The sequence below is a fragment of the Aquarana catesbeiana genome, linkage group LG13 (assembly GCF_042186555.1).
Source record: "Aquarana catesbeiana isolate 2022-GZ linkage group LG13, ASM4218655v1, whole genome shotgun sequence".
Taxonomy (NCBI): Eukaryota; Metazoa; Chordata; class Amphibia; order Anura; family Ranidae; genus Aquarana; species Aquarana catesbeiana.
The window spans coordinates 6916521-6983225 of record NC_133336.1 but is presented as its reverse complement, the minus strand read 5'-3'; the positions used below and the strand labels follow the sequence as shown (position 1 = coordinate 6983225).

The following is a 66705-nucleotide window of genomic DNA, read 5'->3' as shown; positions in this document are numbered from 1 at the left end:
ATTACCAATGTAACAAGGACATGTACACTGATTACCAATGTAACAAGTGGTCATTATTAGTGGGGGGGATTCATATGTGGTCATGAATGGTGAGGAGAGAAGTCACAGGTATTCTTCATTCAAGTAAGGGGATGGTGAACACTCATCAGTTCATGGGGGACCCCAGGTGCTCATCAGACTAACCTTCATCTGAGAAAACTTTCTTTACAGAAAACTGGCATCCTCACAGTTAAAAAAAAAAAACATCCCACTTCTATTTGCGATGTTTGTCACTGTCCAGAGTTTTGGTCTTTTTTGTTGGGTCAGGACATTACGACCTTGCAGGGACCCGTGGAGAGCAGGAGAATGGGAGGCCACCACGGCCGGGCAGGGGAAGCCACCGGTGATGGGGCAGTGAGTGCTACCAACTGGGGGGGTTGGCATACTGTTTGCTGCCCCCCTTAAAAAAAATTCACTGGCCACCACTGAAAGCAGGATTGTTTTTAAGGCAGGGCAAAATGGGCAGCTGCCCTGGGACTCATCATTGTTGTGGGGCCCAAAGCAGCTGTCTCATACTTGCCAACTATCCCAGTTTAAATTCTCTTATCCCTTAAAGTTTTAGTCCTGTGCCGTGTTCCAATATCTCAGTGTAAAGTTCTGTTGTTGCTGCCCAGCTCTGCTCTATTGTCATGTACAGGTGACTCGCCTGCAGACCCTGTGTTTACATGTAAATAACCGGCATTGATATGTAAATAGAAGCGGCATTAATATGTAAATAGCCGAGGACTGCGGCATTGATATGTAAATAGAGGCGGCATTCATATGTATATCATGTCCCCCTGAGGTCATATCTATCATCACTTCTGCTGAATGCTGCCCACTGGGTAAGTAAAGAGGCATGCTTGAAAGTCCTGCCTACAACTATAGTCATTAAGCCTAACATCATCCTGTTCAGCAAATTGGAGGCGGAACCCTTCTTCAAAATAACAATGGGGCCACAGCACCCTGAATTTTGGTGCATGTGAATACGCACATCTCAGCCGATGCATGAGGTGGGCATTAACAATTAATGGCACTTCTGTGTATCTGCTAAAGGGCAGCATTGTTCTGTTGTGTCAGGTAAGTGATTTTGCATGTATTCCCGACACACACAAATGTGAACGCAGGCTAAATGTCTCAGTTACATTGGTGCTAAATGTAAATCTTCTCATTACATTGGAGCTTGGTGTACAATCCTTTTATTCACACTAGTAGCCAGTGTGAAGGTCTCCCTTACATTGGTGGTCAGCGTAAATCCCTCTTTACATTGGTGGTTAGTAGGGATGGGCCGAACACCCCCCTGTTCAGTTCGCATCCAGAACATGCGAACAGGCAAAAAACTTTGTTCGAACAAGCGAACACCGTTAAAGCCTATGGGACACGAACATGAATATTCAAAAGTGCTAATTTTAAAGGCTTATATGCAAGATATTGTCATAAAAAGTGTTTGGGGACCCAGGTCCTGGCCCAGGGGACATGTATCAGTGCAAAAAAAAGTTTTAAAAACTGACGTTTTTTCAGGAGCAGTGATTTGAATAATGCTTAAAGTGAAACATTAAAAGTGTAATATTCCTTTGAATATCGTACCTGGGGGGTGTCTATAGTGTGCCTGTAAAGGGGCGCATGTTTCCTGTGTTTAGAACAGTCTGACAGCAAAATGACATTTCTTTTTTTTTCAATTTTAAATAATCTTTATTCAATTTTCATAAAGGAAAATTTCTTCAAAATTTCTTCAATTTCTAAAGGAAAAAAAGTCATTTAAAAGTGCTAGCGCTAGCACCGGCTATAATGTCGGTCCGGCAATACACATAAAAGTTAATTGATTAAAACGGCATGGAATTTCGCCACAGGGGAACCCCGAACCAAAATAGAAGAAGCGGGGAAAGAAGAAGAAATTAATAAAGGAATTGTCAAAAACCGTCTCTTGTCTTTTTTAACCTTTTTGATACTTTTTTGTGAAATGCTAGGGGTACATTTGTACCCCATTACCAATTCACAAGGGGGGGGGCGGGATCTGGGGGTCCCCTTGTTAAGGGGGGCTTCCAGATTCCGATAAGCCCCCCGCCCACAGACCCCAACAACAACCGGGCAAGGGTTGTGGTAATGAGGCCCTTCTCCCTATCAACATGGGGACAAGGGGCTTTGGGGGGCCGCTACCCCAAAGCACCCTCCCAATATTGAGGGCATGTGGCCTGGCATGGTTCAGGGGGGGGCGCTCTCTCGTCCCCCCCTCTTTTCCTGCAGCCTGCCAGGTTGCGTGCTCGGATAAGGGTCTGGTATGGATTTTTGGGGGGACCCCACGCCATTTTTAAAAAAAAGTTGGCGTGGGGTTCCCATTAAAATCCATACCAGACCCTTCAGGTAGAATCTTTATTTTATGTCAAAAGCAGATTTAGGCTGGGTTCACACGTGTCTAGTGCAAATTTGCCCTCAGTTTTCACTTCGAATTGACAAAGCAGCTGTTCAGCGGTTCAGCCAGTGGTGGCTCGTGTTTTTTTGGGGGGGGCATCGGCGGACATCAGGCTGCGGTGGGGATCGGGGCATGGGCGGACATCAGGCTGCAGCGGGGACAGGGGGATCAGCGGACATCAGACTCCGGCAGGGATCTGGGCACCAGTGAACATCAGGCTGCGACGGGGATCGGCGGACATCAGGCTAAGGCGGGGATTGGGGCATTGACGGACATCAGGCTGCGGTGGGGATCGGGGCATCGGCGAGGATCGGGGTACCGGCAGACATCAGGCTACAGCGGGGATTGGGGCATCGACAGACATCAGGCTGTGGCGAGGATCGGGGCATGGGCGGGGATCAGGGCATCGAGGGACATCAGACTCCGGCGGGGATCGGGGCACCAGTGAACATCAGGCTGCGGCAGGGATTGGGGCATCGACGGACATCAGGCTGCGGTGGGGATCGGGGCATCGGCGGGAATCGGGGCACCGGCGGACATCAGGCTGCGGCAGGAATTGGGGCATTGATGGACATCAGGCTGCGGTGGGGATCGGGCACTGGTGGACATAAGGCTGCGGCAGGATCGGGGCATCAGCGGGGATCTGGGCATTGGCGGACATCAGGCTGTGGCGGGGATTGGGGCATCGGCAGGCATCAGGCTGCGGCGGGGTTTGGGGCATCGGCAGGCATCAGGCTGCGGCGGGGTTTGGGGCATCGGCAGGCATCAGGCTGCGGTGGGGATCGGGGCATGGGCAGACATCAGGCTGTGGCGGGGATTGGGGTATTGGCAGGCATCAGGCTGTGGCAAGGATCGGGCATGGGCGGACATCAGGCTGTGGCAAGGATCGGGCATGGGCGGACATCAGGCTGTGGCGGGGACTGGAGCATCGACGCTGCTGGTCATTGAGAAGAAAAATTCCCCAGTCTCAATAGAGTAAGAATCTTTTACATTAGTGGGAGGAGGGGGAAGTGACCAGTGGCCACCCGTCCATTAGAGGCGCCTGGGCACTGCCCCATCTCTCCATGCCACCCCCCCATATGCAATGGATAGATTCATGAACAGCATGAATCTATCCATGGCTTCCGTGGCCACCCCCTATTCATGCGTCTGGCCCCTTTCAGGGTACAGGGAGCATTAATTACAGCGGCGGGGGTGTTTTTTTTTTTAAGCACCTGATTAGAGCCAGAGGCTCTAATAGGCTCAAAAATGGGGTGGGCTCGGGTCGCAGAGAATGCGCTCCGATCCCACCTATGTGTGTTACAACAGCGAATAAATATTCGCTGTTGAAACGCTGATCCTCAATCTGGCCAATCAGAAGCGGGTATGAGACCTGTTTTCCAATTAGCCGAAAAGAGAAGAGGCCGCTGAGGAGGAGGGAGGAAACGGAAGCTGCAGCCATGACTTGTGGAGAGCAGGAGAACTGGAGGCCACCACGGCAGCAAAAGGGGCAGTTGCCCTGGGCCCCATCATTGTTGTGTGCTGTGTCCCGATATCTCAGTGTAAAGTTCTGTTGCTGCTGCCCAGCTCTGCCCTATTGCCACATACAGGTGATTCACCTGCAGACCCTGTGTTTACATGGAAATAACCTGCATTAATATGTAAATAGTCGCAGATCACGACTATGATATGTAAATAGAGGCGGCATTGATATGTATATCATGTCCCCTGAGGTCATATCTATCATCACTTCTGCTGAATGGTTGTAGATGTAGAAGTGTCACCTTACATTGGTGATCAGTAAAAATCTCCTCGACAATGGTTGTCAGTGTAAATTCCCACCCTCCCCTTACATGGAGGTCATTGTATATTCCCCCTTACACTGGTGGTTGGGACTAAATGCTCTTATTACATTGGTGTCAGTGTACAAATCGCTCTTTTCTATTGGTGGATGGCATAAAATCCCCCGTTACATGGTGGTCAGTGTAAATCCCCCCCTCACATTGGTGGTCATTGTAAATTCCCCATTACATTGATATAATCCCCCACTATATACTTGCCAAAGATTTCCAGCTTTGCTCTACATGATTCAGAATTTGTCACAGTGTACTACCACCTAACTAATCCCACCCCCCACCACTGCCAATGATCCCATCAACCCCCCAGCATTGCCACTGATCACCCCCCCTCACATTGGTGGTCATTGTAAATTGTAAAGTCCTACTAGGATTCCTAGGAGTTTTCTGTCTATTGATGGGTCCCCTCACCTCCCCAGTCCATGGTGTGCAGACAGTGAGGAGATGATGTGCTGTAACTTTTAGCAACCAATCAGTGAGCAGTAATGCTATCCACTAACCTCTTGCAACCAATCATTGAGCGGTAAGGATATGCAGTAACCTCTAGGAACCAATCAGTGAGCAGTAATAATGTGCAGTGACCTCTAGCAATCAATCAGTGAGTGGTAATGATATACAGTAATCACTAGCAACCAACCAACAAGCAGAAGTTGTGTGCTGTAACCCCTAGCAGCCAGTCAGTGAGCGGTAATGATACACTGTAACCTCTGGCAACCAATCGTAATCGCTGCCTGATCTGATTCAGTAAACCGATTTTGAAAAAGCATGTGGAGAGTTAAATTGCATGGAAGAGGGGGCCCAAGAAAATGTTTGCCCAGGGTCCAGTCAATATTAAAGATGGCCCTGACTGGAAATGACCTGTCATTATTGGCTCTTGAAACAAAAATAATGACCCACATTGGTGGTCAGTGGGTGAGGAATGCCCTGGTGTCAGTGGTCAGAAAAAATATCTGGGGTTGGGGGTCAGTAAGAGAAGGAATACCGGACATCATTGGCCATTCAAGAAGAAGAATGCCCTGACATTAGTGGTCAGTAGGAGTAACATCACACTGCCGGAGGTGAGCAAATCAGTTATTTTTTACATACTCTAAATTCTACAAATCCCTCTTACATTGGTGCTCAGTACAGGAGCATTTACATGGATTACCAACGTGACAAAGACATGTACATTGATTACCAATGTAACAAGGACATGTACACTGATTACCAATGTAACAAGGACATGTACACTGATTACCAATGTAACAAGTGGTCATTGTTAGTGGGGGGGATTCATACATGGTCATCAGTGGTGAGGAGAGAAGTCACAGGTATTCTTCATTCAAGTAAGGGGATGGTGAACACTCATCAGTTCATGGGGGACCCCAGGTGCTCATCAGTCTAACCTTCATCTGAGAAAACTTTCTTTACAGAAAACCGGCATCCTCACAGTTAAAAAAAAACCATCCCACTTTTATTTGCAATGTTTGTCACTGTCCAGAGTTTTGGTCTTTTTTGTTGGGTCAGGACATTACGACCTCGCAGTGACCTGTGGAGAGCAGGAGAACGGGAGGCCAACACGGCCGGGCAGGGGAAGCCACCGGTGATGGGGCAGTGAGTGCTACCAACTGGGGGGGGTTGGCATACTGTTTGCTGCCCCCCTTAAAAAAAAAAATTCACTGGCCACCACTGAAAGCAGGATTGTTTTTAAGGCAGGGCAAAAGGGGGAGCTGCCCTGGGACTCATCATTGTTGTGGGGTCCAAAGCAGCTGTCTCATACTTGCCAACTATCCCAGTTTAAATTCTCTTATCCCTTGAAGTTTTAGTCCTGTGCCGGGTTCCGATATCTCAGTGTAAAGTTCTGTTGTTGCTGCCCAGCTCTGCCCTATTGCCATGTACAGGTGACTCGCCTGCAGACCCTGTGTTTACATGTAAATAACCGGCATTGATATGTAAAAAGAAGCGGCATTAATATGTAAATAGTCGAGGACCGCGGCATTGATATGTAAATAGAGGCGGCATTCATATGTATATCATGTCCCCCTGATGTCATATCTATCATAACTTCTGCTGAATGCTGCCCGCTGGGTAAGTAAAGGGGCATGCTTGAAAGTCCTGCCTACAACTATAGTCATTAAGCCTGTTCAGCAAATTGGAGGTGGAACCCTTCTTCAAAATAACGTGGGGCCACAGCACCCTGAATTTTGGTGCATGTGAATACGCACATCTCAGCCGATGCATGAGAGGGTCATTAACAATTAATGGCACTTCTGTGTATCCGCTAAAGGGCAGCATGTTTCTGTCGTAACAGGAAAGCGATTTTGCATGTATTGCCGACACACACAAACGTGAACGCAGGCTAAATGTCTCAGTTACATTGGTGGTCACTGTAAATCTTCTCATTACATTGGAGCTTGGTGTACAATCCTTTTATTCACACTAGTAGCCAGTGTGAAAGTCCCCCTTACATTGGTGGTCGGTGTAAATCCCTCTTTACATTAGTGGTTAGTAGGGATGAGCCGAACACCCCCCTGTTCGGTTCGCATCCAGAACATGCGAACAGGCAAAAAACTTTGTTCGAACACCCGAACACTGTTAAAGTCTATGGGACACGAACATGAATAATCAAAAGTGCTAATATTAAAGGCTTATATGCAAGTTATTGTCATAAAAAGTGTTTGTGGACCCGGGTCCTGGCCCAGGAGACATCTATCAGTGCAAAAAATTTTTTTTAAAACGGCTGTTTTTTCGGGAGCAGTGATTTTAATAATGCTTAAAGTGAAACAATAAAAGTGTAATATTGCTTTAAATTTCGTACCTGGGGGGTGTCTATAGTATGCCTGTAAAGGGGCGCATGTTTCCTGTGTTTAGAACAGTCTGACAGCAAAATGACATTTCTAAAAGAAAAAAAGTCATTTAACCAGTTCAATACCGGGCATTTTCACCCCCTTCCTTCCCAGACCAATTTTTAGTTTTCAGCGCTGTGGCACTTTAAATGACAATTGCGCGGTCGTGCGATGTTGTACCCAAACAAAATTGATGTCCTTTTTTTCCCCACAAATAGAGCTTTCTTTTGGTGGTATTTGATCACCTCTGCGGTTTTTATTTTTTGCGCTATAAACAAAAGAAGAGTGACAATTTTGAAAAAAAACACAATATTTTTTACTTTTTGCTATAATAAATATCCCAATTTTTAAAAAAAAAAAAAAATTTTTTCCTCAGTTTCGGCCGATACGTATTCTTCTACATATTTTTGGTAAAAAAAAAAAAACAATCGCAATAAGCGTATATTGATTGGTTATAGCGTCTACAAAATACGGGATAGATTTATGGCATTTTTTAAAAAAAAATATATATTTTTTTTTACTAGTAATAGCAGTGATCGCGATTTTTTTTCGTGACTGCGACATTATGGTAGACACATCGGACACTTTTGACACATTTTTGGGACCATTCACATTCATACAGCGATCAATGCTATAAAATTGCATTGATTACTGTGTAAATGTGACAGACAGTGAAGGGGTTAACCATTAGGGGGACACAAGGGGTTAAATGTGTTTCCTAGGGAATGCTTCTAACTGTAGGGGGCGGGGATGGACAAGGGGAGGAGACCGATCAGTGTTCTGCTGTACTGGGAACACAGATCGCTCTCCTCACAACTGACAGGACGTGGATCTGTGTGTTTACACACACAGATCCACGGACCGGCCCGGTTAACGGGCAATCGCGGGTGCCCGGTGGACATCGCGGCCGCCGGGCACACGCACCGGGTCCCGAGCAATGCAGTGCGCGCCCTCTAGACGGCCGGGAACCCGAGGCCATCATATGACGTCCACCCAGGATGGGAGATCCCATCTGTGGACGTCATATGTACATACGCGGGTAGGGAAGTGGTTAAAAGTGCTAGCGCTAGCACCGGCTATAATGTCGGTCCGGCAATACACATAAAAGTTCATTGATTAAAACGGCATGGAATTTCCCCACAGGGGAACCCCGAACCAAAATAAAAAAAAATGCGTGGGGGTCCCCCTAAATTCCATACCAGGCCCTTCAGGTCTGGTTTGTATATTAAGGGGAACCCCGCGGCAATTCTTTTTTAAAAATGGCGTGGGGTCCCCCCAAAAATCCATAACAGACCCTTATCCGAGCATGCAACCTGGCAGGCCGCAGGAAAAGATGGGGGGACAAGAGAACATCCCCCCCTCCTGAACCGTACCAGGCCACATGTCCTCAACATTGGGAGGGTGCTTTGGGGTAGCGGTCCCCCCAAAGTACCTTGTCCCCATGTTGATGGGGAAAAGGGCCTCATCCCCACAACCCTTGCCCGGTGGTTGTGGGGCTCTGCGGGCGGGGGGCTTATTGGAATCTGGAAGCCCCCTTTAACAAGGGGACCCCCAGATCCCGCCCCCTGTGTGAATTGGTAATGGGGTACAAATGTACCCCTACCATTTCACAAAAAAGTGTCAAAAAGGTTAAAAAAGACGGTTTTTGACAATTCCTTTATTAATTTCTTCTTCTTTCCCCGCTTCTTCTTCCATCTTTTTTTTCTGGTCTTCCTTCAGTGTTCTTCTTCTTCCTCCATCTTCTTTTCCCCCCACTTCTTCCTCCGGTCTTCTCATCCGGCATCTTCCTCCGGCTTCTTCCCCGCCTCGTCCTCCGCACGATCTGCCTCAGTGGGAGTTTTCCGCTGTGTGACGCTTCTGTTCAGGTGACAGTTCTTAGGTGACCCCGCCCCCCTCTGACACACGGGGACTTCCCTATGGCTTTCCTCGTGTTGTCAGAGGGGTCGGAGTCACAAACAGGTGACCCCACCCCCTCTGACAACACGGGGAAAGCCATGGAAGACGCGGGGGAAGAAGAAGTTGGAGGAAGAAGAAGAACAATGAAGGAAGACCAGAAGAAAGCAGATGGAAGAAGAAGCGGAGAAAGAAGAAGGAATTAATAAAGGAATTGTCAAAAACCGTCTCTTGTCTTTTTTAACCTTTTTGATACTTTTTTGTGAAATGCTAGCCAATTCACAAGGGGGGGGCGGGATCTGGGGGTCCCCTTGTTAAAGGGGGCTTCCAGATTCCGATAAGCCCCCCACCCACAGACCCCAACAACCACCGGGCAAGGGTTGTGGGGATGAGGCCCTTCTCCCTATCAACATGGGGACAAGGGGCTTTGGGGGGGCCGCTACCCCAAAGCACCCTCCCAATGTTGAGAGCATGTGGCCTGTTATGGTTCAGGAGGGGGGCGCTCTCTCGTCCCCCCATCACCCCAGGTTGCGTGCTCGGATAAGGGTCTGGTATGGATTTTTGGGGGGACCCCACGCCATTTTTTAAAAAAAGCTGGTGTGGGGTTCCCCTTAAAATCCATACCAGACCCTTCAGGTCTGGTATGGAGTTTTAGGGGGACCCCCACGCCATTTTTTTTTTAATTTTGGCGCGGGGTTCCCCTTAAACTCCATACCAGACCTGAAGGGCCTAGTATGGAATTTGGGGGGACCCCCACACATTTTTTTTTTAATATTTGGTTCGGGGGAACCCATGCCGTTTTTATCAATGAACTTTTATGTGTATTTGCCGGACCGACAATTCATTATAGCCGGCGCTAGCGATAGTAGTTTTAAATTACTTTTTTTCCTTTAGAAATGTCATTTTGCACTCGGACTGTTCTAAATACGGGAAACATGCGCCACTTTACAGGCATACTATAGACACCCCCCAGGTACGAAATTTAAAGGAATATTATACTTTTATTGTTTCACTTTAAGCATTATTAAAATCACTGCTCCTGAAAAAACGGCCGTTTTTAAAACTTTTTTTTGCATTGATCCATGTCCCCTGGGGCAGGACCCGGGTCCCCAAACACTTTTTATGGCAATAACTTGCACATAAGCCTTTAAAATTAGCACTTTTGATTTCTCCCATAGACTTTTAAAGGGTGTTCCGCGGCTTTCGAATTTGCCGCGAACACCCCAAATTGTTCGCTATTCAGCGAACGAAGGAAACAGCCAATGTTCGAGTCGAACTCATGTTCGGCCCGAACATAAAGCCCATCCCTAGTGGTTACTGTGAATGCCCCTATTACATTAATGGTCAGTGTAAATCCCCATTACATTGGTTGCCAGTGTAGAAACTCCTCTTTATATTGTTAATCATTTTTAAAAAATCCAAACTTGCATTTATGGTCAGTTTTGAATCTTCCCTTACATTGGTGGTCCATGTAGAATCCCCCTTTAAATTGGTGGTGAGTGTAAATCCCCCTTACATTAGTAGAAATCCCGCTTTATTGGCTGTTGATGAAAAATCCCCATTACATTGGTTGTCAGTGTAAATTCTTCATAACATTGGTGATCGGTGTACATTTCCCTTTATATTGGTGGTAAGTGTAGAATTGCCCTTACACTGGTGGTCAGTGTAAATCCGCCCTAACATTGGTGGTCGGTGTAGAAGTGTCACCTTACATTGGTGGTCAGTAAAAATCTCCTCTACAATGGTTGTCAGTGTAAACCCCCCCCCTTACATGGAGGTCATTGTATATTCCCCCTTACACTGGTGGTTGGTGTAAATGCTCTTATTACATTGGTGTCAGTGTAGAAATCCCTCTTTCTATTGGTGGATGGCGTAAAATCCCCCGTTACATGGTGGTCAGTGTAAATCCCCCCTCACATTGGTGGTCATTGTAAATTCCCCATTACATTGATATAATCCCTCACTAAATACTTGCCAGAGATTTCCAGCTTTGCTCTACATGATTCAGAATTTGTCCCAGAGTACTACCACCTAACTAATCCCATCCCCCCCCCCAGCATTGCCACTGATCCCAGGAGTCCTACTGGGATTCCAAGGAGCTTTCTGTCTATTGATGGGTCCCCTCACCTCCCCAGTCTATGGTGTGCAGACTGATCAATATTCCTATTGCACAAGTTCCTAGTAGAAATGGCTCATAAAAAGGGGGTGTGCTGCAGCGATTACAATTTGGGTCCTGGAAACATCAAACACGTGTACATATTCGCCAGCACACCATGGATCAGCAATTTTCATCCAAAAAGTTTTAATGAAAAAGATCACATCGCAAAGGAAGGTGGAACGTTTCGGCGCCACGCATGACCCCTTCGTCAGGCATGTGACATCACACATGCCTGACGAAGGGGTCCTGTGCGGCTCTGAAACGTTGCACCTTCCTTTGTGATGTGATCTTTTTTCATTAAAACTTTTTGGACGAAAATTGCTGATTCATGGTGTACTGGCAAATATGTATGCTTGTATGGTGTGCAGACAGCGAGGAGATGATGTGCTGTAACCTTTAGCAACCAATCAGTGAGCAGTAATGCTATCCACTAACCTCTTGCAACCAATCATTGAGCGGTAAGTATATGCAGTAACCTCTAGGAACCAATCAGTGAGCAGTAGTAATGTGCAGTAACCTCTAGCAACCAATTAGTGAGTGGTATAGATGTCCAGTAACCTCTAGCAATCAATCAGTGAGTGGTAATGATATATAGTAATCACTAACAACCAACCAACAAGCAAACGTCATGTGCTGTAACCTCTAGCAAATAATCAGTGAGCCATAATGTGTGCTGTAACCTCACATAATGATATACTGTAACCTCTAGCAGCCAGTCAGTGAGCGGTAATGATACACTGTAACCTCTGGCAACCAACTGTAATCGCTGCCTGATCTGATTCAGTAAACTGATTTGGAGTCTAGCTGCTATTTATTGTATGTCTCAAAGCATGTGGAGAGTGAAATTGCATGGAAGAGGGGGCCCAAGAAAATGTTTGCCCAGGGTCCAGTCAATATTAAAAACGGCCCTGACTGGAAGTGACCTGTCATTATTGGCTCTTGAGACAAAAATAGTGACCCACATTGGTGGTCAGTGGGTGAGGAATGCCTTGGTGTCAGTGGTCAGAAAAAAATATCTGGGGTTAGGGGACAGTGGGAGAAGGAATAACGGACATCATTGGCCATTCAAGAAGAAGAATGCCCTGACATCAGTGGTCAGTAGGAGTAACATCACACTGCCGGAGGTGAGCAAATCAGTTATTTTTGACATACTCTAAATTCTACAAATTCCTCTTACATTGGTGGTCAGTACAGGAGCATTTACATGGATTACCAACGTGACAAGGACACGTACACTGATTACCAATGTAACAAGGACATGTACACTGATTACCAATGTAACAAGTGGTCATTATTAGTGGGGGGGATTCATACATGGTCATCAATGGTGAGGGGAGAAGTCAAAGGTATTCTTCATTCAAGTAAGGGGATGGTGAACACTCATCAGTTCATGGGGGACCCCAGGTGCTCATCAGACTAACCTTCATCTGAGAAAACTTTCTGTACAAAAAGTGGCATCCTCACAGTTAAAAAAAAAAAAAAAAACATCCCATTTTTATTTGCAATGTTTGTCACTGTCCAGGGTTTTGGTCTTTTTTGTTGGGTCGGGACATTATGACCTCGCAGTGTATTTGGTTAGCAAACATTTAAACATTTTTATCGGCAATATAAGTGTCAGACTCGCAGAGATTTGTTTGTTTCAAAGGACAAGTGAGAGCACTTAAAACGGTAGGTTATACTTTATTTCTTTACCTTAATTCTATTATAGATAGATAGATAGATAGATAGATAGATAGATAGATAGATAGATAGATAGATAGATAGATAGATAGATAGATAGATAGATAGATAGTACATGTCTATGTACTGGATGGGAAGCAGAAGGTAATTTTAAACTTTCTCGTTGGTACCCCTTTTGTATAAATCTATCCCCAATAAGTGTAGCTTGTTTCTTAAATTCATTATCTTCGGTGCAATTTCTTCTTCATCAAATAACTTGGCCTTTCGGAATGTTGGTAGGCCAGGGTGCACAGTGGCAGCTATCCATGGGTAGATAGCTATTTCTGTCCACTGCTTTGAAATAAGTTTGAGTTATCCAGTTTATCTCCTTCAACTCTTATTTCCAAGTCTAGAAAATTAACTTTCTCATTAGTAATTTCCCACGACAGTTTGATATTCTTGTTATTCGTATTCAACACATGTCCAAAGTCGATGAGACTCTCTCAATCACCAGCCCATATGATAATGAGATCATCAATAAATCTTCTGTATAGTAGTAACTGATGGGGTGTATTCTTCCTCCCACTCCTCCATATATAGGTTAGCGACACTAGGTGCATATTTAGCACCCATCGCTATCCCTTGTATCTGCTTATAATATTCCTTACTGTACCAGAAATAGTTATACTCCAAACTATATTTCAAACAATTCAAAAAAAAAAAAAATATGTCTCTGAACATATTTTAGATCACTGAATTCCCTCAAAGCCCATTTCGTGGCTTGTATTGCTTCCTGATAGATAATAATAGTATATATAAAGATGCAACATCTGTTGTTGCTAAGTAAATAGGGCCATCTTCCAATTTGATCCTGTTCAATGATTGTATGAGATGTTTCGTATCCCTCAGATACGCTTTTGTCTTCCGTACAACAGGTTGCAGGAACCAATCAATAAATGCGCCAATCCTTGCCCCTACAGAATTGATTCTGTTTACAATGGGTCTTAGCGGTGGGTTCATCCTATCCTTATGGATCTTCGGGAGTGTATATATGACTGGGATCTTGCATGTGTCCGGTCGTAGGTATCTTCCTTCTTTTTTTGTTTAGAACGCCCTTACCAAGTCCTTTTTCGATTAACTTGCTTAGTTCCTTTTTATATCTAATGGTTGGATTACTCAACAGTTTCTGGGAAGTATTCTCATCATTTAATTGTCGATTCAATTCTCCTATAAACGCTTGTTTTGATTGTTCCACTATTGCACCACCCTTATCTGCAGGCCTTATCACTAAATCTTTCCTCAGTTCCCATTTCCTAAATCCACTTTTAATATTTCCATGATCATAAACTCTCTTTATTTTAAGATCTTGGAGATCTCTCAACACCATCTTCCAAAATACTTCCACATATCCATCATTGCTACTCGGGGGATTAAAAAGTGACTTATTTCTCAAAGAACTATATATGATGTAATCATTCTCCATCTTCTTCCTAATTATATTTTCTCCATGTTTGGTCATCATATATTTCTTAACCACTGCCGCACGCCGATATACGTCCTTACTTTGAAGAGGAATATCGTTGTTATGGCAGCAGCTAGCTGCCATAACCCCTGTATCCTCATGTTCGGCCAGCGATTCGGTTTCCAATAGTAGTGGTCTCTGCAGCGGATTCACCGCAAGATCACTTTTATCGGCGGTGGGAGAGGGGGGCGCCCTCCCGCCGCTTACCGGAGCCCCCGGCAGCGGCGGGGGCGATCGGATCTTCACCCTTGCTGGGCATGGAGATGAGTGAGGGGAAGATGACCCCCACCCGTCTCCATAACATTGCAGGGCGGAAGCGACGTCAAAACGTCACTTCCGCCCATAGGTCTTAAAGGGCCATTTTTTAATTTTTTTGTTAAATGACAATTTTTTTTTTTTATTGCATTTTAGTTTTAAATCTTTTTGACCTCCAGATCTCATATTTAAGAGGACCTGTCATGCTTTTTTCTATTACAAGGGATGTTTACGTTCCTTGTAATAGGAATAAAAGTGACACAATCAAATAAAAAATAAAAGGTAAAATAAATAAAAAAACTTTTTTTTTTTTAACGCGCCCCATCCCGCCGAGCTGGCAGGCAGAAGTGAACGCATACGTGAGTAGCGCCCGCATATGAAAACTGTGTTCAAACCACACATGTGAGGTATCACCGCGATCGTTAGAGCAAGAGCAATAATTCTAGCACTAGACCTCCTCTGTAACTTTAAACATGCAACATGTAGAATTTTTTAAACGTCACCTATGGAGATTTTTAAGGGTAAAAGTTTGTCGCCATTCCACGAGCGGGCGCAATTTTGAAGCGTGACATGTTGGGTATCAATTAACTCAGCATAACATTATCTTTCACAATATAAAAAAAAAATGGGCTAACTTTACTGTTGTCTTATTTTTGAATAAAAAAGTGTATTTTTTCCAAAAAAAAAGTGCTCTTGTAAGACCGCTGCGCAAATACGGTGTGACATAAAGTATTGCAACGACCGCCATTTTACTCTCTCGGGTGTTCGAAAAAAAATGTATAATGTTTGGGGGTTCTAAGTAATTTTCTAGCAAAAAAAACAGTTTTTAACTTGTAAACAACAAATCTCAAAAAGAGGCTTGGTCCTTAGGTGGTTAACCACTTGACCTCTGGGCACTTAAACCCCCTTCCTAACCAGACCAATTTTCAGCTTTCAATGCTCTCACATTTTGAATGACAATTACTCAGTCATACAACACTGTACCCATATGAAATTTTTGTCTTTTTTTTCACACTAATAGAGCTTTCTTTTGGTGGTACTTAATCACCATTGGGTTTTTAATTTTTTGCGCTATAAAAGTAAAAAGACTGAAAATTCGGTAAAAAAATGAATTTTTCTTTGTTTTTGTTATAAAATTTAGCAAATTAGTAATTTTTCTTCATACATTTTGGCCAAAATGTATACTGCTACATATCTTTGGTAAAAATAAGTACAAATTGGTGTATATTATTTGGTCTTTATAAAAGTTATAGAGTCCAAAAGCTATGGTGTCAATATTTGAAAATGTTATCACACCTGAAGTACTGACGGCCTATCTAATTTCTTGAGACCCTAACATGTCAGAAAAGTACCAATACCCCCAAATGACCCCCTTTTGGAAAGAAGACATTCCAAGACATTCCATTCTCACACACAGCATATGCATACCACAAATTACGCCCCAAAACACATTCTGCTATAACCCCCGAGTATGGCGATACCACATATGTGAGACTTTTACACAGCGTGGCCACATACAGAGACCCAACATACAGGGAGCACCTTCAGGTGTTCTGGAGCACCTAGGCCAATTCTGACATTTCTCTCCTACATGTAAAAATCATCATTTATTTGCTATAAAATTACATAGAACCCCAACAAATTATATATGTTTTTTAGCAACGACCCTAGTGAATACAATGGCGGTTGTTGCAACTTTTAGTCTCGCACGGTATTTGCGCAGCAATTTTTCGAATGCAGTTTTGTACTTTTTTTAAAAAAAAACAGTAAAGTTAGCCCAATGTTTTTACATGTGAAATATGAAGTTACGCCGAGTAAAGATACCTAACATTTCACCCTTCAAAACTGCAGACGCTTGTGGAATGGCGCCAAACTTCGCTACTTAAAAATCACCATAGGCAACGCTTTAAAAATTTTTACTGGTTACATGTTTTGCGTTACAGAGGAGGTCTAGGGCCAAAATTATTGCTCTCGCTCTACCGATCGCAGCAATACCTCACATGTGGTTTGAACACCGTTTTCATATGTGGGCCGGACTTACGTGTGAGCACACGGGGACAGGGGCGCTTTAAAAAAAAAAATTTTATTGTTCATTTTACTTTATTTATTTTAGTTTGATGCTGTTTTCCAAAAAAAATAATTTTTTTGATCACTTTTATTCCTATTACAAGGAATGCAGACATCCGTTGTAATAGGAATATGGCATGACAGGTCCTCTTTACAGTGAGATATGGGGTCAATAAGACCCCACATCTCACATCTAGGCTGGGAAGCCTGAAATAAAACAATAAAAAAACTATCCTAGCTTTGATCGTAGCGGTGAGTCGGTAGAAGCACCGGAGGGTGGCAGGAGGGGGGGGATGTTCCCTCTCGCCTCCCGTAAGAACTATCAAGCAGCAGAACAGCTGCTATGATCATTATTATGGTGTAGGAAATCTCCGGCTGAAAAATCTGATATCTGAATGATGCCTGTAGCTGCACCCATCATTCAGATATCCCTGCACAAATTTAAGGACGTCATATGATAGCCGGCGGGCAGGAAGTGGTTAAAACGCTTTTTTTTTTAACGCAAAGTTGTCCATTTATACAATATTTGTAACACATAGCATGTACATACCAAAAATGACACCCCAAAATAGATTCTCCTACTCCTCCTGAGTACGGGGATACCACATGTGTGAGACTTCCACAGCCTGGCCACATACAGAGGCCGAGTACAGCCGAGTATGGCTGAGCATGGCCGAGCATGGCTGGGTATGGCTGGGTATGGCAGGGTATGGCTGGGTATGGCAGAGTATGGCTGGGTATGGCAGAGTATGGCAGGGTATGGCTGGGTATGGCTGAGCATGGCTGGGTATGGCTGAGCATGGCTGGGTATGGCTGAGTATGGCAGGGTATGGCTGAGTATGGCTTTGTATGGCTGAGTATGGCAGGGTATGGTTGAGTATGGCTGAGTATGGCTGAGCATGGCTGGGTATGGCTGAGTATGGCTGGGTATCACCGAGTATTGCAGAGTATGGCTGGGTATGGCCGGGTATGGCAGAGTATGGCTGGGCATCACCGAGTATTGCAGAGTATAGCAGGGTATTTCAGAGTATGGCAGGGTATTACAGGGTATTGCAGGGTGATGCGGGGTATTGCAGGGTATTGCGGGATATTGCAGGGTATTGCAGAGTATTGCAGAGTATTGCGGGGTATTGCGGGGTATTGCAGAGTATTGCAGAGTATTGCGGGGTATTGCGGGGTATTGCAGAGTATTGCAGGGTATCACGGGGTATTGTGGGGTATTGCAGAGTATTGCGGGGTATTGCAGAGTATTGTGGGGTATTGCAGAGTATTGCAGGGTATTTCAGAGTATTGCAGAGTATTGCAGTGCATTGTAGAGTATTGCAGGGTAGTGCAGAGTAGTGCAGAGTATTGCAGGGTATTGCAGAGTATTGCAGAGTATTGCTGGATAGTGCAGAGTAGTGCAGAGTATTGCAGGGTATTGCAGAGCATGGAGGGATGGCTGAGCATGGATGGATGGATGGCTGGATGTGACTGCATTTGTCACAGAGCAGTGCTGTGGGCACTACAGATCCAGCCCACAGCGCTGCTGCCATCCGATCCCTCCCCCTCTCCTCTGGCACTGTACAGATCGGTACACAGAGGAGAGAGAGGAACATGACACCGGTTTGTTTACATGCGATCGCTCCGTCATTTGACGGAGCAATCACGTGGTAGACGGCCGCAATCCAGAGGACCCGGCGGTCGCGGATGTTCTCGGGTGCGTGCCCCAGGGGGCGTGCGAGAGCAGGATTCTGGGAGGACGTCACTGTACGCCCCTCCCAGAGTTATCCAACCGCCCTGCAGCCGTCATTCGGCTATGGGCCGGTTGGTAACTGGGTAATATTCAAACTACAAGTGAATTTACGTATATATACATATGTGTTGAATTTATTCAGATTTTTCAAAGGGGCAAATTTAAGATCTTTATCCAAAACCTTTATCTCCTGTTGTGTTAATATTCCACTCCACTGGTACTACCACTATTTTATTCTCTAGGGTATCTGCTTTCAGAAAATATATAACTGTTGTGTGTTTTGTGTAATCTTCAGACCCAACATGATTTTTTAAAACATGTGTGCAAAAAAAAAAACGCAAAAACGGCTCTGGCAGCGAAAGGGTTAAAGCAATAAAATTCATTGCTGTAAGCAAACATAATGTGTAAAAAAAAAAACTGATCACTTTCCCAGAGTAGTCCAATGTTACTATGGGAGTATTATATTGCTCTGGTCCAAATGTAATAAAAAATGTTAAAGAATGTTTTACCTTTTTTTTTGTCCTGTCACCAGTCAGTGTCCCTGATCACCACCACATCAGTTATATGATGACGCCGTACTCACTGGTGACAGTATATATAAAAAAATGTTTTCTTTTTTTATTTCTTAATTTTACAAAAAATGATGACAAAAAATGACAGCTTCAAAAAACCCGTCATCTCTCTTACTAAATACCTTGAAAATATACCGGGTTGATGTACATTATTATATCATTACGTGTAACCCGTTGGCTTGATATGCCAAACATTTTTTATGTGTACTTTATACATTTACGTGTCCAATCCTTGTACAACAAATTGATATATGACTTTTGTACCACGCCTCATTTAAAGTCCCATGGGCGAATATTGGTTGTGTGTATGCAGTGGCGTCGGGAGGGGAGGGCTGACGGGGGCTTGAGCCCCGAATCTGCCTCCAAAAAGCCCCGGGTCTCGATATTACTAAATTCATTATTAATCCTGAGCCGTTTGCACAGGCAACAGGGAATGATCTCCCGCTTATCCAGCGTGACCGAGTGTCGTACAAAAAGTTCCACCTCCGGGACCCAAGTCCTATTATGTACGTCCCACTGGTCCAATGCAGAGACCGCGGGATGTGTGACATCCATCATAGGCGCTGCCGGGTCCAGGAGGAGGCGGGAATGACACTGCGGCCATGCTGGGCACTGGGAGATCCCCGCTCGCTCTGTGTAAATGGGTGGGCAGCGGAGCGGCTCTCCTATCCTGGCTCTCTCTCCCTGGTGCGCGCAGCCTGCTGTCTCAAAGCGGTCATGGATGAGATGGGCTACACTACACAGGTAAGGCTGAGCTGCAGGAGTGTCGAGAGGTCACCTGTCACAGGGGGGTCAATGTAGGTGTCAGGGGGGTCAGTGTAGGTGTCAGGGGGGTCAGTGTAGGTGTCAGGGGGGTCAGTGTAGGTGTCAGTGTATGTGTCAGGGGGGTCATTGTAGGTGTAAGGGGGGTCAGTTTATGTGTCAGGGGGTCAGTGTAGGTGTCAGGGGGGTCAGTGTATGTGTCAGGCGTGGTCAGTGTAGGTGTCAGGGGGGTCAGTGTAGGTGTCAGTGTAGGTGTCAGGCGGGGGTCAGTGTAGGTGTGAGGGGGGGTCAGTGTAGTTGTCAGGGGGATCAATGTATGTGTCAGGGGGGTCAGTGTAGGTGTCAGTGTATGTGTCAGGGGGGTCATTGTAGGTGTAAGGGGGGTCAGTTTATGTGTCAGGGGGGTCAGTGTAGGTTTCAGGGGGGTCAGTGTAGGTGTCAGGGGGGTCAGTGTAGGTGTCAGTGTAGGTGTCAGGCGAGGGTCAGTGTAGGTGTGAGGGGGGGTCAGTGTAGTTGTCAGGGGGATCAATGTATGTGTCAGGGGGGTCATTGTAGGTGTCAGGGGGGTCAGTGTAGGTGTCAGGGGGTCTGTTTATGTGTCAGGGGGTCAGTATAGGTGTGAGGGGGGGTCAGTGTAGTTGTCAGGGGGATCAATGTATGTGTCAGGGGGGGTCATTGTAGGTGTCAGGGGGGTCAGTTTATGTGTCAGGGGGGTCAGCGTAGGTGTCAGGGGGGTCAGTTTATGTGTCAGGGGGTCAGTGTAGGTGTCAGGGGGGTCAGTGTAGGTGTGAGGGGGGTCAGTGTATGTGTCAGGGCGGTCAGTGTAGGTTTCAGGGGGTAAGTTTATGTGTCAGGGGGTTCAGTGTAGGTGTCAAAGGGGGGTCAGTGTAGGTGTCAGAGGGGGGTCAGTGTACGTGTCGGGGGGGTCAGTGTAGGTGTCAGAGGGGGGTCAGTGTACGTGTCAGAGGGGGGTCAGTGTACGTGTCAGGGGGGTCAGTGTATGTGTCAGAGGGGGGTCAGTGTATGTGTCAGAGGGGGGTCAGTGTACGTGTCGGGGGTCAGTGTAGGTGTCAGGGGGGGTCAGTTTATGTGTCAGGGGGGTCAGTGTAGGTGCCAGGGGGGTCAGTGTAGGTGTCAGGCGGGTCAGTTTATGTGTCAGGGGGGTCAGTGTATGTGTCAGAGGGGGGTCAGTGTATGTGTCAGGGGGGTCAGTGTATGTGTGTATGTGTCAGAGGGGGGTCAGTGTGGGTGTCAGGCGGGTCAGTTTATGTGTCAGGGGGGTCAGTGTATGTGTCAGAGGGGGGTCAGTGTATGTGTCAGGGGGGTCAGTGTATGTGTGTATGTGTCAGAGGGGGGTCAGTGTGGGTGTCAGGGGGGTCAGTTTCTGTGTCAGGGGGGTCAGTGTAGGTGTCAGGCGGGTCAGTTTATGTATCAGGGGGGTCAGTGTAGGTGTCAGAGGGGGGTCAGTGTATGTGTCAGAGGGGGGTCAGTGTAGGTGTCAGGGGGGTCAGTTTATGTGTCAGGGGATCAATGTATGTGTCAGGGGGGTCAGTGTATGTGTCAGGAGGGTCAGTTTATGTGTCAGGGGGGTCAGTGTAGGTGTCAGGCAGGTCAGTTTATGTGTCAGGGGGGTCAGTGTAGGTGTCAGGGGGGTCAGTGTAGGTGTCAGGCGGGTCAGTGTATGTGTCAGAGGGGTCAGTGTAGGTGTCAGGGGGGTCAGTGTAGGTGTCAGGCGGGTCAGTGTAGGTGTCAGGTGGGTCAGTTTATGTATCAGGGGGTCAGTGTATGTGTCAGGGGGGTCAGTGTAGGTGTCAGAGGGGGGTCAGTGTAAGTGTCAGGGGAGTCAGTGTATGTGTCAGGGGGGTCAGTGTAGGTGTCAGAGGGTTAAGTGTATGTGTCAGGGGAATCAATGTAGGTGTCAGAGAGGGGTCAGTGTATGTGTCAGGGGGGTCAGTGTAGGTGTCAGAGAGGGGTCAGTGTATGTGTCAGGGGGGTCAGTGTAGGTGTCAGGGGGGTCATGGGGGATCAATGTATGTGTCAGGGGGGTCAGTCAGGGGGGTCAGTCAGGGGGGTCAGTGTATGTGTGAGGAGGGTCAGTCGGGGGGGTCAGTTTATGTTTCAGGGGGGTCTATGTAGGTGTCAGGGGAGTCAGTGTAGGGGGCAGGTAGGTCAGTGTAATGGTCAGGTAGGTCAGTTTAGTGGTCAGCATGGATGCATGGCACTGGTGAGCCAGGCAGCAACCAGCAAGTGAGCATTACCCCACCCAAGCAGTCAATCCCCTCCCTCGCTGCCGGGCTTGGACTTTGGGATGAAGCCCCCGGTCTTTTTCCCACCTAGCAACGCCCCTGAGTGTATTTTATATATGGGGGTGGATAGGCTAGGCACCTGGTCACAGTTCTTTTTTACAGGGTGGGCATATTGAGGCATTCTTGATAAGTGCCTTTAACAGCTCCATCCATACTATTAACCCCCACCTCACTGGAAGATTGTGGATGTGGGGGGAAGGGCAGGGTGGGAGGATGAAGCTTTCATGGAAAGCAGGAGCCAGTAGCACAATGGACACATCTGAATAATAGTATGTAATGTCCCATGCCTTATATTTGTTTTTTTTGTGGGGGGGAGGGGTTTGGCTAAACCTAAGTTTTAAGAATTTAATTTAAAATAACAAACATGTCTTTTTGCACAGAGCAGTCCTGAATCTCCTCTTCTTGGGCGCTCTTGGCTACTCCTCTTCATTGTGTGACACATTACAAGCCGCTTGCTATGGGGGTGTACCTGCAGGCTTGATATCGAGCTGGGCTGTGTGCGTCCATTGACACACACAGTGCAGCTTGACACACACAGTGCAGCTTAGCTCTGCCCCGCCACTCTCTGCCCACAAGACTTGATTGACATCGGCAGAAGCCAATGGCTCCTGCTGCTGCCTCTGTGATCAGAGAGAGAGGGAGAAGAGAGAGCCTGTGCCGACGGGTACAGAACTAGAATGAAATAGGGACCAGGTAAGGAGGAGGGGTGATGGGGTGATACAAACCCTGGGACATTTATTTACCCTAATGTAGGGAGTGCCTAGACTTTAGAACATCTTTAAAGCGGTTGTAAAGGCAGAAAGTGCATTCTATTCATTAAGATAAAAAGCCTTCTGTGTGCAGCAGCTCCCCCCCAATACTTACCTGAGGTCCCTCTAGATCCAGCGATGTTGCAGGAATGTCTCAGCTGCCTGAGACTCTCCTCCTCATTGGTTGAAACAGCAGCATGGCATCACTGGCTCCCACTGCTGTCATAGTCAGTGAGCCAATTAGAAGAGAGAGGGGGCAGGGCCGGGTGGGGCCACAGCTCTGTGTCTGAATGGACACAGGGAGCTGCAGCTCGACTCAGGTGCCCCCATAGCAAGCTGCTTGCTTGTAGGGTCACTCAACAGGAGGGAGGGGCCAGGAGCACTAAAAAGGGACCTGAGAAGAGGAGGATCCACGAGACTTTACAATCACTTAAAGCCCAAAAAATTGTACCTACAATGATGACTCCCCTATATTGGGGCTGTACATCATCGATAAAGGTGCACTCACCTATTTTCCAATTCATTAGACCAAAGGTCACCAAAGATGGGAAGTAGACTCTCTTAAAGCATAGGATGTGAAAGGAAAACTTGTAAGTCCAAAGGACCTCTTGATCCATTTGCTTTTTCCCAGGTTTTAAGCAGCAAGAATGCATCTTTGAACCTGAACCTTGGGCCCTTTAGAGGGTAGATGGTAGACCCTTTCATTACAGTGGATATGGAGTATAACTGGGAAGCAGCCCAAAGGACCCCTTTAGCAGTTTAATGGCAATAACTCCAAAACATGTATTTTATTTTTTACACAGGTGTGAAATTGGTGTGAAAGAAAGATGAAGACTCTTCTTCTCCTCCAGTTGCTCATCTCGCTGATCCTTGCGACCCATACCTCCAAACAAAATCAACAACAGGGCAATTACCAAAATAAACAACAGGGCAATCATCAAATTCAACAACAGGGCAATCATCAACGGGGCAATCATCAAAATCCACAACAGGTCAATCATCAACATCAACAAAAGGGCAATCATCAAAATCAACAACAGAGCAATCATCGACAACAGGGCAGTCATCTAAATCAACAGGGCAATCATCAACAACAGGGCAATCATCAACAACAGGGCAGTCAGCAACAACAGGGAAGTTATCAACAGCAGGGCAGTCATCAACAACAGGGCAGTCATCAACAACAGGGCACTCATCAACAACAGGGCAGTCATCAACAACAGGTCCATCATCAACATCGCAGTCATCGACAACAGGGCAGTCATCTAAATCAACAGGGCAATAATCAACAACAGGGCAATCATCAACAACAGGGCAGTCAGCAACAACAGGGCAGTCATCAACAACAGGGAAGTCATCAACAACAGGGCAGTTATCAACAACAGGGCAGTCATCAACAACAGGGCACTCATCAACAACAGGGCAGTCATCAACAACAGGACCATCATCAACATCGCAGTCATCGACAACAGGGCAATCATCGACAACAGGGCAATCATCTAAATCAACAACAGGGCAATCATCAACAACAGGGCAATCATCAACAACAGGGCAGTCATCAACAACAGGGCAGTCATCAACAACAGGGCAGTCATCAACAACAGGGCAGTCATCAACAACAGGGTAGTCATCAACAACAGGGCAGTCATCAACAACAGGGCAATCATCAACAGCGGGGCACTCATCAAAATCAACACCTGGGCAATGACCCTCATCCTGAATGGCAAAATTTAGTATCTGAATCTCAAATGGACTTTGCTGTGAGGATTTTTCAACAGATTTCATCGCCAGTACAAAGACCCCCAGCAAAAATTTTCATTTCACCCCTCAGCATCTACATAAGCCTCTCCATGGTGGCTCTCGGTTCCCATGGTAGAACTCGAGATGAAATCCTCTTCGCCTTAGCCCTGAATCCCGCAGAGAAAGACACAGTGCTGCATGAGGGCAATAAAAGGATCCTTGAAGCAATACGTCGGTCAACCAATATTGAGGGGTTCAAGCTTGGTAATGAGGTCTTCATAAACCAGGGGGGAAGTTTTTTACCACAATTCCAAGATATGATGGACCTTTACTACAGTGCCCCCGTTCAAACCATCAGCTTCAGTGACCCTCAGGCTGCTGAAGAAGCAATCAATAAGATTGTGAGGGACAAAACAAATAGTAGGATACGGAATATAGTCAATAACTTGAGTTCAGAAACATCGATGGTTCTCTTAGATTATGCAATCTTTCACGGTAAGTCCATTTTATTGTTGACTACAGAAAGTAGATTTTGGAGAAACAAATGTTACAAAACTACAGATACAACAATCATTGGACCACCTTTTTCAAGAGTCTGGCCTGCAAGTGCTTTATGGTACTGTAAAGACAACCCTTTCAGGATAATCTCTAAATCTCCAAACGAAGGGGCAGCACCAGACCCTAATGCCGCGTACACACGACCGGACTTTCCGGCAAACTAGGTCCGACAGGATTAGTCCGTCAGACAATCCGATCGTGTGTGAGCTAGTCCGATCTTTTTTGGGGAAAAAATCAGATGGACCTAGAAATAGAGCATGTTTCAAATCTGTCCGATGGACTAAAAATCGGGAAAACCATTCGTCTGTGTGCTGGTCCGACGGACCAAATACGACGCAAGGGAAGCTATTGGCTACTGGCTATTGAACTTCCTTTTTGTGTCCCGTTTACATCATCACGTACAAAACGAACGGACTTTCGGCCAGACTTAGTCCGTTCGTGTGTGGCCAAGTCCGTTCGTTCTGAAAGTCCATCGGAATTCTGCCGAAAGTCCATCGGGAAGACCGTCGGACCTAGTTTGCCGGAAAGTCCGGTCGTGTGTACGCGGTATTAGGCTGCTTTCACACTGAGGCGCTTTACAGGCACTACAGCGCTAAAAGTAGTGCCTGTGTAGCGCCTGTAAAGAACCTCTCCTGTGCAGGACGGTCAAAAAAGTCCGGCAAGCCACATCTTTGCAGCGCTATAGGAGCAGTGTATTCACTGCTCCTAAAGCGCCCCTTCCCATTGAAAACAATGGGGCAGCGCTAGAAACCCGCTGGCAAAGCGTCGATGCAGCAGCGCTTTGCCGGTGGTTTTAACCCTTTTTCGGCCGCTAGCGGTGGTTAAAACCGCCCCGCTAGGGGCCGAATAGCGCCGCTAAAATGACGGTAAAGCGGCGCTAAATATAGCGCCGGTTTACCGCCGGCGCCTGCCCGCCCCAGTGTAAAAGTGGCCTAAGATAGCTGCCTGTAGAAAGAATGTATCCTGGGAAGAGGCAGAAGGCTCTTCACATGAGACCATCGCTCCTTTCTCTTGTTTGGTGGAGGGTATACAGTAGTTAAAAAGCAGACCTGCATTGTCTTATACCCCCTTCCTGCCCAGGCCAATTTTCAGCTTTCAGCGCTGTCACACTTTGAATGACAATTGTGCGGTCATGCTACACTGTACCCAAGTGACATTTTTATAATTGTTTTACATTACTAGAGCTTTCTTTTTGTGGTATTTAATCACTGCTGGGATTTTTTCTTTTTTGTTAAACAAACGAACAAAGACTAGAAATTTGGAAAAAAAAAAAAACATTTTTCATAGTTTGTTATAAAATTTTGCAAACGGCAAATTTTTCTCCTTCACTGATGTGTGCTGATGAGGCTGCACTGACAGGCACTGATATGCTGCACTAATGGACACTGATGAGGAGGCACTGGTGTGCACTGATGAGGCAGCACTGATGGGCACTGATGGGCACTGATAAGCTGCACTAATGGACACTGATGAGGCGGCACTGATGGGCACTGATAAGCTGCACTAATGGACACTGATGAGGCGGCACTGATGAGGCGGCACTGATGGGCACTGATGAGGAGGCACTGATGGGCTTTGATGAGGCGGCACTGATGAGGAGGCACTGATGAGGAGGCACTGATGGGCATTGATGAGGCGGCACTGATAAGGCAGCACTGATGGGCATGAAGAGGTGGCACTGATGAGCACTGATGAGGAGGCACTGGTGTGTGCACTGATGAGGCAGCACTGATGAGGAAGCATTGATAGGTTGCACTAATGGGCACTGGCAGGCAGCACTGAAGAGCACTGATAGGTGGCGCTGATAGGCGGCACTAATAGGCAGCACTGATGGGCATTGATAGGTGGCACTGATTGGCACTGGTAGGTGACACTGATGGGCAGCACTGATAGGTGACACTGATGAGGAGGCACTGATTGGCACCACTGATGAGCACCGATAGGCAGCACTGTGGGCACTGATAGGCAGCACTGGTGGGCACTGTTGGGGCTGCACTGATAATCAAGACACTGATAATCAATGCCCTGATTATCAGTGTAGATGTCCCTCTAACACATCCAGTTATCGGCTCTATTCTCCAATCAGCGTGAGAAGAGGAAAGCCGATAACCGGCTTGTGTCGACATCGTGATCAGCTGTCATTGGACACAGCTGATCACGTGGTAAAGGGCTGCTGTGATTGGCCCTTTACCCCGATCTGTGATCAGCTGGGCCCAAAGGACGCAGTGATCACAGAGCACGCCGCCCCCGCATGCTGCAGGGGGTGTGCGGTCCATGGATGTCCTCCAGGCAAAGTAAGCCTGCGCTGTAGTAGTCTTTTTAATATATATATATATATATATATATATATATATATATATATATATAGCACAGTTTGTAGACACTATAACTTTCACACACTTGTTTTGATTTTTTTTTTTTTTTTACCAAAGACATGTAACAGAATACATTTTGCCCTAAATTTATGAACAAATTTGATTTTTTTTTTAATTCGACACGTTTTATAAGTTAATATAATAAAAAAAAAAGTGGTGATCAAATACCAAATAAAAGAAAGCTATATTTGTGTGAAAGAAATTATATAAATATAATTCGGGGACAGAGTTGTATAATCGCACAATTACCAGTGGTGCAGTGTAGACATGTGCACTGCTGGAAAATTTGTTCGTTTTCGTTTCATTTGTTTTTTTTGTTTTTTTTCAGGTCATTCACTATGATTCGTAAATTTGAAAATTCGTAAATTCGAAAATTTGTAAATTACGTAAATTCATGAATTCGAAAATCCGAAAATAAGAAAGAAAATTTCAAGAATTTAAAGAACTAACTCATAATAATTAACTGTTAAATTATAGGTATTGGAATTTTATTTTCAAATTTGGCTGTTAGTACACCTAACGAACACGAATTTATCCAAAGTTACGAATTATCCAAAATAATGAATGCCGCATCTAAACAAATGGAACAGAACAAATTAATAATAATAATAAAAAGTTTTTATTAATATTATTGTTATTTATTATTATTAATTCGTTATGTTCTATTCGTAACTTCAGATAAGTTCGTATTCGTTATGTTCCCTGACAGCCAAATTTGAAAGGAAATTCCAATACCTATAATTTAATAGTTAGTAATAGGTAGGTGTTCTATCGGGTTGATGTCAGGCCAGTCAAGTTCCTCCACCCCAAACTCACTCATCCATGTCTTTATGGACCTTGCTTTGTGCACTGGTCCAAATCATTTGGTTGAGGGGGGATTATGGTGTGGGGTTGTTTTTCAGGGGTTGTGCTTGGCCCCTTAGTTCCAATGAAGGGAACTCTTCAGGCGTCAGCATACCAAGACATTTTGGACAATTTCATGCTCCCAACTTTGTGGGAACAGTTTGGGGATGACCCCTTCCTGTTCCAACATGACTGCGCACCAGTGCACAAAGCAAGATCCATAAAGACATGGATGAGCGAGTTTGGGGTGGAGGAACATGACTGGCCTGCACCTCAACCAGATGGCACACTTGTGGGATGAATTAGAGTGGAGACTGCGAGCCAGGTAGGGTTGCCACCTCATACCTTTAAACCCGAACACATATTAATTACACAGGTGTTGTGGCTGATTAAGGTGGCAATTAAACTCACTTGGTGCCTTATCTGCATTTAATTAGCCTCAGAACCTGTGTAATTCAAAGGTGTTCGGGTTTAAAGGGATGAGGTGACAACCCTAGAGCCAGGCCCTCTCATCCAACATCAGTGCTTGACTTTACAAATGCCCTTCTGGAAGAATGGCCAAACATTCCCATAGACGCACTCCTAAACCTTGTGGACGGCCTTCCCAGAAGAGTTGAAGCTGTTATATCTGCAAAAAGTGGGCCAACTCAACATTGAACCCTAAGGACTAAGACTGGGATGCCATTAAAGTGCACGTGCGTGTAAAGGCAGGTGTCCCAATACTTTTGGTAATATAGTGTATATAACAACAAGAATTGAAAAACCTAAATGGAAATACAATTGACCCCCCCCAAACCATGATAGTTTACCTTTAAAGCAACCATCTTTTGTTCCCTTCAGATATGTGGAGGTTACCATTTCCCCGCCAAAATACAAAGGAGAGAAAGTTCACCTTAATGGATAGGACATCGATCAATGTGCCAATGATGAATCGGCAGGGAATGTATAAGGTGTACAAGGACCCCGAGATGGAATGTGATGTGGTGGAATTATCACACCTTGAAAACCCTATATTTTTTGTTATCATCCTCCCAAAACTGGGTGATCTTTACCGCGTGCAAGAAGAGCTGACCGCCGAGAGGATTAGACATTACTTCCACTCACTGAAGACCAGGTATACCCGAGAGACGATCAGAACACAAATCTGGTTTTAACAGAGATAGACGTCAAATCAGCCAAATGACCATACAAACAGAAATGTGTGACTGGATGTATACACCATACACTGACACTGCAGTGGCGTCGCTAGCAGGTGGCTTTTCGGGCTATAGACCCCGAATCTGGGGCCCATAGCCCCGAGTCTCTTCAGAGGTCCCCAAGGGGAGGGGAGGTTCTCTGGGGACCCTGATGTAAGTGGGGGGGTTCTCTGGGGACCCTGATGTAAGTGGGTGGCTCTCTGGGGACCCTGATGCAAGGGGAAGGCTCTCTGGGGACCCCGATTTTAAGGGGGAGGCTCTCTAAGGGACCATGATGCAAGGGGGAGGCTCTCTGGGGACCCTGATTTTAAGGGGGAGGCTCTCTAAGGGACCATGATGCAAGGGGGAGGCTCTCTGGGGACCCCAATTTTAAGGGGGAGGCTCTTTAAGGGAACATGATTTCAGGGAGAGGCTCTCTGGGGACCCTGATGTAAGGGGGGCTCTCTGGGGAACCTGATTTTAAGGGGAGGCTCTCTGGGGACCCTGATGCAAGGGTGAGGCTCTCTGGGGACTCTGATGTGAGGGGGGCTCTCTGAGGACCCTAATGTGAGGGGGGCTCTCTGAGGACCCTGATGTAAGGGGGAGGCTCTCTGGGGACCCTGATGTAAGGGGGCTCTCTGGGGACCCTGATGCAAGGGGGGGCTCTCTGGGGACCCTGATGCAAAAGGGGGCTCTCTGGGGACCCTGATGCAAGGGGGGGCTCTCTGGGGACCCTGATGCAAGGGGGGGGCTCTCTGGGGACCCTGATGCAATGGGGGGGCTCTCTGGGGATATATACACACACATATATTACTGTATATACATGTGTATGGCCACCCAAGCGTATGACTTTCTTTACTATGCAGCTATGGGCTCTAGCCCCAGATCTTTTGTAGACCTAGCAACGCCCCTGTTACACTGCGAACAAAACGGTACAGAGGGACACCATTAATAGACACGTGCAGAACACAAAAAAAAAAAATGTGTTTTGTTTTTCGTTTTAACCCGTTTAATTCATTATCAGAATTTGTTTTGTTTGTTCCAATTTGGAAAGTGTTCCAATTTCCAAAAAGAATAAAATAGAATAGAAAATAAAGGAATAGAATAGAAAAGAAGATAACAGAAAATAAAAGAATAGAATGTAATAGAGTAAAACAGTACAAAATAGACTAGAATATAATAGAAACAAATAGAATAGAATAGAATAACACAGAATATAATCATCTTCAGAAATTCGAATTTCAAATGGAATAAATTTGAATTTGAATACATAAGAAAAGAATAGAATAGGGTAAAACAGAACAAAATAAGATAGAAAATAAAAGAACAAAATAGAATGGATTAGAATAGAATAGAAAGGAAAAGAATAAAATACAAAATTGAATAGAATAGAAATAATTTAACCATTTTCCAAAATTTAAGTAGAATCAATTTGAATTTGAATAGAATAGAAAAGAATAGAGTAGAATAGAAATAGAAAATAACAAAATAGTATAGGAAAAAAACAACATAATAGAATAGAATGAATATAACCATCTTCCTATTCTAATCTATTCTTTTTTATTCTATTCAAATTGAAATTGATTCTATTTGTATTTTGGGAAATGGTTATATTCTTTCTATTCTATTGTTTTTTTTAATTATTTTCTTTTTCTATTTGTTTATTCTATTCTTTTCTATTATTTAATTTTCTATTATATTCTTTTCTATTATGTTCTATTCTATTCAAATTCAAATTTATTCTATTCGCAATTTGAATTTCGGTAGATGGTTATATTCTTTCTATTCTATTGTTTTTTTCTATACTATTCTGTTATTTTTTATTCTATTCTAATTTATTATTTTCTATTCTATTCAAATTTGAATTAATTCTATTTGAATTTTGGGAAATAGGTTATATTCTTTCTATTCTATTCTATTCGATTCAATTCGATTCAATTGGATTTTTAATTATATTCTTTTTCTATTTGCCTATTCTTTTATTTTCTATTCTAATTTATTTTCTATTCTTTTCTATTCTGTTCTATTCAAACTCAAATTTATTCTATTCAAAATTCAAATTTTAGAAGATGGTTATATTCTTTCTATTCTATTGTTTTTTTCTATACTATTCTGCTATTTTATATTCTATTCTAATCTATTCTTTTCTATTTTAGTCAAATTCGAATTGATTCTATTTGAGTTCTGGGCAATGGTTATATTCTTTCTATTCTATTCTATTTATTTTAAATTCTATTCTTTTCAATTCTATTATAGACTATTCTATTATATTTTTTTACTCTATTCTTTTCTGTTCTATTCTTTTCTTATGTGTTCAAATTCAAATTTATTCCATTTGAAATTCGAATTTCAGAAGATGTTTATATTCTATGTTATTCTATTATATTCGTTTCTATTATATTCTAGTCTATGCTGTTCTTTTATTTTCTATTCTATTTTGTTCTGGTTTACTCTATTATATTCTATTCTTTTATTTTCTGTTATATTCTTTTCTATTATATTATTTTTTTTCTATTCGATTCCTTTGTTTTCTATTCTATTTTATTCTTTGTGGATTCGAATTCGAAAGCATTTCAAATTCAAATGTGAAAACTATTCGAAATGTATTCGAAAATGATTCGAAAATTTGAAATTTCGTCTGAATTTTTTTTTTTTCGTTATTTCGGATTCGTTTAAATTCGGTACTATTGTATTGAAAAATGAAAAATTGTCTGAATTTCAATTTGGGACAAAACAAACCGCACATGTCTAACCATAAGTACAGAACAAGGTATAACAAGCAATGCAACTAGTGCAGTGACAGGGGCTTTCCATGAGCTTTGTACAGAATGAAGTACAAGGACGAATCACAGTGACATAAACAGTACAGTACAAATGCAACCACTGGAGGTTTCCTGGGGGGGGGTAACACCTCTCTCCCAAGGAGGTTGGCTGCAGCTGGTGGTCCAGGTGGTCAGCTGTAGGGATCTCTGAACAATATTACAAGATTGAAATGCTCTGGTGGTTAAAGAAGTCCCAGGGATGGGTGTACAAGGGGGGGAGAGCCAGCTATCATAGTGTCCACCGTAGTGACTGGTTCTTAAGATGAAGTTGCATGCTCATGCATTCTCATACGGCAGCTCACACACCGGGAACAGTGGAGGGCCCAACACTTAGTAGGAGCTCATCAGCCGTGGACTCTGTCCCATCAGGCGTGGACTCTGTCCCATCAGGTGCAGACTCTGTCCCATCCGGCGCAGACTCTCTCTCATCAGGCGCAGACTCTGTCCCATCAGGCGTGGACTCTGTCCCATCAGGCGTGGACTCTGTCCCATCAGGCGCGGACTTTGTCCCATCAGGCATGGACTTTGTCCCATCAGGTGCGGACTCTGTCCCATCAGCACCGGACTCTCTCTCATCAGGCGTGGACTCTGTCCCATCAGGCCCGGACTCTCTCTCATCAGGCGCAGACTCTGTCCCATCAGGCGCGGACTCTGTCCCATCAGGCATGGACTTTGTCCCATCAGGCGCGGACTCTGTCCCATCAGGCCCGGACTCTCTCTCATCAGGCGCGGACTCTGTCCCATCAGGCCCGGACTCTCTCTCATCAGGCGCGGACTCTGTCCCATCAGGCCCGGACTCTCTCTCATCAGGCGCGGACTCTGTCCCATCAGGCGCAGACTCTGTCCCATCAGCTGCGGACTCTGTCCCATCAGGCGTGGACTCTGTCCCATCAGGCGCGAACTCTGTCCCATCAGGCATGGACTCTGTCCCATCAGGAGCAGACTCTGTCCCATCAGCTGCGGACTCTGTCCCATCAGGCGCGGACTCTGTCCCATCAGGCGCGAACTCTGTCCCATCAGGCGCAGACTCTGTCCCATCAGGCATGGACTCTGTCCCATCAGGCGTGGACTTTGTCCCATCAGGCGTGGACTCTTTGGAATGCCTGAGCACAGGAAGAGGTGAAACTTATGTCCCCTGAGTATATCCCAGATGATTGAATGGGGTGGAGCAATGGCAGCTGGTGGAGTTTTTATTGGTGGGGCAAACAACCACCCCCCACAGGCCACCGGTGGAGTAGCACTACCCCACCCGTGGCCCTAACACAGCCCCCCCACCACCACCACCACCCGCTGTCCTTAGCTTGGATGCTGAACCAGGGATGGAGGCTTGTGTATACACAGGCTTCATTCAAAGTCCCAAAACCTTTTCTTTTATGCTCAAATAGGGATGGAGGCATTTGATCAGCAGACTTTAGTTGCTGCACCAACACCGGTGCTGTTCATGAGTCCGGTGTGCACGATGGACCCACTGTTGGTTCATACATTTAGTACTCATGTAGCTCTAACAGTATTTTGCCCCCTGCATGAGCTGCATTTCTCCATCCCTTGACATGCGGTCGTCTCGTGGGTCCGTCTTTGCTGTCTGTTGTCCGGGAGCTGCGATGTTATGCATGAATGTATCCACTGCATATAGGGGGCGGTGAGGATAGGGGAGGCGGCCCCGGGGTGCCCCTAATGGACAGACATATATATATATATATATATATATATATATATATATATATATATATATATATATTGAATCAAGGGGACAGGTCTACCAGATGCTTAAAAACGAGGACTTGATAGATCGATTAAATGCAAGAGTCCCAATGAAGACCAAACTTGTAGGACATTGTGTGACCATAGGAGGAAGGCAAGACGAATACCTAAAATACAAGGAATAAATGAATAACCTGAACTACCAAGACAGGGACAGTCCTGCCCCGGTAGTAATGATAACCAGCACAAGTTACCATCAAGGAAGATTTTTTTTAGAGAACCACAAGCCTCCCGCCCAAAGTGACTCCCGTCACAACCCATGCTTCTCTTTTAAATTCAGTTTTAAAATGTAACTAAAACCCTTTTTTATTTTTGTTTAGGTAGAGTGGAGAGGTATTAGAAATCCTGCTGGGTTTTTATTGCTGTTGGGCCTTATTAGGGAGATTCACCCTTTCCCGTTTGTCCTGGTGACCATTATTACCAAAAGTGAAAGAAATTCCCAAAGTTTGGGTTGTCACCAGGACAGGAATAGAGGGGAAATTTTCAAAAAGGGACATTAGTTCTGTTGAGGGGAGGGATTTCCCTTCACTCCCGAAGCGAGGTGATTTCTCCCTAGTGGGACAGAGACAGTAAAAAAAAGTGATAATCCCCTCTTACTCTATCCAAAAATGCAAAAAAAAAAATAGTGTTTTGCCTTCGCTGTATGCTTGAAATCTACTTTAAATTCTGCTTGGCTGATAGGGGTTGTAGCTTGCAAACACTTTTTGCCTCACCGAAAAAGCCTGGTATGGTTGGGATTGCTAATACAGACGCTGATGTGTATTTTCCTCCACAGCTTGTTGAACCTCTACATACCCAAACTATCCTTCAACTATGAAGTCAGTCTGAAACATTACATGATGGTCATGGGCATGGAAAGCATGTTCACTGAGAAAGCCAACTTTGAGAGGTTTTCAAGGGATCAGAACTTAAGAGTTTCAGACGTAAGTATCTTTCTTTTGTCAAAGGATTAACCCTGTGACCAGGGCCACGAAAAGGGGTGGGCAGGAGGGACAGCTGCCCTGGGCGCTGTGGTATCATATGAGGTGAGGGGGGCAACTCAAGGAGATTGGGTGGGTTCGTGTTGAGAAGGGGAATTAGGGGAGACGGCAGGAGGTATGATTTGCTCTAGGAGAACAAATTTGGGGAGGTGGGCTAGGACTGGTGACTTAGGGAGATTTGCAATGGCGGCTGGTGGGGGTTTCTTTTGAGGGGGTGACAAACAACCCCCCTCCCCCGGGCCGCCGGTGTAGTGGTACAACCCCCCCGGCACTAACACCCCCCCACCACCCGCTGTCCTTACCTTGGATGCGGGCGGTAAGAGCGTGGCGTGTTCGGGGAAAGCTGCTCAGATGTCCTCTTCTGGAGCAGCTTCCGTGGTGTCTCCTCTGTCCTCCTCCCGGCGCTAGGCTTCCAATAGGGTCGACTGACGTTTTGGCCAATCGGGAAACAGGTTTCATACCTGCATCCCGATTGGCTGGGAGGAGGGTAAGTGTAATTTCATTCGCTGCTGCAACACACCTGGGTGGGCTTCAGACGCAATGCTCTGCGTCCCGAGTCCTCCCTATTGTGAAGCCTATTGAAGCCTCTGGCTCTAATCAGGCGCTTAAAAAAAACCCTGGCCACTCTAATTCATATGTCCAGTGACGCTAAAGGAGCTGGACACATGAATAGGGGGCAGCCGTAGATAGATCCATGCACTTTGTATTGCTAGTCCTCAGGTACATCTTCCCCTCCAGCAAGGAGAACAGTGAGCAGCACAGAAGGAAGATCACATGCAGAACATTGGAATTATTGGCCTAGAAAACACAAATGTAGAGTTTCACTTAAAAAAAAATAACTTTCAGTGCCTGCTTTTAAGATATATTAACTTTATGAGCTAAAGGACCAAAAAAAGTTTTTGGCTGGACGCACACTTTAGGCCCCTTTCCCATTTGTGCAACCTGCGATTTTTCCACTACTTTGCCACGATTTTGCTGAAACTTTGACGCGACTTGAAGCAATGCCTGTGTAAGCTTGAGGTCTATGGACCTCAAGTCGTATCAAAGTCGGACAAAAGTAGTGAAGGGACTACTTTGAAGTCGCTACGGCTAGAAGTCACACAGATATGAACAGTACTCATTGGAAATCATGGGGTACGACTTTTCATGCAACTTTGCAGTCCCAAGTCGCAGGACAAGTCTCACAAGTGTGAAAGGAGCCTTAAGGTCTCGATTCACATCTATGCATGTTCCCTTGAGCATTTCTGCAGTGCTTCTTGCTGTGCTTTCTGCATTTTTTTACCATGATTTTACTGCATTTTTTATATGGTTTTTTTTGGGGGGGGGATTTGTTGTTGGGCAAATTTAAAAAACGCAAAATGCAAATCGAGGCAAAAACACTGTAAAAACACACTACATGCTTCTCTTTTGCTAAACCAAAAAAAGCCCCCATTTTGTGTTTAAAAAAGTCCCTGACCCTTTCCAAAAACGCAGAGGCACAAAAATGCATTGATGTGAACATGTTCCATAGGAACCCATGTTTAAAAAATGTCCTGCATCTCTGCAAAAAGCATTGAAAAGGCATTGGTGTGAATGGAGCCTAAGTTATGTGGGGGGGCGGCAAACAACCACCCCCCGCGCATCCCCGCTGTTTGCCGTGGCTTGCAGTGGCTTGGCTCCGAGTCTTCTCCTCCATGGCGGCTTCCAGCTCCTCACCGCCTCCTCCTAGGCATCTAATAGGATCGCCTTTCTTTTCAGCCAATCAGGTGACCGGTGTCAAAACCGGCTTCCTGATTGGCCGGGAGGAGGATCTTCATTTGCTGTTGTAACACAACTGGGTGGGCTCAGAGCGCACTATCTGCGACCCGAGCCCACCTTATATTTAAGCCTATTAGAGGCTTTAGCTCTAATTGGTGCTTCAAAACCCCCCCTATTGGAATCCATGCGCCGGATGCATGGATAGGGGAGGCAGCGGATGGACAGAGGGGGCGGCGCCCGTGCGCCCTTAATGGACGGGCCGCCCCTGCTAAGCACACACTATTTCATTTACAGTACATTGTTCCTTCTATTTCTGTATGTGGATGATGGCACTGTAACTACTAACAAAAAAAAAATCTAAGTAGCCTTTTTCCAATATCCAGCTGTCACATGACCCAGCTCTCTCCAAGCCTGTTTGCAGGGAAACATAAGTAGGAGGAGCTTCCAGTCCTCTGTTGCAGGTCACATGTTAAAAAGAAAAACATGGTGGGTCAGATTTCTGCCAATCGCAGGCTGTGTCACACCCCTCCAGCCTGTGTCTTATGCCACGTACACACAGGCGGACATTTAGTCCGGACTGGTCCGACGGACTTTCGACGGACTTTTGAACGAACGGACTTGCCTACACACGATCACACCAAAGTCCGACAGATTCGTACGTGATGACGTACGACCTGACTGAAATAAGGAAGTTGATAGCCGGTAGCCAATAGCTGCGCTAGCGTGGGTTTTCGTCCGTCGGACTAGCATACAGAAGAGCGGATTTTTCGTCCGGACTCAAGTCCATCGGACAAATGTGAAACATGTTCCAAATCTAAAGTCCGTCAGATTTTTGACTGAAAAAGTCCCCTGCAGGTCCGATGGAGCCCACACACGGTCAGATTGTCCACCGGATTCGGTCCGTCTGACCAGTCCGGTCGAAAAGTCCGCCCGTGTGTACACGGCATTAGAATAAGAGGGAGGTGAAGCCTCCATCAATCTGTATGTAACATCTCGCCCCCTTCTCTGTTGTGTTTAGCTTGTTTGGCTGGTTAGTGGGCATGGAGGCGGAGGGAGGGGGTGGGTTGTCATTGTGTATACGCCCACATGTGTGACTCTATAGTCACATGGGCTGCTCAGATGTGACAGGGAGGAAATGCTCAGCTTAGAAACTCACTGAAAACTGAGCATGAGCAAAGCTGCGACCACAGCTGCAAAATCCCTAGCTGCATTGGGGGACATGGACAGAAGGGGGGCGATAGAGAGCAGCGGGATCAACCAGGTGTTTTGCACCTCATAGTGATGAGTGAGTATGAACAGCATGGAATACACCATTTATTCATCTTTTTTTATGATGTGGGTTTAGTCACACTTTAACATTCTACTGCAAAAAAATCTCAGATTTACCGAAGTCCTCAATTTTTCTTTATATTTTGCAGTCTTTTTTTTAAGTACGTTGATTTCTTTACTTGTGTTGTTAATAGATGTACCACCAGTCTTATGTCAACATTGAAGAGAGAAAAACAGAGGCAAATAGTGCGACCGATGCCCAATTAAACAATTTAAGCGTAGCCCCAGAATTCAGAGTTGACCGTCCATACATCATACTGACCTACCACAAAGTTACCGAAACCATCCTCGGGATCGGCCAAATCATGAACCCGGTTTGGGAAAACCCCTGGCATCGGGGAAACAGAGAAATATGATAAAGTAGAGATAAACTGCTATACAAAATGAAACCATTCTGCTCACAATAAAGCGAATGTGCCGAACAATTTCTGTTTTGTGTTTTTCTCTGTATTATGTTTGTGTTGACAAGCCGGGAGCAGGTGGGCTTCAAGGAGGACCCAATAGGGTGGGGTAGGAAAGAGTGAAAATCAGCTTTAGTCCAACATTTCATTATAAAGCAGCCAGATGGTTTGGGGAGCTCCAGATCAGATCATGCTTTAACCAGCACTTTCATACCTTTCCTGCCCCCCCAATACTGGGCACTTTCACCCCCTTCCAGACCCCCCAATACCGGGCACTTTCACCCCCTTCTAAGTTTCTACCAAGAAAATGTAAATAAGTAATTTTCCTCCTTTACTGATGTGCACTGATGAAGCTGCACTGATAAGGTGGCACTGAAGGGCAGTGATGAGGTGGCACAGATGAGGAGGCACTAATATGCAGCACTGATGGTCACTGATAGGCGGCATTCATATGCAGGACTGATAGGCGGCACTGATAGGTGGCACAGATGAGCACTGATGGGTGGCAATAATGGGCACTGATGGGTGGCACTGATGAGCAGGTACGGATGGGCATTGAAAGGGAGCACTGACTTACATCACTGATGGGCACAGAATGTCCTCACCGGTGGGCACAAATTGGCATCACTGATGGGCACAGATTGGTTGAGAAGAATGGGTGTAGATCGTGCTGGACCGACTCTATCAGTCAGTTTTGTAGATTGGTAGGGTGGGCAGAGGGAAAGAATTAGTTTCCAGAAGTCCGTGCCCTGTTTGGAAAAAAAGGTGGTGATGAGCCCCGTTATGGCCTTGGGCTGCTACCCCGGTGTGCGTCCTTACAGTCGAAATGAGGATAAAGGAGCGCCCGATGATCAAAAAAGTAATTAATTTGTATTTTATTTAAAGTTTTAGCAATAAAAAGAGGCCAACACGTTCCAGGGGATTAGAGACTCCCCCTTCATCAGGACTGCTAATAAAAAAAGTTGTGGAATGATCCTGTTGGAGGGTGCCCTTGGCACATGGATTTGGACAGTAATGCCGCGTACACACAACCCGACTTTCCGGCAAACTAGGTCCGACGGTCTTCCCGACAGACTTTCGGCAGAGGTCCGATGGACTTTCAGAACGAACGGACTTGGACACACACGAACGGACTAAGTCTGGTTGGAAGTCGGTTTGTACGTGATGACGTAAACGGGACAAAAAAAGGAACTTCAATAGCCAGTAACCAATAGCTTCCCTTGCGTCGTATTTGGTCCGTCGGACAAGCACACAGACGATTGGTTTTCCCGATTTTTAGTCCATCGAACTTGAGTCCGTCGGACAGATTTGAAACATGTTCTATTTCTAGGTCCGTCCGATTTATTCCCCAAAAAAAGGTCGGACTAGCCCACACACGATCGGATTGTCCGACAGACTAATCCCGTCGGACCTAGTTTGCCAGGAAAGTCCGGTGTGTGCTGGCCTTGTTTAATGATAGTCAATGATGTCACCAGGGAGTCCCCACCCCTTTGTATATATCAGTTGCCATCCAATCGATCTCTTATTTTGTCCGATTCTGAATCTCCCATCGACTACCAGTACCAGTCTCCCACTCCCATATTAAAAAAGGGCATTTTCCCAACCCTCACTCAGCAGCAGAAGAAAACCTCTGATTGGTCAACAAAACACCAGTCACGTTCTTGTTGTAACGGAATTTGGATCCGAAATTCGTAAACGAATTTTCGTATTTCGTACGAAATTCAGAAGCATAGCAATTCGTATTTTGGATCCTCCCGAATGTACGAGTTTACGAATTTTCGATTGGTACGAAACTGATCGCACATGTCTAGCACTTATAGAGCGCCGTCAATTTACGCATCGCTTTACATATACATTGTGCATTCACATCAGTCTCTGCTGCCCTCAAGGAGCTTACAATCCTAAGGTCCATAACTCACATTCCTACATACTAGGGACAATTTAGAAAGGATCCATTTAACCTACAAGCATGTCTTTGCAGTGTGGGAGTGTTGTAGAAATTTTTATAAATGTATGTTGTCAGATGTCCCCCAGTGTCACTTTTGCTACAATACGCTCATGCGAGGGTATTCGCACATACAGATGTCGGTGGAAGACCACTGGCTGCGGAAACCTTCCCGTGGACACAGCAGATCTGTTTGCTCTTTTAGGGATGTTCAATCATGCCTCACCAAGAGACTGGCCACCTCATGGCGATTGCATTACCGCTCCTAGCAAACAGATCTGCGTACATGGGAACCATAGCATAACCGTACAAAAATGATGGCCCACTGAGCCATGATAGAGTACGGCTGGCGTCATTGGTAGTGGTGGGAATGTGCACACGATCGTGTTCAGAGCCCTGTAAGTCGTGTTCAAATTGTGAGACACTTTGTGTCTCAACAGAAAGCTGGCCGCACACGACCGTCTGCACACGTCACTACTGGAATTCTATTTGAATATATACATGTGTGTGTGATTGGTTCTTTTGAAGAAATGCAAGTGTCTGATTGGCTAATTCTGAAGCCACCACCTTCCTTTTGTTATTCATGTTTTTTAAGTTGGCAGCTTTAATTAATTAATTATATAATTATTTAATTTACATTAGTGCAGTGGAGGGTCACCAAGTTTTTTCTTTAGCGCAAGACTTGATCACTCTATATATTATTCATGTTTACAGTATAAATTAAAAGAGCAGATGCTGCTAGGGAGGATTTGGCTAAGCTCAACGTGATACCAGCGTCTGTCTGTGTTACTTGGAGATATACAAGCGCGCTTTCCCGGCATTATACCAGAGAGCTGTGATTGTGCTTATTAGCGCATGGAAATATTTGCTTATAAAGAGAAGCTTATAAAATTTCCATTACAGATGGCGGGCCAGGAATTTCTTAGCCAACAGAACTTTCTTATCCAGCGGACCTCGATGGGGAAATAGGGATCTAGAACCGGATCAGCAAAGGCCGGCCTATGGTAGGACAACCATACTTCAAGTTTTTAGAACATTTTTGCTGTTCTGTGTTGGGGATCTTGATTTCTCTGTCCGCTGTATGGGGTAAGTTCTGCTAGGCAAAAGGACCTTTTGTTTTGTTTTGTTTTCATCGCTTTCTGTATAATGGCAGGACTTTAATTGTAGGTTATATTTTTGTCATTGTAAGTAGTTCTATTAATTGGGGAAGCACCTATATTTAAATCCTCTATAGGTCCCATTTAATACAAACCTGTATGTGTGTGACTGAGCAGGCTGATAAGTAACTATATGTTGTGTAATAAGTTTGTGATGAAAATAATTTTTACCGGTATTGGGTTGGTGGTTGGGTTGTATCCTCCACAGTGAATCACTCTTTCCGGGTGAGTGTGCAAACAGGGAGGGTGTTTTTCACTTCCGTCACTTGAAACGTGAGCCAATATTTGGGTTGCTTATCCCACGTGGGGGGGTAAGGAGTGTTTTCCGTGTTCCCTTTACCAAAGAATTTGTATGTATTGGTTTGTGCTCCTTTATTTAGTTATGTTTTTGTATTTTGTATTCATAAATACAAGATCGTGATATTTTCTTATCTGGTCTGCATGTGCTTTCCGGTTAAATCGGAAATCCCCCACATGAAGACCCTAAACATACGTGACTAATAATTGCTTGTGAAAGACAAAAGCACAATCTTGAAGGTAATGGAGAATAAACTTAAAAAATTTCAATAAAAATAAAAAATAAGGAATGAAATGAAATTAGAAATGAAGATCCAGTGAGAGATTCCTTAAAAAGCGGAATCTGGTACATTTAAAAATGATATTTCTGTTTTGAAGTCCAATCAAAAATATTGCATGTAGTGGCAAAATTTACAGTAACTTTTGTGCTTTAACCAGAGTGATTTGTGCCTAAATTTGGCTACCAGTGTACCATAGAACAAGTGACTTCCGTGCTCCCCTTCAGTTCCGCACTCACCAGAACCCTGCACCCCTGCAGGGGTAGAAAGCGTGCAGTGAGTGTCTAGGCAGTTCATGGGATGATCACCTCCTCCTTGGCTCAATAGATACTGGGGTATCTGGACACCTCATCCCCTCCAGGGGCTCCCCAGCTCGAGTGAATATGTTGCAGTGAACACCTCTGCGGCTCCCTATAGGGTATCCTCATGGATGAAGAAGACGGGCACTCATAGTGAAGATCCAAATGGTCCTTTTTATTAAAAATAATTTAAAAAAAGGTTTACGGATAAAACTTGACACGGTCAAGTGTAACAGCTGACATTTCCTGGTTGCTGACAAAAAGCTCCGGACCGGCGTGCGTTCCACGAACCGGAACTTCGCAAACCGGAAGTGACGTGAGTGCGTATCAAGCTATGTCTTACGCGTTTTGTCACAGGACGTCGTCTGAGCTGGTACCATCTTGGTGCACCTCACGTTTAGTTATAGAGAGCGGTCCACAAGGTCCACCCTTACGGGGGCGGGTTTAGAATTGGGAACAGCTGATACCCAGAGGTTTCCTCTATACACCCTTAATGTTAGCTTCCTATGGTTGCTAGGTTAATCCCTTTGTATAACAAAGGGATGTGTTGTTACAATCGTTGTTTGTATTTGCTGATTATTATACAACCCTAGCTACTCCCACCCCCCAAAATGCCCCCCTTGGTCAAATTTGGAACAGCCTCCTGCAACCCCGCTCTTTAGTTACAAATCAGATATTAGCCAGTAAACATAAATAATATACATATACAATTTTAAAACAATATTAATACTGGAAAGAGTCTTACAGTAGTACTGGAATGGGTGAATGCACCCTCCATTACTCTGTATCTTTTAATATATTCAGAGAGAATACTATATTAGTGTTTTTTGGCTTATTACTTTAGTTGGAATTTTGTATGGTGATGGTTTAAACTTACTTTGCAAATAGATAAAAGCAATATATTTCAATATATGACCTTAAATTACCATACATGGTTCCCACCCCTCCAGTGTGGTCACCACGTACTCTTAAACCTTCACTCTTTTCTTATGAGAAAGCTCATAGATAGAGAAGGAAGGTTTCACTACCCTGTCTATCTTATCTCGGGTATGCTATGATACTGGGCACTGATATTTCAGAGAAAATAATAAACATTTTTATATTTTTATGCTTGGAAAGTTGATATAGGGCAAAGGATACTGTTAATAATAGTCATGTTTTCTCACTGGGCTTTCATTATTAATTTCATTTCATTTATTATTTTTTATTTTTATTGGAATGTTTTAAGTTTATTCTCCATTACCTTCAAGATTGTGTTTTTGTCTTTCACAGGCAATTATTAGTCACATATGTTTAGGGTCTTCATGTGGGAGATTTCCGATTTAACCGGAAAGCACATGCATTGCAGACCAGATACGGAAATATCACAATCTTGTATTTATGCTTGCACGTTTATTTTCAAAACGCAAAGTAATCACAGGGATAAAATATCACTAAATAAAGGAGCAGAAACCAATACATAAAAATTCTCTGGTAAAGAGAACATGGAAAACACTCCTTACCCCTACTTTTAACCTGGGATAAGCGACCCACATAGTGGTTCACTTTTCAGGTGATGGACGTGAAAAACACCCTTCCTGCTTGCACACTTACCCGGAAAGAGTGAATCACTGTGGAGGATCACTCTTCGGGTGACGGGCAGCGCCATCAACCCTATACCTGTAAAAATTATTTTCAAGGGGGTTCCAGTTGGGACCACCTCAAGGGAGGCAGCAGCTCAGCCCACACCTAAGCGCGGAATATAACCAGATATACAGTTTTTGATCACCCTAGGGTGTGACTTCTTCTGAAGCTGTGGATATATTTGGGTATATGAGCAATAGGAACATAGATTTAGGAGGGATATTTATTCAGGAACAAATTAACATCAGACAGGACATGGATGGTATTTTCAAAAAACTAAGACCTACCATGGAGAAACAACTAAGGGTGTGGTGGGACATAGCCACTCCAAAGATGTACATTAGTGAGAAAATGACACCTAGGTGACTAAGGTGGGACATACACCCAAATGACAGTATTGATGACCCATTCCTTATGGGGGACTGGACCCACTACAGAATATTGTCAAGCGAAGGCAATTTAAATTACAAGAGATATAGACAAACATCATGGAGATCAAAAATCTATTGTTGCCGTTTGTCAACCAAAAGGAATATAAGGAAAAAGAGAAGGAAATGCAGGAGATTATTAAAAAGTTGACATCGAAATACAGGCAAAAAAACAGAAGAAGTTCAAAAGAGATGTTTTGGACTATAAGAATAATAAAATCTATAAATGGAGGGTAGAAACTGAAGAACTAATAGACAAAAGAGATGACATGTCGATGGAGGAGAGCTCAAGTGAAGAAATGGGGGAAATGGACCTACAAGAGGGGGGTCATATACCCCAAATAAGATTCAACCCTGACCTTGGGCAGGAAAATAGAGGAACATCTAGACCAATTAATCACCAAATAGGAAGATCTGAAATGAGAGGGAATAATTACCATGAACCTCCATACCCTAGAACACCAACCACTCCGAAATATAATACCTCCATGAACAACAGGTCCTCCCTTTTGGGGAGAGGGGCTCATTATAGCCCACACCGAAACTTCCAGCAGAGGAGAGGTTTGAGGGAAGAAAGGGATTTTCCTAAGGGAGGAAAGCAAGAAAGACCACCAGGGAGATGGAATACTCGGACACCCAGCTGGAGGGGACAATATGGAAACAGAGGAGGTGCCCAGAGATGGGAAGAACCCCCCAGGGATATGGAGAGGGACCAAGGACCCATAGGGCATCGGAGGTATCCACCTCACCAAAGACAAGAGACGGACATGAGGAAGGCCGGACCAGTATCCAAGAAAGATAGATGGGAGAGATGAGAGATGAGTCAAGACGTGTTATGAACTCATATGGACTGTAAGGACTGATTGATTTCCAGGTGTAAGAAGAAGATCAACATTCATCGAGGGACACATGGAAACATATGACAAAGAGGAGGGACTGTTGTGGAAATTTTTATTAATGTATGTTGTCAGATGTCCCCCAGTATCAGTTTTGCTGCAATACACTCATGCGAGCGCATTGCAGCAAAACTGACACTGGGGGACATCTGACAACATACATTAATAAAAATTTCCACAAAACTTTGCAGTGTGGGAGGAAAATGGAGTACTCAGAGGAAACCCATGCAGGCACAGGGAGAACATGCAAGCTCCAGGCAGGTAGTGGTTGAGATTCGAACCAGCGACCCTTTTTACTGCTAGGCGAAAGTGCTATCCAGTACACCACTGTGTACATCATCCAGCCTGTTCTATATATATATATATATATATATATACAGTATCTCACAAAAGTAAGTACACCCCTCAGTCACATTTGTGTAAATATTTTCTTCTGTCTTTTCATGTGACAACACTGAAGAAAGACACTTTGCTACAATGTAAAGTAGTGAGTGTACAGCTTGTATAACAGTGTAAATTTGCTGTCCCCTCAAGATAACGCAACACACAGCCATTAAAGTGATACTAAAGGTTCATAATTTTTTTTAAATAAATAACAAACAAACATGTCATACTTACCTCCGCTTTGCATGACGACATCACGGAGCTGGTGGATGTTAGAGACCTTGCGCTCCTCCACCTTCCATTTCAGGATGCTCTACAAATACTCAATAGGGTTTAGGTCTGGAGACATGCTTGGCCAGTCCACCACCTTTACTCTCAGCTTCTTTAGCAAGGCAGTGGTCATCTTAAAGGTGTGTTTGGGGTCTTTATCATGTTGGAATATTGCCCTGCGGCCCAGTCTCTGAAGGGAGGGGATCATGCTCTGCTTCAGTATGTCACAGTACATGTTGGCATTCATGGTTCCCACCAATGAACTGTAGCTCCCCAGTGCCGGCAACGCTCATGCAGCCCCAGTCCATGACACTCCCACCACCATGCTTGACAGTAGGCAGGAAACACTTGTCTTTGTACTCCTCACCTGGTTGCTGCCACACACGCTTGTCACCATCTTAACCAAATAAGTTTATCTTGGTCTCATCAGACCACAGGACATGGTTCCAGTAATCCATGTCCTTAGTCTGCTTGTCTTCAGCAACTGTTTGCAGGCTTTCTTGTGCATCATCTTTAGAAGAGGCTTTCTTCTGAGACAACAGCCATGCAGACCAATTTGATGCAGTGTTCGGCGTATGGTCTGAGCACTGACAGGCTGACCCCCCACCCCTACAACCTCTGCAGAAATGCTGGCAGCACTCATACGTCTATTTCCCAAAGACAACCTCTGGATATGACGCTGAGCACAAGCACTCAACTTTTTTGTTGACCATTGCGAGGCCTGTTCTGAGATGACCACTGCCTTGCTAAAGAAGCTGAGGGTAAAGGTGATGGACTGGCAAAGCATGTCTCCAGACCTAAACCCTATTGATCATCTGTGGGACATCCTCAAACGGAAGGTGGAGGAGCACAAGGTCTCTAACATCCACCAGCTTCGTGATGTCATCATGGAGGAGTGGGAGAGGACTCCAGTGGTAACCTGTGAAGCGCTGGTGAACTCCATGCCCAAGTGGGTTAAGGCAATGCTGGAAAATAATGGTGGCCACACAAAATATTGACACTTTGGGCCCAATTTGGACATTTTCACTTAGGGGTGTACTCACTTTTGTTGCCAGCGGTTTAGACATTAATGGTTGTGTGTTGAGTTATTTTGAGGGGACAGGGGACAAATTTACACTGTTATAGCAGAAAACAAGAAAAAAAATTTGCACTGAACTGAAAGAAGCAAGCGGCCAGCAAAGTTCGTTGATATCAAACAAAAAGTCACATTAAAAAATTATTGCGGCGCTAAAAAAAGTTCAAAAGGAGTCTGAAGAGTGGGAGGAGTCAAATCACCAGATATAATGTGTAGATGTAGAAAGAGTCACTCGTCACCACGTGATAATGTAGTCTGCTTACCAGAAGGTAATGAAGGCATGAATGATAAATTCTCAATGGCATCCAGCAAATCCAGCCCACTGGAACCCCTCATCAGACAACAACCTCCGTGTGACTTCCTTCATGTGTAAACATCTCCCAATGATCACTTCAGAATTGGGGCTTTCAGGCATGTAGTCATCCTGTGGCTCCGAAGACTGTGATGACATTTTTGGACATGGTGGCGGTGGAGGATGGACGGTGGAGGACGACACCTTCTGGTCTTAGATGTTGAGCTGTGGAAGGCTCTGCAGTGGGTATGGAGATGTCTCTTTCTACATCTACACATTATATCTGGTGATTTGACTCCTCCCACTCTTCAGACTCCTTTTGAACTTTTTTTAGCGCCGCAATCATTTTTTAATGTGAAATTTACACTGTTATACAAGCTGTACACTCACTACTTTATGTTGTAGTAAAGTGTAATTTCTTCAGTGTTGTCACATGAAAAGATATAATAAAATAATAAAATATATACAAAAATGTTACACCTTCCTTTACACACATGAACTTTAATGGCATCCCAGTCTTAGTCCATAGGGTTCAATATTGAGTTGGCTCCGCCCTTTGCAGTTATAACAGCTTCAACTCTTCTGGGAAGGCTGTCCACAAGGTTTAGGAGTGTGTCTATGGGAATTTTTGACCATTCTTCCAGAAGCACATTTGTATGGTCAGGTACTGATGTGGAGGAGAAGGCCTGGCCCGCAGTCACCTCAAAGGTGTTCTATTGGGTTGAGGTCAGGACTCTGTGGAGGCCAGTCAAGTTCTTCACCCCAAACTCGCTCATCCATGTATTTATGGACCTTGCATTGTGCACCAGTCCAAATCATTTGGTGGAGAGGGGATTATGGTGTGGGGGTTGTTTTTCAGGGGTTGGGCTTGGCCCCTTACTTTCTAGTGAAGGAAACTCTTAAGGCATCAGCATACCAAGACATTTTTGACAATGTCAGGCTCCCAACCTTGTGGGAACAGTTTGGGCATGGCCCCTTCCTGTTCCAACATGACTGTGCAGTAGGGATGAGCCAAACACCCCCCTGTTCGGTTCGCACCAGAACATGCGAACAGGAAAAAAGTTCCTTTGAACACACAAACACCGTTAAAGTCTATGGGACATGAACATGAATAATCAAAAGTGCTAATTTTAAAGGCTTATAGGCAAGTTATTGTCATAAAAAGTGTTTGGGGACCCGGGTCCTGCCCCAGGGGACATGGATCAATGCAAAAAAAAGTTTTAAAAACGGCCGTTTTTTCAGGAGCAGTGATTTTAATAATGCTTAAAGTCAAACAATAAAAGTGTAATATCCCTTTAAATTTTGTACCTGGGGGGTGTCTATAGTATGCCTGTAAAGGGGCGCATGTTTCCCGTGTTTAGAACAGTCTGACAGCAAAATGACATTTCGAAGGAAAAAACCCATTTAAAACTACCCTCGGCTATTGCATTGCCTACAATACACATAGAAGTTCATTGATAAAAACGGCATGGGAATTCCCCAAAGGGAAACCCCGAACCAAAATTTTTTTAAAAAATGACGTGGGAGTCCCCCTAAATTACATACCAGGCCCTTCAGGTCTGGTATGGATATTAAGGGGAACCCCGATCAAAATTAAAAAAAAAAAATGATGTGGTGTTCCCCCTAAATTCCATACCAGACCCTTCAGGTCTGGTATGGATTTTAAGGGGAACCCCGCGCCAAAAAAAAAAAAAACGGCGTGGGGTCCCCCCAAAAATCTATACCAGACCCTTATCCGAGCACGCAACCTGGCAGGCCGCAGGAAAAGAGGGGGGGACGAGAGTGCGGCCCCCCCCTCCTGAACCGTACCAGGCCACATGCCCTCAACAAAAAAAATGACAAGAGACAGTTTTTGACAATCCCTTTATTTAAATGCTTCTTCTTTCTTCTATCTTCCTTCATCTTCTTCTTCTGGTTCTTCTGGTTCTTCCTCCGGCGTTCCCGTCCAGCATCTCCTCCGTGCCGTCTTCTATCTTCTTCTCCTTGGGCCGCTCCGCACCCATGGCATGGGGGGAGGCTCCTGCTCTTCTCTTCTTTTCTTTTCTTCTTCTCTTCTTCATTTTCTTCTCCGGGCCGCTCCGCACATGACGGGACTTCCCTGTGGCATTCCCCGTGACGTCACAGGGAAGTCCCGTCAAGTCACCGTGCGTCAGAGGGGGCGGGGTCACCGGGTGGCCCCGCCCCCCGTTATTTAAGAACCGTCAGACGAGGAGACGCCGTCACACAGCAGGAGCCTCCCTCCATGCCAGCATGGGTGCGGAGCGGCCCAGAGAAGAAAATGAAGAAGAGAAGAAGAGAAAAAGAGAAGAAGGAAGAAGAGAAGAAGATGAAGAAGAAGATGAAGAGAAGAGCGGGAGCCTCCCCCATGCCATGGGTGCAGAGCGGCCCATGGAGAAGAAGATAGAAGACGCCATGGAGGAGATGCTGGACGAGAACGCCGGAGGAAGAACCAGAAGAACCAGAAGATGAAGGAAGAAAGAAGAAAGAAGAAGCATTTAAATAAAGGAATTGTCAAAAACTGTCTCTTGTCATTTTTAACATTTTTGACAGTTTTTTAGTGAAATGGTAGGGGTAAGTACCCCCTTACCATTTCACACAGGGGGGGGCCGGGATCTGGGGGTCCCCTTGTTAAAGGGGGCTTCCAGATTCCGATAAGCTCCCCGCCTGCAGACCCACACAACCACCGGCCAGGGTTGTGGGGATGAGGCCCTTGTCCTCATCAACATGGGGACAAGGTAATTTGGGGGGCTACCCCAAAGCACCCTCCCAATGTTGAGGGCATGTGGCCTGGTACGGTTCAGGGGGGGCGCACTCTCGTCCCCCCCTCTTTTGCTGCATCCTGCCAGGTTGCGTGCTCGGATAAGGGTCTGGTATGGATTTTTGGGGGGACCCCACGCCTTTTTTTTTTTTTTGGTGCGGGGTTCCCCTTAAAATCCATATTTAGGGGGAACCCCACGTCATTTTTTTTTACATTTTGGCCGGGGTTCCCCTTAATATCCATACCAGACCTGAAGGGCCTGGTATGGAATTTAGGGGGACTCCCACGTCATTTTTTTTTTTTAATTTTGGTTCGGGGTTCCCCTGTGGGGAATTCCCATGCCGTTTTTATCAATGAACTTCTATGTGTATTGTCGGCAATGCAATAGCCGCGGGTAGTTTTAAATGGGTTTTTTCCTTCATAATGACATTTTGCTGTCAGACTGTTCTAAACACGGGAAACATGCGCCCCTTTACAGGCATACTATAGACACCCCCCAGCTACGAAATTTAAAGGGATATTACACTTTTATTGTTTGACTTTAAGCATTATTAAAATCACTGCTCCTGAAAAAATGGCCGTTTTTAAAACATTTTTTTGCATTGATCCATGTCCCCTGGGGCAGGACCCAGGTCTCCAAACACTTTTTATGACAATAACTTGCATATAAGCCTTTAAAATTAGCACTTTTGATTTCTCCCATAGACTTTTAAAGGGTGTTCCATGGCATTCGAATTTGCCGCGAACACCCCAAATTGTTCGCTGTTCGGCGAACTTGCGAGCAGCCAATGTTCGAGTCGAACATGAGTTCAACTCGAACTCGAAGCTCATCCCTACTGTGCAGCAGTGCACAAAGCAAATGGTGTACCAACTCAGTATTGAACCCTACAGACTAAGACTGCACATGCGTGTAAAGGCAGGCATCCCAATACTTTTGGTAACATAATGTGTATATATTCTTTCTCTTTCTTCTTCTTTTTAAGGGCTTTTCTTGCCCAATTTTATTAAAAGAAAGTTCAGAAAAAACACCATAACAGGAGTTTCCTACACAGGGGTATTCAGAATTTGTTTCCATCCAAAAAAACACACATTCAACCCTTCTGGCTTGCACTTGCAGCACCACTGCGCATGCCTTACACTCCTGGCCCTTGTCTGTCTTCTACAGACTGCTCGCCCACCAACATTTGGACCATACATTTAGCAGCCCTTTGCTGCTCTGGCTCCCACCTCTCACCTAGGTGGAGCTTTCCTGATTCCTGGGCCAGACCTCCTGTCTGCCAGGGTGGAGCTAAGAACTATGGTCAAATGACTACTAAAATCCCTGCACACACCTGTGCAATCAGGGTGTTGGCTGCTCACAAAACCTGGACCCAGGACGGGAATTTTCATCCCACCCTAGATGTCACAGACCTAGCCGGGACAGAGGCTGTTGGAGAGGACTGTATGCAAGCCTGTTGCCTTTTGATTGTGGGCCCTGGATTTTCAATGGATTCATTCTGTTGGGACACATCCTGTGAGGAGATGCTGGTGTCATCAACCTGTGTTTATGTTAATTGAATGAGCTAATGACATTGTCCTCTATACAATGTAGGAGAAGGGACGACTGCTATTGTGTTAATTAACTGTATGAAGCTCGGTGACCACAAGTCTGGGCAATAGGTCATGTCTCAGTCACCTTGGCTGTATAAAGGATTAGTTAATTAGCTCATGTCAATTATGTTAATTAGGTTACAGTTCTATTGTTAGAGGAGGTTCCAACGGCATATAAAGTCTTGTAATTTTGAGTCTAAATAAACAGTCCATGTTAGCAGTGAAGCAAGTGTCGCCTTGTTTTCTGCTCAGAGAGGTTGGAATATCTGATATCTGTATACAGACTGGGAGGAAGTGGTATATGACGGAAGCACTCAAGCGGAGTGTGGGACGTTCCGTGACATTGGTGGCAAGCAGCGGGAAAGCTTCCTGCAGTCTGGGACATCCAAACTTCCATCTGGATCCAAGGTCCAGATAGCAGGAGAGGAGAGGTACAGATACCAGCCATCATGGATGAGGAATTCAGAAGGAGGTTGCGAGAGATGCAGATACAGCACAGAGGACCAGTATCGGAGCAGGTCCTGCTGGGATGGTGTGATTCTATTCGCTGCAAACTCTGGAAGGAAGCGCTAGCCCGTGAGCAGCGACACCAGGGAAAAGTTCTCCCCTCCATCGAGGAAAGGTACTGGTCGCAGTACGGACTGCGGGTGCGGTTTTTGGGAGAAAAACCACACAAGAAGCAGACAGCTGAATTAAGCAGGCTGGTCTGGGCAGCGATAAAGCTGGATGAGAGCTACAGAGCCCTCCGGTGGCATGTATCCCAAGCATGTCCCTGGATAGCGGATGACAGCCCAACGGAAGGCTTAAGCTACGGCGGCTTGGGACTGTTGTTTGTGAAGCTGACAGGGGACCCTAACTTTGGGAGTGATTTGGAGCGGCGGGTGGACGAAATCATGGATTTCAGAAAAGGGCTACTGAACATTTCGGAAGTGCACTGGGCACAGGAAGATTTGGAGTTTCTGGCCGTTCAGGAATGGGAGCTAGAGATCGCCTACAGACGGCTGTTAGACATTGCTCAGTGCCAGGGCTGGGCTCCCTTTGCCTGGGACTATCAGGAAATACCAGCTGACAACCCTGAAATCCTGGCTGAAGAGTCGGCAATGTGGCAGAGCAATAGTGTGCTTTGCCAACCTGCCCCCACAGCTATGGAGGCGGAGGTCTTATGGCGGATGCAGCAAGTGCTGACTGACCTTGATGATACTGTTTCTGCATGGGATGATCTTGGATGGAGGAATGTGCCTGTCCAGCAGCATGCCAGAGAATCTGCAGTGGAAAATCTGGAGATTGCCATCCCCAAAGCTGAAGTGCTGACAACAGGGCAGAGCTCTGCTAACCTCTGCCCAGCACTGATAACATCTTCTGGGTTCCATGGACAGGAGATGGTGAACCTCCATCCCCAGACACCAGTTGCAGAGACAGGGGATTTGATAGACTTTTCTGCTGAGGAAGAACCATTGGGTGAGCCCCCAGCAGAAGAGTTGGGATTAGGGCCAAACTTCATTGCGCTCTGCTCAGCACTGATAGCATCTTCTGGATTCCATGGACAGGAGATGGTGAACCTCCATCCCCAGATACCGGTTGCAGAGACGGGGGATTTAATAGACTTTTCTGCTGAGGAAGAACAACCTGATGAGCCTCCAGCAGAAGAGCTGCTATCAGGGCCAAAGTTCACTGTGTTCTGCCCAGCACCAACAGTGGTTTCGGCCTTCTTGAGAGAAGAGGTAGTCGGCCTTTCTCCCACAACACTGACAGGGACATGTGATTTTCTGCCAGCAGCATCTATGGAGTTAAAACAAACTTCTCCAGCTGAAGATCTGGTAACTGAACAGAGGGTCCAAGACCTCTGTCCCACACTTTTACCAATTCCAGAGACTGGGGATTTAATAGACGTTTCTGTAGAGGAGGAACCACCTGGCAAACCCCCAGCAGAAGTGCTGGCAACCGGACAGAGGGTCCAAGACCTCTGCCCCACACCTGCAGCAATTGTGGAGGCTCAGGCTGAGAAGATAGCAATCACTTCCCAGCAGCAGATACAGGGGGAGAAGGGAGAGGAGGTGTGTGTTGTCCCTCCCCAACAGTTGGCCAGGGTGGAGGAAGTGGGCTTTCCTCCCCAGCAAAGATCCGTGGGAGACAGTACCATCGACATGTCGTCCCAGCAGCCAGATGAGGGAATGGAAAAGGAAGCAGCCGGTTCACCTCCCCAATGGCAGCTACACAGTTTGGGAGTGGAGGAAGCCAGCCTCCTGCCCCAACAGTTAGTCGGAGCAGAGGATGCGGAGTCCCCAGCAGAAGTGCTGGCAACAGGGCAGAGTGCTACCAACCTCTGCCCAGCACCGGCAACAACTACAGAGTTCCAGGGAGGCGGGGCAGTCGGCCTCCCTCTCCAACAGTTAGCCGGAACAGATGGTGTGGGGTTTCCAGCAGAAGGGCTGGCAACAGGGCCGAGGACTGCTGGACTCTGCCCTCAACTAACAGAGGATGGATTTCCTGTGAAGGTGGATGGGACTTCAGTCTCCACCTGTATACCCCAGGGATGCTGGGCAGTGGGCCCCGATCCCCAACAGCATGACAGAGTGAGCCCAGACACCCTGTCTTCTCTCTAGCGGCAGAAAGGATTCCAGGGAGAAGAGCCAGTCCAGGCCTCTCCCCAGCGGCAGATATGTTCTCTGAGAGAGGCAGAGGTTGGCTGGGTGAGTAATACTCTGTTTGGAACAATTTGTTTGGGGTACTGTGTGGGTACAGGCAGTAGAGGACTGGAACTATGGACTAACTTCGGAGTCAACCCGTCTGGGGTCTCCTCCTGTGTTAGTCTCCTGCCGAAAGGGGAGAAATGTCACAGACCTAGCCGGGACAGAGGCTGTTGGAGAGGACTGTATGCAAGCCTGTTGCCTTTTGATTATGGGCCCTGGATTTTCAATGGATTCATTCTGTTGGGACACATCCTGTGAGGAGATGCTGGTGTCATCAACCTGTGTTTATGTTAATTGAATGAGCTAATGACATTGTCCTCTATACAATGTAGGAGACAGGACGACTGCTATTGTGTTAATTAACTGTATGAAGCTCGGTGACCACAAGTCTGGGCAATAGGTCATGTCTCAGTCACCTAGGCTGTATAAAGGATTAGTTAATTAGCTCATGTCAATTATGTTAATTAGGTTACAGTTCTATTGTTAGAGGAGGTTCCAACGGCATATAAAGTCTTGTAATTTTGAGTCTAAATAAACAGTCCATGTTAGCAGTGAAGCAAGTGTCGCCTTGTTTTCTGCTCAGAGAGGTTGGAATATCTGATATCTGTATACAGACTGGGAGGAAGTGGTATATGACGGAAGCACTCAAGCGGAGTGTGGGACGTTCCATGACACTAGATCTCTTAGAAATCTCCAGGCTCCAAGTCCCAAAATTGATTTTTCTAAGCAATGAGGAAACTGAAAAGCCAGAGTCCTTTTAATTAAACAAACCCCCCTGGAGCCCCTCAACCTGCCTGGTTGAGAATCCTTGGCTAACATCACCCTGATGGGGTATGTAGAATTATTTTATTAATTTGGTTTTCTAACCAAGATCTGTGTTTATGCCGTTTGTGTCCCCTTTTAAGCTTTGACATTGAAAAAGCTCACTTAGCCCAGCATAAGACAGATCTTGAAATAGTTAGGTCTGTGAATTTCATTTTTGTACCAGTTGTTCTCCATGTCCAGAGTTTACAACTTAAGGTCAGTAGTTCAGTGGTTTCACAGATAAGAATACACAGAGAGTAATGTGCCATAGAATTGAGCAAGAATGCTTGAAGAGATCTTTTATAAAGTAAATCATAGATTATCTATAATATAGTTAGTTATTTGATATAGTTAATTAATTAGTTAGCTAGTTAGAATTTGTGTGAAATGAAAAAAAAAAAATATATATATATAGCACTACCCCCAAAGAAGCTGCTAATGAATGTTTGGTTCTGCATTCTGCCTCTCTTCCCCAAGAATGATCTTGACCCCTCTGGCACACCTGCTTGGTAATATTAATATGGGAATCTGACAGCAATCACCTACGCCTTTCTGTCTGGGGACAGCGCCTTCACAATTTGACTGAGGGAGCTCAATTGCCACACTCGCTTCTGAGCGGGCGCCTTCTGCTTTGCACCAATGAGCCACAGTAGCGGGATCCATTCTGGTGCTAATAGGGGTGCTGTCTAGGAGGGAGGGGTTTGATTGCAGAGTAGCAGGGATCCCGGACGAGCCCCCACGTGTAGCACTACCCCCAAAGGAGCCGCTAATGAATGTTCGGTTCTGCATTCTGTCTCTCTTCCCCAAGCTGGCACACCTGCTTGGTAATATTAGTATGGGACTCGGCAATAGAGAGAAACACAATAATGACAACCCATAAAATATATTTACCATAGCCCTGGATCCCGTCCCTTCACCTGCTGTAGTAGTAACAGAGACCAATGAGACCAATGAGACCAAATATAAACAATAAATGACAGTTGGTAACAATAATACAGATGTGAAACTGTATATTCAATAATCACCGCGGGGAGTATATGTAGACAGGTGCACAGTGGGGCAAGCGTTCAATATTATCCAAGACTTATATTAAACACCTCCCCACTGAAGCCTCAATACACACACCAAATTACAATATAATGTTGCTCACATTCACTGATGTAATGCAATATTTAACCTGTACTCAAGGGCTCCCCCTAGGTTGTAGTTCAGAGCAATTCTCCTATGCAGAGCAGCAAGGTTGCGTAAAATAATACCGTGATGAATGTTCCTCAATTTGTAGTTTGTCTTCAGCTATCCAGATATTATACTGCAGTATTTGTAATCCAACAGGGAAACAGAGAGAAAGCAACTGTAGAATAAATGAGGCGCTGATAACTGTTTAACTGAAGAAATAGAGCACTTGTAACACTTCCTCCTTATCTGTGAGTGTAATACAGTACTGACTTTATATCACAGGGAATAACAGACCCTATAGTTCAGCTGTGTGTGGCCTGTGAATAGGTAGGATCATTTCTGTGGGACTACAAGTCTCACCAGCAGTCTGTAAACGACTCACTCATCAAATAGTGTACTTTACTGAAATGGGCAGGTGCCCTCTCACCACAATAGATTCAGAGGCTATGAGGCTCTGTCCAGACTCTTCTCCTGATGTCTCAGTTTGATGAAAGATGGCGCCACCGCGCTGTGCCGCTCCTCCGGATGGCTGAGATGCAGGAAATTTCCAGATGTCCTGGCACTGCAAACCGATCCACTTGCTAAGCCAGCAGGGCTGTACTCTGAAGTCCCTCAGAGGCCGGCGATCCCGCTCCGCGCCGTGTAGGCCGCAGTCTTCTGTTCCCACACACACAGACCTCCCTGCTGGTTGTTGAATGGCGTCCCAAGAGGCTGAAAGATGGCTACACTGTTTCTTTTATCTGTTTACCCAGCAGGCTGTTTTGTGATTTGAACAACATGAGTGACTTCCTCAACAAAATACATATCCCACAATGCATAACTGTTTGTACTTCCTAATTAAAGAAAAGGTCTTGACACAGTTTTAGCGGTCACTAGAGGGAGCCAAACCCTTGCTTAAGAAACAATACGTTACTTAGCATGATGACTTTGTTAGCTGAACCCCCACCCCTTCAACCTCTGCAGCAATGCTGGCAGTACTCATACATCTATTTCCCAAAGACAACCTCTGGATTAGGGATGGGCTTTATGTTTGGGTCAAACATGAGTTCAACTCGAACATTGGCTGTTCGCCGTTTGCTGAATAGCGAACAATTCGGGGTGTTCGCGGCAAATTCGAAAGCCGCGGAACACCCTTTAAAAGTCTAAGGGAGAAATCAAAAGTACTAATTTTAAAGGCTTATATGCATGGTATTGTCATAAAAAGTGTTTGGGGACCTGGGTCCTGCCCCAGGGGATATCTATCAATGCAAAAAAGTTTTAAAAATGGACGTTATTTCAGGAGCAGAAGTTTTTTTCATAAAAGTGTAATATTCCTTTAAATTTCATATCTGGGGGGTGTCTATTGTATGCCTGTAAAGGGGTACATGTTTTCCGTGTTTAGAACAGTCTGACAGCAAAATTACATTTCTAAAGAAAAAAAAGTCATGTGAAACTGCTAGCGCTAGCGCCGGTAATAATGAATTGTCGGTCCGGCAATACACATAAAAGTTCATTGATAAAAACGGCATGGAATTTCCCCACAGGGGAACCCCGAACTAAAATGTAAAATAAAATTGCGTGGGGGTCCCCCTAAATTCCATACCAGGCCCTTCAGGTCTGGTTTGTATATCAAGGGCAACCCCGCAGCAAATTTTTTTTTTTTAAATGGCGTGGGGTCCCCCCAAAAATCCATACCAGACCCTTATCCGAGCAGGCAACCTGGTAGGCCACAGGAAAAGAGGGGGGGCGAGAGACCGCCCCCTCCTCCTGAACCGTACCAGGCCACATGCCCTCAACAATGGGAGAGTGCTTTGGGGTAGCTCCCCAAAGCACCTTGTCCCCATGTTGATGGGGAGAAGGGCCTCACCCCCACAACCCTTACCCGGTGGTTGTGGGGGTCTGCAGACGGGGGGCTTATCGGAATCTGGAAGCTCCCTTTAACAAGGGGACCCCAGATCCCGGCCCCTCCCTATGTGAATTGGTAATGGGGTACAAATGTACCCCTACCATTTTACACATTTCACAAAAAAAGTGTCAAAAAGGTTAAAAAACACAAGAGATGGTTTTTGACAAGTTCTTTATTAGTTTCTTCTTCCATCTTCTTTCTTCTGGTCTTCCTTCGGTGTTCTTCTTCCTCCATCTTCTTCTCCATTTGCTTCTTCTCCACCTTCTTCTTCCTCTTTTGGTCCCGCATCTTCCTCTGGCTTCTTCTCCGCTCCGTCCGCACGATCCACCTCAGTGGGAGTCTTCCACTGTGTGACTCTTGGGTTCTTCTGACACTTCTTATATCTTACTTCTGATACACAGGGACTTTATGGGGACTTCCCTGTGGCTTTCCCTGTGTTGTCAGAGGGGGGCGTGGTCACCCGTTTACATAACCGGGTTACCCCGCCCCCCTCTGACAACACAGTGAAGTCCCCATGAAGTCCCCGTGCATCAGAGGAGGGCGGGGTCACCGGGTGGCCCCACCCTCCGTTATATAAGAAGTGTCAGAAGAACCGAAGCGTCACACGGCGGAAGATTCCCACTGAGGTCGATCGTGCGGACGGAGCAAAAAAGAAGAAGCCGGAGGAAGATACGGGCAAGGGTTGTGGGGATGAGGCCCTTCTCCCCATCAACATGGGGACAAGGTGCTTTGGGGGGCTACCCCAAAGCACTCTCCCAATGTTGAGGGCATATGGCCTGGTACGGTTCAGGAAGGGGGGGCGCTCTCTCGTCCCCCCTCTTTTCCTGTGGCCTGCCAGGTTGCCTGCTCGGATAAGGGTCTGGTATGGATTTTTGGGGGGCGTGGTCACCCGTTTACATAACCGGGTTACCCCGCCCCCCTCTGACAACACGGTGAAGTCCCCATGAAGTTCCCCTGCATCAGAGGAGGGCGGGGTCACCGGGTGGCCCCACCCTCCGTTATATAAGAAGTGTCAGAAGAACTGAAGCGTCACACGGTGGAAGATTCCCACTGAGGTCGATCGTGCGGACGGAGCAAAAAAGAAGAAGCCGGAGGAATATGCGGGCAAGGGTTGTGGGGATGAGGCCCTTCTCCCCATCAACATGGGGACAAGGTGCTTTGGGGGGCTAACCCAAGCACTCTCCCGATGTTGAGGGCATGTGGCCTGGTACGGTTCAGGAAGGGGGGCGCTCTCTCGTCCCCCCTCTTTTCCTGTGGCCTGCCAGGTTGCCTGCTCGGATAAGGGTCTGGTATGGATTTTTGGGGGGACCCCACGCCATTTTTTTTTTTTTTTTTGGTTTGAGGTTCCCCTGTGGGGAAATTCCATGCCATTTTTATCAATGAACTTTTATGTGTATTGTCGGACCAACAACTCATTATAGATGGCGCTAGCGATAGTAGTTTTACATTATTTTTTTCCTTTAGAAATGTCATTTTGCTGTCAGACTGTTCTAAACATGGGAAACATGAGCCCCTTTACAGGCATACTATAGACACCCCCGGGTATGAAATTTAACGGAATATTAAACTTTTATTGTTTCACTTTAAGTATTATTAAAATCACTGCTCCCGAAAAAACGGACAATTTTAAAACTTCTTTTTGCATTGATACATGTCCCCTGGGGCAGGACCCAGGTCCCCAAATACTTTTTTATGACAATAACTTGCATATAAGCCTTTAAAATGAGCACTTTTGATTATGCATGTTCGTGTCCCATAGATTTTAATGGTGTTCACGTGTTCTAATGAATTTTTTGCCTGTTTGCATGTTCTGGATGCGAACTGAACCGGGGGGTGTTCGGCTCATCCCTACGCTGGATATGACGCTGAGCATGTGACCTCAACTTCTTTGGTCGACCATGGCGAGGCCTGTTCTGAGTGGAACCTGTCCTGTTATACCGCTGTATGGTCTTGGCCACCGTGCTGCAGCTCAGTTTCAGGGTCTTGGCAATCTTCTTATAGCCTAGGCCATCTTTATGTAGAGCAACAATTCTTTTTTTCAGATCTTCAGAGAGTTCTTTGCCATGAGGTGCCATGTTGAACTTCCAGTGACCAGTATGAGAGAGTAAGAGTGATAACACCAAATTTAACACACCTGCTCCCCATTCACACCTGAGACCTTGTAACACTAACGAGTCACATGATACCGGGGAGGGAAAATTACTAATTGGGCCCAATTTGGACATTTTCACTTAGGGGTGTACTGACTTTTGTTGCTAGTGGTTTAGACATTAATGGCTGTGTGTTGAGTTATTTTGAGGGGACAGCAAATTTACACTGTTATACAAGCTGTACACTCACTACTTTACATTGTAGCAAAGTGTCATTTCTTCAGTGTTGTCACATGAAAAGATAGAAGAAAAAATTTTCACAAATGTCACTGAGGGGTGTACTTGTGAGATACTGTATATATATTATTTCACACAAATTCTAACTAGCTAACTAATTAAGTAACTATATCAAATAACTAACTATATTATGGATAATCTATGATTTACTTTATAAAAGAGCTCTTAAAGCATGCTTGCTCAATTCTATGACACATTACTCTATGTGTATTCTTATCTGTGAAACCACTGACCTACTGACCTTAAGTCATAAGCTCTGGACATGGAGAACAACTGGTACAAAAATGACATTCACACACTTTTCCAATGTCAAAGCTTAAAAGGGGACACAAACGGCATAAATACAGATCTTGGTTATAAAGCCAAATTAATAAAAGAATTCTACAGTAAATTCGTAAATTCGAAATTCAAAAATCTGAAAATCTAAAGATCCGAATAAAAATCAGGAAATTCAAAAGAACAAAAATCGGAAAATAAGAACAAAAAAAAAAAAAAAAAAAACGAAAATCTGAAAAAATGACTAACTAATAATAACTTAACTATTGCTAAAGTATTGGATTTTCCTTTCAAATTTGGCTGTTAGTGAATGAATACGAATTTTTCCGAAGTTACGAATTTTCCAAAATAACGAATGCCGTATCTAAACAAATAGGATGCAACAAATTACTTTTTACGATTATTATTTATTTGTTCCGTTCCATTTGTTTAGATGCGGCATTCGTTATTTCGGATAATTCGTAACTTCAGATACATTCGTATTCGTTCACTAACAGCCAAATTTGAAAGGAAATTCGAATACATATAATGTAATAGTTAGTTATTATTAGTTAGTTATTATTTTGAATTTTCGGATTTCCTTTCTTATTTTCGGATTTTCAAATTTTCAGATTTTTGAATTTACGGATTTTCAAATTTACGAAAAAAACAAAAAACCAATGAAACGAAAATGAAAACGAACTAATTTTTCGGCAGTGCACATGTCTAGTGCTCATCAGTCTACCCATCCTATTGGAAAACTGCATAATCTTCCACCCTCAAAATATTTTAGATATTCCCAAATAACTCGGTTTGTTCCATAACACGAGCCTATTTAAAACCATCCATAGACAAGCTTGGAGATCCCTGACTGAAGACAGTCCTTTTATGAAAGATATTTCTCTTTTTTTATAGCTTGTTACCAGACAAACCCTTTTCTGGGGTGGGAAAATGACATTGGCACCTCCTTTATGGACTCTCGATGATTAGGCGCTACATGTAAAGCCACTTGCTCTACCAACCATTGGGAACAAACAAAATCTTCGGTGGTATGTAACGCCAAATGTCCTTCATAAAATGAATCCCTCTGTTTCTTCCCTTTGTTGGAGAGAATGTGGGTCCATCGGCAATTTATACTGTGTTTTCTGGACATGTCATAAAGTGTCCAGTTTCTGGATGGAAATTTCTTCAGCTAACATCAGGAGGTTTACCAACCTACATTTAAACCCCTCATCTGAAATGGCCCTGCCGAATATTGGTATAGACTGAGAATGTTCCTTTAGTGCCTTCTTAGTCATATAATGTGAAAAATGCAGCGCTAAAACTAAATATGTATATAAAACACATATGAACTAGCAAAGTTCAGTGGTAAATGGGTGTTAACCCAGTGCAATATATATGTGAGAAAACATAAAAATAATCAAGTCCAAACAATGAAATGTGTGATAAATCCAATGGAAGTAAGGAAATCTTCCGACATGCAATTCGTCTGATAATAACACTTGAAGTGAAGAAGGTGTAAACACTCTTACCAGAGCAGATGGATTCGAATGCCAATGACACCGAATCAAACAGGCTTAGAAATCCTGATGAATGGTTCTCCCAGGTGGTAATAGGGGCCCCAGATCTCCAAAGATATCTCCTCTAGACTGGGACGGCTGTACTGATATCCACCGGACTGAGAAAACGACACATCCAATGGGAACATCCAACTCTCTCATGAAACCAAAAGGTATGGGAGAAAAAAACATAAAATGCTCCGATGGTGCAGATCAAAAGGGTAGATTTATTGGAACCAACCAATATACAGTAGTTTAAAAAGTGATCACATAAAAAATATAAAAGCAATGTAGGGAACGAAGAGCCTTGTCCGACGCGTTTTGTCCCAATTGGACTTCTACAGGGGCATCAAATTGTTCTCCCACATTGCATACAAATATATATATCCTAAAAATTTCATAACCAATCAAAGTCCATCAAGACCTAAAAACAACACTGCTTGTAATTGGATGAGGAGTGGTCAGCTGTTGCTTTGCACTCCAAGCCTCAATTTGAATATCCAATAGAAAGTTTTTATGATAGCCCCAGCCAATAGCATCATTTTTCATTACACCCATAATAAAAGGTAAACTGCTATCATGCGGCCAGAACCGCGCCACAAAAGCCAGCGAAAATAAGAAGGAAACTTCCTGTGGCCCTCCATAGGGGGGAATAGAATTTGCTCCCACCAATCAGGAGTGTCCGGGACCTAAACGTGGGTGGCGTGATGACGCGCCATGTACAGAACAACAACAAAGGGCACATGACCGCTTCGCGATCATGTGACCTCAAGGTGCATGTGACGTGGATGACGCGAACGCGCCGCCAAACCTCTGCCGTAAAGACACGTGACCACGTGACAGACTCAGATCAGGAAGCATAAGAAGTGTCAACACAACAATACCTCCTGTGAAAGACCCATCTCTGCAATTGCGCATCCATCAAAAGAAAAGCGCAGTGCCGTATCAACAGTAAACTAAACTGTGATGACACGGTATGCTACACATTCCTCCCAATGGGGTCACACAAATAACTAACAGAGAATCAAACATAAGTAAATATTCCTACAACAAAAAATATATATGGCATGAAAATATATGATAATATATAAATGCAAAATATATAATATATATATAAAAAATACATAAGAAAAATAAATAAATAGAACCCCATATATTAACAGGGTGGCACAGGGTCATTTAACCAGACACGATAGATATACCCAGTGTCACCCAAAAAACTGAGAATGTATCTAATGACAACTAAAATAAATATAATAAGTGTCCCCAGCCTAGAAAACATTGATCGTGAATGAGTGTGATGTTGGATGAAATCATTAAGCTTGATTGATGAAAGAGTTGATGCACCACTCGACATTCATCCCATAGGGCGAGTAGGATGGCAACTCATGTATCCAGTACCTCTCGAGTCTCGAGACTCTACGGATATGAGATTCTCCTCTCCAGTTTGGAACAAATTTATTTAATTTCAATAATCAGGAACTGAGTACCCTTGGGATCCAGATTGTGATGATGTAGATTGTGTCGAGGAACGCTATGATTAGTCTTACTGGCCTTAATATTGGTAAGGTGCTCATTAACCCGAATGGAAAAAGTCCTTCTGGTACGTCCTATGTATTGTTTTTGACAAGGACATGTCAAAAGCTATACTATAAACTGAGAGGCACAGGCAGTAAAATGTTTCATAGAGTATGAATATGATCTTTGTGTGACGAAAGATTGAAAGGTGTCCGTTTTTCGTCTACCGTTGGTATTATGTAGACACACATTGCATTTCCTGCAAGGGAAAAAGCCCTTGCAGTGTTGGAAAAATGAAATGCTTTTAGCGGGGTCAATAACATTAAGGGCAATCTGTCCCTGAATAGATCGGGCTCCGCTAAAAATGACCCCTGCCTGTTCTGGAATAACCGGTCCTAGAAATCTATCATTTCGAAGGACCCCCCAATATTTTTTGATAATATTGAGGATTTGCCTAGACTGAGTGGAGTAGGTGGTAAAGAAAGACCACTTGTGTTTTTTATCTGTGGTAGTCTTAGGATTGACCTTCAAAGACTTTCTAGCGATAGATGCAATACGTTTGATCCAAATCAATAGAAGCATAGCCCTTCTCAATGAATCTTTGTCTGAGAACCTGAGACTGGGCGAAGTAATCAACTGTTTGGGTGCAATTCCGCCGTAGTCTTAAAAATTGACTATGCGGAACTGACCTCAACCACTGGGCATGATGGCAACTATCGACCGGAATGTAACCATTCCGGTCGGTGGGCTTAAAGTAGGTCTTAAATACAAGACGTTGATCCACAACAGTGATGTCTAAATCCAGGAAGTGTATGGAGGTATAACTGGCCTCATAGGTTAGATGTATGCCACGGTTATTAGAATTGAGAACAATTGGGGTCCTATTTATTTATTTTTCTTATGTATTTTTTATATATATATATATATATATATATATATATATATATATTTATAATATAATGTCTAAACCGCTGGCAACAAAAGTCAGTACACCCCTAAGTGAACATCTCCAAATTGGGCCCAAAGTCTCAATATTTTGTGTGGCCACCATTATTTTACAGCACCGCCTTAACCTTCTTGGGCATGGAGGTCACCCGAGAGTTTCACAGGTTGCCACTGGAGTCCTTTTCCGCTCCTCCATGACGACATCACGGAGCTGGTGGATGTTAGAGACCATGCGCTCTTCCACCTTCCATTAGAGAATGCCCCACAGATGCTCATCAGGGTTTAGGTCTGGAGACATGCTTGGCCAGTCCATCACCTTTACCCTCAGCTTCTTTAGCAAGGCAGTGGTGGTCTTGGAGGTGTGTTTGGGGTCGTTATCATGTTGGAATACTGCCCTGCGGCCCAGTCTCTGAAGGGAGGGGATCATGCTCTGCTTCAGTATGTCACAGTACATGTTGGCATTCATGGTTCCCTCAACTGTAGCTCCCCACCCGAGACCTTGTAACACTAACATGACACCGGGGGGATGGCTAATTGGGCCCAATTTGGATATTTTCACTTAGGGGTGTACTGACTTTTGTTGCCAGCGGTTTAGACATTAATGGTTGTGTGTTGAGTTATTTTGAGGGGACGGCAAATTTACACTGTTATACAAGCTGTACACTCACTACTAGGGATGGGCTTTATGTTCGGTTCAAACATGAGCTTGACTCGAACATTGGCTGTTCGCCCATTTGCTGAACAGCAAAAAATTTGGGGTGTTCGCGGCAAATTCGAAAGCCGCGGAACACCCTTTAAAAGTCTATGAGAGAAATCAAAAGTGCTAATTTTAAAGGTTTATATACATGGTATTGTCATAAAAAGTGTTTGGGGACCTGGGTCCTGCCCCAGGGGACATGTATCAATGCAAGAAAAAGTTTTTCGGGAGCAGTGATTTTAATAATGCTTAAAGTGAAACAATAAAAGTGTAATATTCCTTTAAATTTCGTACCTGGGGGGTGTCTATAGTATGCCTGTAAAGGGGCGCATGTTTAGAACAGTCTGACAGCAAAATGACATTTCTAAAGGAAAAAAGTCATGTAAAACTACTATCGCAAGCGTCGGCTATAATGAATTGTCGGTCCGTCAATACACATAAAAGTTCATTGATGAAAACGTCATGGAATTTCCCCACAGGGGAACCCCGAATCAAAATTTTAAAAATGTGTGGGGGTCCCCCTAAATTTCATACCAGGCCCTTCAGGTCTGGTATGGATATTAAGGGGAACCTCGCGCCAAAATTAAAAAAAAAATGGCATGGGGTCCCTCTCAAAATCCATACCAGACCTGATTTTAAGGGGAACTCCGCGCCAAAATGTAAAAACAATGGCGTGGGGTCCCCCCCCAAAAATCCATACCAAACCCGTATCCAAGCACGCAACCTGGCAGGCCACAGGAAAAGAGGGGGGGGCGAGAGAGTGCCCCCCTTCCTGAATCGTACCAGGCCACATGCCCTCAACATTGGGAGGGTGCTTTGGGGTAGCCCCCCAAAGCACCTTGTCCCCATGTTGATGGGGAGAAGGGCCTCATCCCCACAACCCTTGCCCGGTGGTTGTGGGGGTCTGCGGGCAGGGGGCTTATCGGAATCTGGAAGCCCTCTTTAACAAGGGGACCCCCAGATCCCGCCTCCCTTGTGTGAATTGGTAATGGGGTACAAATGTACCCCTA

The 66705-nt window shown here is 45.0% G+C and overlaps 1 protein-coding gene across 1 annotated transcript; it reads left to right on the top strand.

The window, feature by feature from the left end:
• The first annotated feature begins 12632 nt into the window (after positions 1-12632).
• LOC141117603 (serine protease inhibitor A6-like) lies at positions 12633-38499 on the top strand. The gene is made up of 5 exons (XM_073610534.1): positions 12633-12807; positions 23570-25001; positions 29123-29396; positions 34816-34963; positions 38221-38499. The coding sequence occupies exons 2-5, from the start codon at positions 23594-23596 to the stop codon at positions 38440-38442; spliced, it is 2052 nt and encodes a 683-aa protein (XP_073466635.1). The 5' UTR covers positions 12633-12807; positions 23570-23593; the 3' UTR covers positions 38443-38499.
• Positions 38500-66705: the final 28206 nt, after the last annotated feature.

What these genes read in the sequence shown, in the direction of transcription:
- LOC141117603 (XM_073610534.1), top strand. Translation starts at nt 23,594, where the DNA reads ATGAAGACTCTTCTTCTCCTCCAGTTGCTCATCTCGCTGATCCTTGCG. An exon ending in TTCCACTCACTGAAGACCAG is followed by an intron (nt 29,397 to 34,815) that starts GTATACCCGAGA and finishes TTTCCTCCACAG; the next exon opens with CTTGTTGAACCTCTACATAC. An exon ending in AGAACTTAAGAGTTTCAGAC is followed by an intron (nt 34,964 to 38,220) that starts GTAAGTATCTTT and finishes TGTTGTTAATAG; the next exon opens with ATGTACCACCAGTCTTATGT.